Source organism: Melospiza georgiana, chromosome 2 (assembly GCF_028018845.1).
Source record: "Melospiza georgiana isolate bMelGeo1 chromosome 2, bMelGeo1.pri, whole genome shotgun sequence".
Classification (NCBI taxonomy): Eukaryota; Metazoa; Chordata; class Aves; order Passeriformes; family Passerellidae; genus Melospiza; species Melospiza georgiana.
This window is the reverse complement of record NC_080431.1, coordinates 61,370,228-61,431,175: the sequence shown is the minus strand read 5'-3', so window position 1 is coordinate 61,431,175 and position 60,948 is coordinate 61,370,228. Positions and strand designations below refer to the sequence as shown.

General features: G+C 44.7%; 2 protein-coding genes and 2 non-coding genes across 5 annotated transcripts; all 4 read left to right on the top strand.

The window, feature by feature from the left end:
* Positions 1 to 11,643: 11,643 nt before the first annotated feature.
* On the top strand, positions 11,644 to 20,194 carry RPL21 (ribosomal protein L21). 2 transcript variants are annotated; one of them, XM_058045785.1, is made up of 7 exons: positions 11,644 to 11,747; positions 13,162 to 13,240; positions 13,794 to 13,855; positions 14,842 to 14,954; positions 15,611 to 15,761; positions 16,310 to 16,400; positions 20,066 to 20,194. In XM_058045785.1, the coding sequence occupies exons 2-6, from the start codon at positions 13,174 to 13,176 to the stop codon at positions 16,397 to 16,399; spliced, it is 483 nt and encodes a 160-aa protein (XP_057901768.1). In that variant the 5' UTR covers positions 11,644 to 11,747; positions 13,162 to 13,173; the 3' UTR covers position 16,400; positions 20,066 to 20,194. The 2 variants fall into 2 exon arrangements, with proteins under 2 accessions (XP_057901768.1, XP_057901767.1); XM_058045784.1 differs by lacking the exon at positions 20,066 to 20,194 and having other exon boundaries at positions 16,310 to 16,445.
* Positions 14,559 to 14,639, top strand: LOC131080763 (small nucleolar RNA SNORD102). Its single transcript, XR_009114197.1, has one exon. It is a non-coding gene; the product is annotated as a small nucleolar RNA SNORD102 (small nucleolar RNA).
* LOC131080776 (small nucleolar RNA SNORA27) lies at positions 15,014 to 15,146 on the top strand. Its single transcript, XR_009114209.1, has one exon. It is a non-coding gene; the product is annotated as a small nucleolar RNA SNORA27 (small nucleolar RNA).
* Positions 20,195 to 20,956: 762 nt separating the features above from the next.
* Positions 20,957 to 23,009, top strand: RASL11A (RAS like family 11 member A). The gene is made up of 4 exons (XM_058045831.1): positions 20,957 to 21,104; positions 21,188 to 21,244; positions 21,323 to 21,402; positions 21,601 to 23,009. The coding sequence occupies exons 1-4, from the start codon at positions 20,984 to 20,986 to the stop codon at positions 22,051 to 22,053; spliced, it is 711 nt and encodes a 236-aa protein (XP_057901814.1). The 5' UTR covers positions 20,957 to 20,983; the 3' UTR covers positions 22,054 to 23,009.
* The last annotated feature ends 37,939 nt before the right edge of the window (positions 23,010 to 60,948 follow it).

Here is a 60,948-nt window from a genome sequence, read left to right as displayed (position 1 = left end):
AAGGCAAAAATTCAGTTATTTTAGAATTGTTTCAGTTATTGTTGGATTACATTTCAAAAAGCATGGAGAATGTATGGCTGTGCTGGCCTGTATCTGGCAGGTAAGGCTAATTGTGGTCGGAGACTAAGAGCAGCTGGGAGGGTGCTAAATTAATAATATACACAGAGACTGATTTTGTTCTGTGTAAACTGAGTTGCTGTGTTATAAGCAAACTGAACTCACACCATGCAGAATGAGGGGAAATACAGAAACACTTTCTGTACGATCAACCATTAAGCTAGAGGGAAATATGAGGAAGTAAGGAATAGAATTGAAAATCATCCCATAATTGTCATCATCAAGCCCTTTGGGGCAACTGGAATTATTCAAAAATTAAGTATATTTGGTGAACTAAGTAAAAACAGGGTAGGTAGACCAGGACTGTGCATGTGTTTGTGTATGCTTGAGGCTACCGTGTTTTGAAAACAGAATGACTGTAATTCATATAGATCAGCACAGTAACTGACCTGGCCTAAGAAAAGATATCAGCCACGTCTTGTATCGCTGCCTGACAAAAGGCAACCAGAGCATCTTTGCCAACTGGCCACCAATCTGCTGAGGAGAACTGTAATAAGAAAGAAGGAAGTTCCTTGATCACAAACCATGGGTTTGGGGATAATTTTAGCCTGTCTGATATCTGCTGCCAGTATAACACATTAGGATGCAAGCAATCAAGGACATTTCTGGAAGGCATCAAGGATAACTTCTTAATTGTGGCTGAGCCACCCAGGATGGTTTGGCAGCTGGATCTGCTCTTCCACCAAGGAGAAACTGGGGATGTAGTAATCAATCCCTTGGTTATCAAAGCCTGGGTTGTAGAGACTGAGGAGTGGAGTACATGATCCTGTGCAGGCTGAGGAAGGAGAGGAGGAGATTATCAACCCTGGATTTGGAGGATCAGGCAAGCTTATTCAGGAAACTGGTAGATGGGATGCCATGAACAGCAGCACTGAAGGGTAAAGTTACTCAGGAAGCCTGGCAGGAGAGTACTGGGTTCCTAACAGCAGGAAAAACATATAGAGGCATTAGTATTTTCAGCACTGAGAAAGCAAAATTGATATGCTGTCAAGATAGAAAGAGTAGCTAAACGAGAAATTAAATTTATTCTCGGATCATCGTAAGATCTGCATGGTTTGGTAAATTCATCCCATTCAGACACATTATATTTCAATATATTCTCAAGAAGAGTCACTTAAAAATACAGTGAGCAGGTCACATCTGCAAGAGATGGGGGGCTTTGGTGTGCACAGCAGTGACTGAAAAGAAATTTAGAGTGGCCAGGGGCCAGTCTAATGCTATGGTATAAGCAAATAAGTGAATTCTTGCCTATATAACAAGGGAGCCAGGGATGTGGCAATCAGGAAGAGACATTATTTTTCCTTCAGATATGGCATTGAACAGATTTTTGTGGTAATACTGCACTAGCCTCTGGTGTCCTTGTTGTCAAAAGAGTGCTGAGAAATTATTTGAGGCAGGAGAAAATTCTTTTTATCGAGAGACTTAAAGAGCACAATCTGCTTGACTTTTCAAAAAGACTGGAAGGTGTCTACAGTGATCTTTAATCTTGCAGAGTGAGAGGCATAATATGAAAAATACCTATAAGCTGAAATGAAACAAGTTTTAATTATAAATGGCACACAGTCGGAGTGTCACAGTCGGAGACATTAATGGTTGGAATGTGCTGCCAAGAGAAATGGCACCTACACTACCTCCTAAGGGCTTCACTAAAGAATGGATTCTTTTCTTACAGAGGTACATCAGTTGAACAGATAGAATTATTTCCCTGCCCTGAAAATCTCTCGGAGCATGAAGCTGTGGTTATTGCATAGCATTTGTACTGCCACAACATCTAAGAATACAAGTCAGAGGCCACAGCACTTGGCCTTCTCAGTCAATATGTGAGACACTAAGAGAAAAGCCCATTCTATCTTCTGAAAAACTTATATTGTAAGTGTACAGAGATACAGGGGAGCAAAGAGAAAATATAACAAGGGTAAACTGCTGCTGCTTAACCTGTACCTCTCCTTGTTTCATAATCTTGTGGTTTGGCAAGCACCCAGCTCACTCTAGGGTGTGTGGGTAGGTTGGCTTCAGAAACTGAAGAGTAGGCACGGTACAGGTGTGTTTGTGCCTGTATCACCCATCTGTGACTATAGATGGTTCTGCTGAATCTGGGGCATGTCAGGTATTCATTAATGTTGCTTGACAACAGAATTGGTCCCACAAGTCTATTTACCCCTCCACTAGCCAGTCAAACCACCAGCTGGTCCGACTATTGATGCACTACCTGCATGCAGACATAGCACACCTGTTGTTGGACTAGTGTACAGAGTGCATACTGTAATAGGATATTTGAGGTTGGACAGGGCCTCTGGAGGTCTTCAGTCCAACCTTCTGCTCCTAGCACAGTCAGATCTGAGGCCAGAACAGGTTGCTCTGTGTACATGGCAGTTAGGGACATGGTCTAGAGTGGACTTGGCAATACTGGGTAAGCCCTTGGAATTGATTTTAAGGGTCTTTTTCCAATCTAAATGGCTCTGTGATTCTGTAGGTTCTGTAGATTCTCCACTTGTTCTGGAAACTCTTAAATTTGGATCCAGACGTAATAGTGGGGGTGGAGGGGAGGCGGTTTTGTCCTTGCAAAAAAGAATTCACCATCTGTATTTTTATTGACACATATCCCAGTGAAGGTCATTCTCATGACAGATAAACTAGCCTTGCTTCGGAAATGCACCTCATTTTGTAGACAATGGGTGTTCCAGGATTTGTGCTGTGAGGCAGCAGAGAGTATGACACAAAGGAATTTTTCCCCAACCTGTATCTCATAATTCCAAGAAAACCTGGTGCTGCATAAATTATACAGAACTGGAATCTTAACACATTATGAAAACTGAAATTGGATCCCTCTGGGGAACTGAAGAGACAACAGGAAATATATTTAGAAAATAATGTTACCAAACCATCTTGTACTGACTGACAGTGAAATGTCTCTATTAGTAAATTATTTTTGTAAATTACATTGAAGGTACATTTTCAGAAAATACAACCATTTCCATAACAGTTGTACATGCTCTCTGGCAGCCATGACAGGGGTGGTGGTAAACTCCCTGGATTTAGGAGGATCTGAGCAAGTAGTTAGACAAACTGTGCATTTTATTCATAGTTTCAAAAGCATGACTTGTCTTAGTTGTAATCATTAGGAAGATATGAAGAAACTATTATCATAGGAAAGTATATAAAATGTACAAATTATTATGTATAATTATACAATAAATAAATATTTTTTATTCATTAGCATCTTTTATCAGTAGATCTCATAATATTTTACAAAGAGGTGTGAGAAATAATCCTTATTAGACCAAATCTGTTAAGGAAATAGATTAGGCAAGAGTTCTCTGACAGGGTAAAATTTGCTCATGATGACTTTTCGCCTTACATTCATTTTAGAAGATCAAAGATTTCCTCAGTAAAGTTGTTGAGTTCTCTTGGTTTTTTGTTGGTTTTTGGTGTGGTGGGTTTGGTTTGTTTTATTTTTTTATTTTTAAGCAGAGGTTAATATTTGTTTCTTGCTGAGTTCACACACAGAGATATTTTCATATTTTGATTTTCACAGCTCAGTTGATACTGGGCATCTTGCCATATACGTATAGCTGGCAAACAATTAATCTGCTATACAAAGGATAATCAGCATCTGAGAAGCTAAAAGGGAAAATAAAAAATGTTATGCTACTAAACTGAATAAAAATTTCTACAAATATAAAATATACGTCAGTTAAGAGAGATTTCCAATGGACTGTAAAATGTAAGAATATAGTTGTGTTGAAAATAACAGTAGATTTCTAAACTCTTATCAATGTTGAGTCTTTTAGACTTCTAAAAAAAGGTGGCATTCTAACTGGAAATAAAGTTATAATTTGTAGAAAAAGAGTCCATTTATAAAATGGTAACTCTTTTGAATGATGTTATTGTATTCTGCAAGAGAAGTGTGCATAGCTTGGGTCTCGGTGATCTTGATATAAAAGGATGTGGGCTAGGCACAAAAATAATAACTGTGTTATTTTTTACACTGTTACACTGTTCCGAACATAATCTTTTGAATAAATAAAGCCACAAGTATGTTTAAAAAGGGGGGGTTAATATTGTAATGAAATGCTTTCAAAATGGAAACTTTTTAAAAATTAATGGCTTTGATCCTTGATCCAGGCACTTGAGATGCCACTGCTTCAGTAACTCCAGTTTCTCCTTAATCTGAAACGTCGTGAGTCAGTGTCAGTGTCTAACGCTAACTTGGAAAATCCATTGTTAGAGGTAAGAAGTACAAGATGCCTCCTCAGTCTCTGTGTTCCCTACCAAAATACCAAGCAACGCTTCCCGTTGCAGTCAGCAAGGTTTTATTTTTGTGATCTGCGCAGCAGTTTCCCAAAAGCAAGATTAGCTGTCACGGAATAACAACAGTGACGCACCATCTGACAACAGGCAGCCTCCAGGTGAAGACTCTGTATCCTTACAGTCTCCCCCACTCATCAGCTCTCTGCAGTACCAAGATACAAGGGAGGCTAAGGAGGAATATGTAAACCAGCATGGAGATAGATATGCAGTAGGAAATAATATCCAATAAGAGGTAGAAAAAAAATACTGGAAACTGCTTTGTGGAGATAATAGATTTGTTAAAGAGCATTTACTGTTAATAGCCAGCGTCTTTCATGACACTAACGGATGGTGAATTACTTTTGTTTTAATGAAACATATGTCACAGTAATATTTTGTGCTTCCGCTGATCTAAAGCTATTGTTCAAGTCCTTGTTGCAATCAGTTCTCAAACAATGCTCTCTTTGTCAGCAGTACAGAAGTAGAATAATTTTGATTTCTTCTCTTGCAAGATTGATACCCTGGAGAACCCACAGTTCCCCTCTGTACTTGCAGATGGTCAGTTAAATACTCCCATCTGGTTATATTTGTTTTTTTCTGGTTATACTTAGTTTTTTCTAAAAACAAAGCTAAATAAAACCCCACAAACAAACAGAAAAGGAAAAAAAAACCCAAACAAAGAAAAAATCCAAACCCACCAATCAACTGCACGTTATTGCAAGAGCAGCAGAACTAATAAAGCTCCATTTCCTGCAGTTTGTGCCCTGTGTCTTTATACTGCAGTAGTCTAAGCATCACCTCTTTGTCCTGTATGGTCTCATTTCCTCCTTCCATTTGCCCTGCAATTTCATTTCCTTCTCTCTCCCTGCAGCACTTATTGCTATTTGCCCTGTGGGAATTTTTCCTTGTTTTGTCCCTTCACGTGACTCTTTCCCTTGAATAAGTTGCAGCTACCTTGGAGCAGCCCATATGCTGATTAGCTCACATTGCTATTTTGCACATTCCATGAAGGACTCCACAGCATTTCCCAAATACCAATTAATTGATCCTTTACAATAACCCCATATATATATAATCCATAAATATGTTCTACTATTCCTGTTACATAGATGGGAAAGTTGGTCTAGTTTATCCTCGGTTGGTCAAAGTTTGGTCAAGTTTATCCTTTGCTAATTCTCTGTTTCACTTCTCCTTGACTGACCATTAATTTGTTCCTTTCTGGCTGCAGTTTTTGTTCAGAGCAGCTATTGTTGTCTCACTGACAGGGGTTGTCAGAGTGTAGCCAACTCTCATTATTTTATCGCAAGCCTTGTGATATTTGATAGCTCCCTTGCAACCACAGTTCCTGGGATCAGGTGATGAGGATTACTTGAGAAATTCACCTTATTAGAACAAGTTTATGGCTCAATCAGCTAGAAAGCTGGAAAATTACGGCAGGATGGAAAATGTTCAAAACAGGGTGAAAATAAATGCACATGTACTTTTTAAAAGTACAACTGTTTTAAGGCATTTGCACCTTGTGATGTCAAGGACTCTTGTCTCAGGTTCATCATTTAAGATACTGGCACGTGTATGACTGCAGAAGCTACAGACCATTTCCCACTTTGGAAAGGTGGCAGAAAGGAAATCACTCAGTGAAGGCCAACGTTTTCTGACCACAGATCCAAACTCTGCTAAAGCACCTAGGAAAGAATACTTAAGCGGAATTATAAACACATGTGAAGCACTCTAATGCAGATAACAGTGTGCTTTTTACTCCTGTAGATTCTGGATGTGATCCTTCCTTTCTTTTCTTTCAAGAAGATACTATGGAAGCAGGATAGGAGTTTCTTTTGGCATCCAAATATTTAAATCTAGAGTTGAGACAATAATGTTTACTGGAAGATTGTTACAATGAGTTTGCAATAACTCTGGTTACTTCATGCATTATTCAAAACAGCATTTTGTAGCTCTATTAAAATCATAAAAAGTCTACTTTGTCTTTAGACATTCATACAGAAAAGCAAATTTAACCTGGCATAGCTGGAAGAGAAATTTTAATTTGTGCTTACTTGAGTTCAGCTAACACTAAGTAGACAACATTTCTTTACTTGAAAGGAAACCAGCAATATTTTATATAGCCCTTTCATTCCAGCAAGGTTCTTTGCCATTTCATAAGTAATTAAAAACAATTATGCTAATAGCTGTGATCAGAACAATTAATGAGAAATGCAAATGGCTACTTCAGATGCCAATTTGCTAATAGAATGCCATAGAGTATTTATAGATGAGAGAATGATTCCACCCACATTTTTACTTTGTGCACTTATATCCATCAGACCTTTTTAAACTACAGCACCTTTGTTTTGTTGATGATTGTGATCATCCTCGGTACACAGCAGAAAGTATCTCAGAAGTAAAGTAATGGGTTCACAGTCAGCAAGTTAACCAGGACTGTTGTGTATAAATTGGATCACTGATAATTAAAAGAGGTGTGTGGGAATGGGAGAAATGCACAGAACCTGCTAAGTGTGTGGAGGCTTCAGGAGAATGGAGAATTTAGTTTGGTAAAATTAAAGTGTACAGGAGATATTCTGTGCAAATAATTACAGAAAAAGGGCAAGCATTGTTCTTCCAGCTAGAAGAACGCATAAGATCAGACATAAAGGAAGAGAAAATAGCACCCTAATCATTAAGCCAGTTCTTCAACTGCAGTTAGTAATTCCCAAGAGGGCTAGCAAAAGGCTCAAGGTTGGATTGTGAAAGATCGGATTTTAAAAAATATATTTGAATATTAACTGTATACTTATATCCCATACATTCCCCACAAAAATGCCCACAAAAATCCCCACCTTATGCAGATTTGCTGCTGGCAGCAGCTGAGTTCCTCCATGACAAAGGAGAGGAATTTTCTGCAATTATCAGCTGTATCAGTGTAGGAGTAGCTAATCACCTTTAGCCAAAACAAGTAAACTACAGTAAAGCTGCTGGTGACATTATAAGGAGTTGCTTGTTCCTGGGTAACTGGTTTGGACCCAGGAGAGGTTACAGAGAGACAAAAATGTGGAAACACAAGAAGTTTGAGAAAACACTGAATGATGATACCAGTTGAATAACTGAATAATGGATACATTGAATAATAAAACCAATTGATTGAGAAGTCGCTTTGTTAGTAAGGAAAGAAAGGGACCTTAATTGCTTTTGAAATGAAGTTTGATAAATGTCTTATATTAATTGGTACCTGTAAGAAGATGGTCACAGTTACAAAACTGCTTCCTTGGAAGTTCCTGATGATTTTCTATATAGGTAGAATGCCATGTTAATCAAATAAGCAGTGGAATGACAGAACTTGTTCAGTATTTGAGATTTCATGTTGCAGTCTAGATAATGATGGAAAAAAGGGCCATTTGTTTCACTCTGACGTCAATCCTCCTGCATCGAGGAACACTTTGAATTGGCAACAAATTTGTAAGTACCATAAGTGTAATGAAAACTTCCACCCATGTGTGACATGCTGAGCCCCATCACAATTCTTGGTCTACAGAGTTTTTTGCCTTTTTATTTCTCTCAAAGGCTGTCATTTTTCCCATTCCTTTCCCCATGATATGCCTCACTGGCAATGCAGCTCAGTATATCCACCTGTACTGGCACTTCTGCAATTCCACAGTGAGTCCTTTGAAGAAATTTGTCTGCACTGTCATTTTTGGAAGGAGGTTGGTTGATTAGACACTAATTTGATTGATTTTAACTCCCATGGAACTAGGCTCAAGCTTGCATTTACAGAAGGGGATTTGTGGATAAAGAGATGAACTAACTACAGAAATAAAAAGTTTGGTTGTTAGGGCTAGAATCATGGGGGAGCTGAAGAGACAGAAGCATGACTCTGAGATGCCATATAACATGATCCTTTTGGAAAGAGTGAACAATGGAATAACTGGGTCAGCTGAGGAGGTGACAGATTACTTTGGTCAGTAACTTTTCAATCAAAAGCACAGTATAGATGCTGCACTTCTGTAAATGGGGTAACCAATTAACTTCACAATCTTGATTTTCAATTTAGGATCTTGGTTTTGCAATGTTATCACAAAGGGAACTGTAGATTTTAATCCTCTTTAACACTTATTCGCAGTTATTTCTGTTAAAATTTAACTCCAGTCCTAATCAGCTTTTTATCTTTATATGTAGTGAAGGCATTTTGTGAGACACAGGAAACCTACACCTTAGTGAAGGGGAATATTTTTCATTTTTCACCTCAAAGCACTTTACAAACTCTCATTGATTTAAATTCTTTCCACACACCTGCTGAATAAACCAACACAAACAGAATGTCACACTTAGGATCTATCACTTGGTCCACTAAGCATAGGAGCAAGCCAGATCCCACTGTGCATTAAAATTTCAGTGAAGGATTCCTGGCAACCCCATGTGCAGAATCATCACAGCACATTTATTCTTTACAGAGAGCCATCATCCACACAGATGCTGCAGGGAAATGTCAGAAGAGAATAGGGCTCTCCCAGAGAAGACACTAGAACCCTGACTGTGGGAACTTGGGGACTGAAAGCGGTTTGGGCTTGGCATGGTACTTTCCACTCTGAGAAAAACAAAGTGATGTTTATCTACCCTCCACTCCTCTGACTTCGAATGAGCCCTCCCTTTCAAGCTCCCTTCCCCAGCAACTTTTGAATTGGCTCCCACTGAAGCTGTTTTCCCTGTCTTGCTCTACCTCCACACCAGGCAAAGTGGGAGGGAAGCAGTTTAGCATGGTGTAGAAAGATTTTTGGCGTATGTCAATGGGTGGAGCACCAGTCTGGGACCTTCACAGTGTTTTGGATCTTTGTGTTAAGCTGTGGATTGCTACTTGCGTTCACCATCTTGAGTACCTGGTGTTTCTGCAGCAGAACCAGATGTGGTGCTTGCCTACAGCCTAGGAGAAATTGGAGTCTGCATCCTACAACTTCAGTTTGATCAGGGAAAAGCAGTTTAGGCTGGGTTTATGAGAGGGCAGGGCAGGGCAGCAAGGGGAGCACATGCAGTCTGGAATGCAGAGCTGCAGGTCTCCCCCACATCTGCTTGGCTCCTAGCTCCAGCTTCCAGACCAGAACTCACCCCACAAATTGAGCATCTTTATCTGCTGCAGACAGCCATTATTAAGAAATCTTTTTGTGAGCAATATGCAAATGCTTTGCAGTCTTTAACTGCTCCTCAGGTGTCAGTTTTGGGAAACCATGTATCAAACGTTGGTAGATAAGATGGATTTCTGGATCAGACTCAGCATGCCTAGGGAATGATTCAATGGAGACAAACTGTGAAACATGATTGTTTCTTTGAATTGTGGAGCTAAAGAAGGATCCTGGGAATGTGCTAATCCAGGTAAATTTATGAATAAAAAACATTACAGAAATTTGAATCAACCTGTCATGTTATTCAGGAAAAAATATGTAGCAAATTCTGAATGTGTTACTTGGCCACAAACAGAGCATAGTTCAAGTGAGTTCCCAGTTACCACTCCCTTATGAATGACACTTTCCATACATGTTTCCATATGTGTTCTGCTTGTGGACATGGGTTTTAGCATGTGGTGTTTCTTCCCTGTTCCTTCCCGGTGGATGTGGCGATATGTCCTCCATGTAAATCACTGGCAAGATTAAGGCATTCAGCTCACTCACTGCAAATGCCTAGCTTCCTTTACCCAATAATGCCTTTTAGGATTTGGCTTTCTGTCTTTGCTTGATATCCTCTCTGAAATCTGTTGTCAATGCACTTTCTCACCAAAGATCTGTTCAGGCTTGTAATGCTTGGAAAAGTTTCATGGTATCTAGGCTGAATGCATATTAAATTATATAATTTTTCTCTGCGTAGATATCAGGTCCTGTAAAATCTAGATTTTTCATGGTGAAGGGATGGAGTACAGACACATTTTTCTAAATATAACACTTTACTCCAAGAGGTTTCATGTGGAGACAGGGCCTGTCTGTCAGAACACGTCCTGCCAGGCAGCTCTGCAAGCAGAACATGATAGTGAATTTAATCCTCTATATCCATTCTTGTGATCCATAAACTTGCTTCAAAGTGATGATTGAAAAGGCTTGAGTTTTGAAAGACAGTATCAGCAGAACCGTGAGGTTAGTCAGAGGATCAAGAAGGATTTTATACCCCACTTTAAGTAATCATTCCTCCCGTAAATTAAATAAGTGCTTCGTTCATTCAAAACAAGAAATTTGCAGTAGGGCAACTCCTCAGCAAAGACAAGTTTTGAACCGTCCCTGCATGTTTAGCCTGGGGGAAGGAGGCCCTCTCTTGACTCACTGCAACCAGTGATTCCCAAGGTGATTCCTGTCTGCTCCGATACCAGAGATGCACAAACACAGCGAGTCACTCTGCCGGCCCGGGAACCTGCTCACCACTCCCTTCCTTCTCCATGCAACCTGTGGCACTTGCGAGGGCTCTTCGTGGACAATCCGGGCTTTATTTATCTGGTGGAAATCTCTGCCATACAAACTGAAGATTATGGCATCATAATACGAAAAACCTCATTACAACACTAAGAAAACCCAAACCTGCGCAGCCTCTTCGCCTGTTTGTTAGCATGCTTCTCCCAGCCCGCTTCCCTGCCCGGGAGTGCGGGATCTCCGGTCGGGCAGCCGTGACTGACACACAGCAGCGCCGGCACGCTCACACTGCGGCCAATTTAAATGCCGGCGTACTACTTTCACGTCGTAAAACACCCTGCTGGCTGCTTATGTCTTACGTTTCCAAACTTGTTTCCTTAAGGATGGCGGGCCAGCGGCTCACCGCAGGACTCGCTCCTCGGGATCCCTGACGGACACATCGCTTGTTTTCCCTGTTCCCGACAGCCCCGCTGCTAGACCTCTCCCACCCCCCTCTCAGAGCCACAGGGTGCCTCAGGCTGGAAGGGGCATCTGGTCCAGACTCCCTGCTCCCGCAGGGCCGTGCCACAGCACATGGCACAGCATTGCGTCCGGAGAGTTCTTTAATATCTCCAATGAGAGAGGCTCCACAACCTCTCTGGGCGCTCTGTCCAGTGCGCGGTCACCGCACAGGAAACAAGCTCTTCCTCGCGTTCAGCTGGAACTTCCTGTGCATCGCTTTCTGCCCGTTGCCATGAAAACACATGCACAGCCCTGAAACCCGCGGCGTTAGTCCCTGCTTTAGCCGCAGGATCCGCCTTGTGCCGCAGCTGTTTTTCGGGATCAGCATCCCGGGGCCGGCTGCCCCCCAGGCCGTTCCCTTCCCGTCAGGCGCGGTGCGGACAGCCCCGCCGAGGCCCCGCTGTTAAGGGCGGGCGCGGCCCCGCCCCCTTCCTTTGGAGCCGGGGCGCCATTTTGTGCGCACGCACGGTGAGCGCCCGCGCCCCTCCGCCGCTCCGGGGGACGCGCTGGGGACGCGGGCTGCCGGGACACGGAGCGGGGACGCGGCCGGAGGGTTCCTGCTGCCGGCGGGGGCGGGCGGGGGGCCGCCGGCTCTGATGGGAGCACCACGGCCTTCCTGGGGCGGGGAGTCGGGGAGCGAGGAGGCCGCGGGTTGCGGGTGGCGGTGCCGGGCGGATTGCGGGTGGCGAGTGGGATGGCGGTGCAGGGGGTGCTGAGGGAGGCAGGGGGTGCTGAGGGAGGCAGGGGGTGCTGAGGGAGGCAGGGGCCGCCGAGGCCCGCGGCGGGAGCCGGTGCGGAGCAGCAGCGCCGCAGCACGTGGCGGCGGGCCCGGCCACCCCGGCGGGAATGCCGGGACGGGGAAGGCGGCACAGGGACGGCTCCTCGGGGCCGACAACGCCGGGATGGCCGCGTAGGCCTGCGGAGCATGTGAGCCTTGTGTCAGACGTAATAATGGCCTGTAAATGTGGTGGGGGTCCTGCCTTATGGATGCCTTGTAAGGAGGGGCTTAGGGAACGGGGCAGAGGTGTCATCGAGGGACATCTCGCAGCGAGAGGAGGTATCCTGCTGCCTGGCAAGGGCATGTGGAAGGAGCATGGAACAGCCAGCTGACGTCTGGAGAAGTTCAGATTGGATATAAGGGGAATAATGTTAATGGCAACAGCCAGGCCTCCAAATATGCTCCCTAGGAAGGCTGTGCAGTAAGGTCTTGGGGGAAAGTAATACAAGGAGTAGCTGCTCCTCATTGCTACAGCATGAGTGGAAGTGGAGGGGCAGTCACTGATCTTTGTGGTGACCAGAGATGGGACCTAAGGAAGTGGCATGAAGATGTGTCAGGGAAGGTTTTAATTTGGGTGTCAGGGTTTGGTTTTTCACTCCAAGGGTGGTTGGGCACTGGAATGGGCTCTCTGGGGAACCTGGTCACAGCACCAGCCCTAGAGAGTTCAATAATCTTCTGAACAATGCTCTCAGTTACATGGTGTGACTCTTCTGGTGTTGTCAGCAGAGCCAAGAGTTGGTCCTCGTGGGTCCCTTCTAATTCTGAATATTCTTTGGTCCTGCTCAAGAACTTTATCCAGTCAAATTTCAAGACCTGAGTGGAGAAAGTTCTCGAGTAGCTTGGTTTGACCTCAGCAGACCTTGCTGTAAGCAGGAGTTAAACTGAGGACCTTGCTGGCATCCATTCTAACCTGAGTTAAGCTGTGGTCCTGTAAGCTCTGATTTCTTTGGATGCCTAAGCGAATCCCATTGCTTGAATTGAAGCAATGTCGTTCTGAATAGGCTTAAAGAGTCCATTAATCCGAAATACTTAAAAATTCCATCAGCTTTGAGGTGAGTGAACTGATAGTTGTGAATAATTTGCCTTTTTTTTTTTTATTTACAGTAACCAGCCAAAATGACGAACACAAAGGGAAAGAGGAGGGGGACGCGTTACATGTTCTCCAGGCCCTTCCGCAAGCATGGTGAGTGTCCCTGGCAGGGCCAGCACTGCATCCACTCACTGCCCTGATGGACAGCTGCACTCCCTGGGGATGGGCTGTGAAACAAGGCCTTGTGCCAAGGGATTTCTGACACCTTGGGCTGAAAGCTCTGTGGAACTGTACACAGAGCTCTGAGCTCTTACTGCAAATGCTTTGGTATTCTGGTTGTTTGGCAGTAGCCACAGTGCTAATTCTGTCAGTGCTTGAAAATTAATCTGAAGGTGAGGAAAGTATTTCAGCAGTTACTTGAAACATAGAGGGGTTTTTCCTCTGATCAATAAGCAGTTGCATTTATATTGCTAAACTAAATAGTTTATGTCTCTTCAATTTTGGCATTTGGAACACAAATCTGATTTTTCTTTAGCTGGGCATTTTAAAAGTGTGAAGTGTGTAATTACTGCTTTAAAAAGGCATGGTTTGATTTTTGTGGTATTTAGGAAAACTTTATCATATGCATGATCTGTGTCCCTCATCTTTTTTATGTGTGTGTGAAATTCCAGGCTTCCTAAGTATCCAAATTTGTATCTCTTAACAGGAGTGGTCCCTCTGGCTACCTATATGCGGATCTACAAGAAGGGTGACATAGTGGATATCAAGGTACTTTCTGCAGTGCTGTGTGACTGAAAGCTGAAGCAGTGTGGTCCGAGCAGTCTCCAGCTCCTTGGGGTGGGCTCTTGTTGCTTGGGTCACATTTGCACCCACAAGTGCCTGTGCTCACTTAGGGAGCAATATTGGAATGACAGTGCTACTGAACCAGTAGTAGCACTTCAGCGTCACATGCTGGTGTATGTGGGGTTTTGTAGATACGTATAATTTGGGTGTGCTTTGTTTTGGTGTATTCAGCTGCAAAAGGGAAGTATGCCATAGTCAATATTTGAGTTGGCTACTGGCACAGCTTTCCTAGGAGCCTCAGCTGTCACTTAGTTGATATTCTGTTATGAGCCATGATTTGTGGTGGGGGGTTCATAGTTAGGTGATTGCAAAGCTATACTAAAACTAGAAATCAAGAAATAAATGGGAGGATACATCGTATATACTAATAAAGGGGAGAACAGTGAAGCAGCATTTCCCATCACTTGGTATATATTAGGACTTTTTAAAAGTCAGCTGTACTTACACAACTGAGTTGCAGTGAATGTGAAAACCTTTCATCAAGGATTCCTATTTGGTTGAATCCTTTGGTTTCATTTGGAATGCCATGTTCTTGTAGCAGTCACACAGAAGATGGTGTTTAATTTGCTAGTTTGTTGTTTGACTTGGAGAACGTATTGTTCAGAATTGACACTTCCTCACGCGCTGGAGCTTGATGATGAATGTCTCTTGTGATTGCTTGCTTGTCTTGGAAGCAAAGTGATCTGTCATTTCACCGACACTGAAAGCTACCAGAACTGACGTAGCAAAATTTGGTAGTCTTCAGATGCAAAATGCATGGCGATGAATTCCAACTTTGGGGTAAAATGGGAATATTTTGTAATAAATCTCAAATAATTTGAAATGTATACTTTAAATTACTTCTTAAAGAAAAACCCTTTTTTCCCCTCCCCCTCCTTTTTTTCCCCCCTTTTCTTTATGTTTCTTAACAGGGCATGGGTACTGTTCAAAAAGGCATGCCCCACAAGTGTTACCATGGCAAGACTGGAAGGGTGTATAATGTTACTCAGCACGCTGTGGGCATTATTGTTAACAAGCAGGTTAAGTAAGTAATGAAATCCTATGAATTGAAACTTGGTATTTGAGAAAGTTGAACTGTGATTGCACCCTCCTTTCACTTTACCAGTTAGACAGATCTTGTCTTGATTGGTCATTCAAGGTGGGTAAAGTGTATTTCCTTTTTATAACCCAAGCAAATGATGCTCATTTGACTTGGATCCTGTCAGAGGAAACATTTTTTGTTTCTCTTACCAGCACCTAAAGTCACATTACCTAGCAGCGCTTCTCAGCCAGTGTGCTGGCATTGAAGCCCTTTTTAAATACTAGTATGTAGGTGGATCCAGCTGAATTTTGTACAGTTTAGTAAAAAACAAATAGGTTTCTTTTTGGTTCCAGGAGCTGGCCTGTTGTGCATTGGTAATAAAATTACTTGTTTGTATGCTAAGAGGCTAAAACTGTATTCTCCACAATTTAATTTGAAATTGTCAGCACATTGTTATATATTACTTTGTTATATGATAATAAGCTTTTAGTTATATGTAAGTTATATCTGATGTGCATCTGCAGCGGTGTTTGAGATACTGCTCTTTAAAAAAAAATAACCTGTAATTGAGCTCATGGAGTTAGTTCTGTAAGGTCTGTAAGTCTTGATTTAATGTGACCTTTTTCAAGGGAAGATTAAAAACTGCCTGCCTTTCTTAGGGGCAAGATTCTGGCCAAGAGAATTAATGTGCGTATAGAGCATATTAAACATTCCAAGAGCAGAGACAGCTTTCTGCAGCGCGTGAAGGAAAATGAAAGGAAGAAAAAGGAAGCAAAAGAAAAAGGCATTTGGGTTCAGCTGAAACGCCAGGTAATGTTTCTGTTTAGGTCACAATCCTTGAGCAGGAGATGACTGCGTTCTTGGAATAGTGGCCTCATGCAGTGCGTCGGCATTTGGCCTGTCTGGATGTTTGTGGCTGAGCACTGCTCTGTGCCAGATGAAAATTGTAGTTGTAGCCTCGAACAAAGGCTGCAGCAGCAGCTCTGGATGGTTTTAGGGTCAGTAGAGTCTTTGCTTTATAGGTGAGTTTTTAGTTGCAACAGGTTCTATTGTAAGCCTTGAAGGAAAGAATTAATAACCAGACTTCAGAGAAGGGATAATGGCTGTTGCTTCTGGAGCTGCAGGATACGTCACTCCGTGTTCATTGGGTTGATGAGCTGCAGAGAGTAAAGCATAGGTTTTGTAATTCAGTAGCAAGAGTCAGGCACATTTTCTGGCAGATAATTTTCTTATTGCTACTCTTTGAATCGAGTTTATGAGACTAGGAATGGTAAAATTGCTGTAATGTTTATATAATAATGTGCTAAATGGTTGACAAAATGTTATTTTCTGAAAAGATGCTTTTCTTCTGTTTACAGCCTGCTCCACCAAGAGAAGCACACTTTGTGAGAACTAATGGCAAGGATCCAGAGCTGCTGGAGCCAATTCCTTATGAATTCATGGCATAATGTATGTTTAAAAAATAAACTAAAGATATGGTTTTGGACAAGTGTATGTGATTGTGGCTGATTCATTTAGTTGGGTTTGGGGCTTTTTTGCTTGAACAGATGCTTTAGAAACCTTTTATTGAAGTATATTTATTTAGCTTGCATTTACCATGCTGCTTAGTCATTTAAATCATCTGCAGCTTTTGCTGACGAATTTCATCATCTATATAGATGATAAATGCTAGGAACGCTGAAATTTGCTAGTGCTTAGTAATGATCATGAGCTGTTATAAGAATATTTCACCAGCAAACTAAGAATTTGTATTAAGAATTGGCCAATGCCAATTGAAGGCTTGATTTTTATTTTTTTTTTTTTTTTGTAGGAAAAGAGATAAGGTGTTTCAGATTTCATTGATGCAAGGTTTTGGCTAAGGAGCCTCATGAATACTGAGGAATTGTTGAAGCCATTTTTGAAAACAACCTCTAGGGAAATGTCTGTAGGCAAATTTTGTTCTTCCATCAGTGTAACTTGCAAAATAATGTTTACAGCATCCCCATGCCAATAAGCCTTCTTACAAAATAGTGGTAGTTTAGAAACAAGGGTTTCATTCCAGAACTGCCAGCCTTTGTATTTTGATTTTTAACATTTTAATTGGCTGGTATAGCTACTAAACACTTGCATTTTATATGTTCATTGCATGCCTGTTGAATGTTGCAGTGAATTCCTCTCATCCCAGATTTACTCATGTCTCACAAAAGCCTACTGCCACCCGTGCAGTTCTTAAATGGAAGAAGATTTTCAGCTGACTGTTTACTAACCAGTGCTGGTTTAGTGAGCTTTGCTTGAAGCAGTGTGCAGCCTGCTACAGACTGCTGAAGGGAATCTGCTTGGTTAGCCTTGAAAGCGCACAGTCTCAGGCTTGTTTTGTAGTTACAGGTAAATAATAGTTTACCTTGAAGTGTCATGGCAGGCATTGCTCAGCTGCCTTCAGTAAGTGATGTAAAACTCATGTCTGCGTGTAGACAGAAGTACTGGAGCAGCAAGTGACCTCAAGCTGTTTGTAGGTGTTCACTGCTGAGAGTTGCTGAACAGTGAATTGCAGGGCAGCTTCTAAGTGTGGGAGTAAGGAACTCAGAGATGATGAGGTTTGCTTTTACCTAACTCTCAATCGTGGGTGTTCCCATTCCCATGGAATGTAGGTTTCAGACCTTGAATTCAGAATCTGGCTTGGGCTGGTGTTTAGGGTGAAGGGCTTTAGGTTGGATGGGCTGGAGTTTCCAAGTTCCAGTGAGCAGATTGCTATGTTTGAAGTTCTCCAAGCTCCCATCTCAGAAGATGCAGCAGGCTGTATAGGTGGAATGACTTGGAAGAGCATGCCCCTTAGCAGGCTGCTCCATGACAGTGGAGCTGTGCACCACATGCACTTGGCTTTTATGGTCAAGGGGCTGTTCTTGGAGCAGCAAGATTTGTGAGCTTTATCAACCTCCTTGGCTTGTCAGTTTCCACAGCCATTTAAAAGTGGTATTTGCCCTACAAGATAAGCATCATTTTCCACTAGGCTTTGTAGGAATTAAGTGGGAGGCTATTGGATACAAACTGGTGATGGCATTTTAAATTTGCTTCTCATGCATGTTTGAGCTATTTTGGTTCTGTGTTTGGTTAGTACTCATTTGTCAAAATCACGGCAGATTAGCTGTAGCAGCATGATGAAATGATTAACATCATAAGTGGGGCACAGTTCTAAACTTTTTGAACTTACTTTCAACAAATTGGAATACTAAGACTGGACAGCATTGCAGTGGTCCTGTTTAAGAGCTGCGCTCCCAGAGACACTGCATTGCAACACTATGCAATTTTTTTTAAAAAGTGTTTTTAAGGTCACTATGCCAATGGTAGTTGGTTGTAAATGCATATTTGGAAGCCGTCTAGGCTGGGAAGTGAGGTTGGGAAGGTTTTCTTGGTCAGGATTCCCAGAAATGACTGAAAATGAATCTGGGTTTGTACAGGAAGAAAATAACCTTTTTTGTTTGTTTTTAATGTTTGGAAAGAGGACAAATAAATGAATGTGTAGCCTGTTTGTTGCACTTAGTGAAGTGGGGGTTTTCCACTCTGAGGTTTCACAGCCCAGACACTTAACAGATCTCAGTACCTGATCTCAGCTGCTGAATTTTGCTTCCTGTGTGTTTGGCTGCCCTGTTTTGCACAATCCTGACGAAAGAGGGAGATCTGTGAATTGGGAAAAGCTGAAGCACTGCCTTAGAGACATCTCCAGTCCTGAGCTGAAACATGAAGCATGTTCCTTACAGGGTTTGGAGTCACCAGTTTTGACTTGGCTCTGGAAGGGTTTTACACACTAAATCCATGAGCTGTAACCAGTTCTCTGCAGTCCTGCTCTGAGGCTCCTTTACAGCCATAAACCTTTACCCCTGGCAAAATCTCCTGTTGTCTCCTAGAGAAGCAGCAAGGAAGCTGCCTTCTGAGCTGTCAGCTTCATCTTTTTCAGTCTATTGGCAAAGCAGGATTTGAGGTTTCCTGAGCACTGTGTAGGCAGTATCAGGCAGGGAGGGTCAGTGAAAAGGCAGGACTAGGAAGTGGAAGGAGGAACCATTGTCAGTACAGAGGTTGCATGAGGTAGGAACATTGCTCCCACCAGCAGCACCCATACAGCTTAGGAACTCAGAAAAATAAAAAATAAGAAGCTCCAGATGTTCTCAGGATGTTCTCCATGCCACCATCACAGGAACAAGCCACCTACTCCCCCCAAAAGTACTGCTGTTGAATGCTGCCAGAGCTTGGAACAGCAGGGTGTGGTAGGCAGCAGTATGGCACCCCTGGCACTGAGCAGTGTTGCTGAGGGAAAGGGGATCGTGATGGGCCATAGGGGTAGTGGGATAGGCCATCCACAGAGGGGGTTAAAAAAGTACAGCCTGGCGCTTCCAAGTGGGGCCTGCAGAGCAGAGAAAGGCCCCTTGGAATAGCCTGGAGGCCCACACATCCCAGGGGTGCTTAATCTGCAGCATGGGGACAGCTAATCTAGGCCCCCAATGCTTCAATTTACTGAGCTGCTCCTGTTGTACCTGGGTAGGTGTTGATGGAGACACAGTCCATCACACCCTGGACATGAATTCCTTCACAGGGCATCCTGCCTGGGCTTGGGCAACGTTATCTCTCTGCTTGACCACCCCTACTTGCCCTTTGAGGGTGCTCCCAGCAGCAGGCAAGGCAGCTCGAGTTGTACAGGAGAAAGAGGCAGCTCCTCAAGGTTTGAGGATGGTTGTTCAATGCTGCTTTCACAGCTCAGCACCTGGGAATCTTCTGCCTGGAATGGACTTGTTTCAGTAGCATTCTTTCAGGGGCACACTGAATGTGCTCTGATAGGTCTTTTGTAAAGAAGTGTACAAAAATAGCTGCTGCTGGCTCTGTGAGTGAGGCCAAAGACAAGCGATCCTCTAGGGGGATCACTAGGGGGAGGTGACAATAGTGGGAACCTATGAAAACCAAAAGCTTTTAGTGGTACCAGAGAAATCTTCTTTCCCAAAAGAAAAGAACTTGCTAGCATGATGGGGAGTAAAGTAGGAACTTTGGGGCTGATAGCTTTTGGAAGTGAAAAGAAACCCATAAGGGTTCTTTGGCACTAAAGCAGCGCAAATAATCAACGGTGCTTCTTCCACTATGCTTTTCTGCAGGTGCTGCTTTAACTGATGTAATTAGGATTGTCTGAACTCATCTGCCTGTGTATGAGCATCCAGGGTCACTTGGGCTGTCCAAGCATCTGCAGTTCTCACGGCGACTCCATCCCTCTGTGCCATGAGATCAGTCCATTTGAGTACCATCCACAGTCCTTTTCCATGTTGTGTCCTGCTGGCATGTGGTATCTCCCTGATAAAAATTAAAGCAGCCTCTGAATGGATTATTTATCTTTTAAGTACTCACACAGTTGCAAGGCAGCACAGAGCAGAAGCAGGAGCCAGGGCAATGGTTTGTGGAGACTGAAACATCTGCACAGCTGCTTGCAGATCGAGGCTGTCCTATTTAAGGACAGCCCATGGTGGAGCACCATTCTTCTCCAAAACTTTTCTACTTCAGAAACCCAAAGGGCCCAAACAAGACCACTTAGGTTTCAGGGCTGGCTGTTGTTCGATCCACAAGCTGAGTTTTCAACATTGGCTGTAGAGGAATATGTTCGGGTGTGCAAACAAAATAGTCTGAGGTAAAATAATAATTTCCTTTCTTTCAAGACTGGAGTCCGTCACTGCTGAGAGGGTGGTGCGTTTGCCCGTTTGCCTCGGGCGGGGGGGATGCCAGCAGGATGCTCGCCCCTGCCGTGGGACGCAGGTTGCACGGCCTGCCCAGGCTGTCCGCCAGACCCCTGGGCTGTGCCCGCCGGGACCACGCCACGCCCTGGGAGTGGGGAGGGTGGGAGAAAGAGGAAGGGGTATAACGCGGGGGGGTAAATCGGGGGAGAGGGCGGTACGGCGGGGGGCGGTGCAGCGGCAGCGGGGCGGCCCCAGGGCGGAGCCGCCGCCGGGGCCTTTAAAAGCCGCCGTGGCCGGCCGAGCCGAGCGAAGCCGTGCGAGCCCTCTCGCCGCCGAGCCGCTTCTCCCATGCGCCTGCCGGGCATGTCCCAGCCCTTCCTGCTGGCGCCCATCGCCGAGTGCCCTCCGGGGCCGCCCGGCGCCCAGCTCCGCCTGGCCGTGCTGGGTGCCCGCGGCGTCGGCAAGAGCGGTGAGTGCGGGGCTGCCCGTCCCCTTCCCCTGCCCGTCCTCTTCCCCCGTCCGTCCCGCCTAACGCGGCGCTCTGTGTTTCAGCCATGATCGTGCGGTTCCTGACCAAGCGCTTCATCGGCGACTACGAGCCCAACACAGGTGAGGCGGGCGGGGCGCGGCGGGCCGGGCGCGGCGGGGCCCCGCGTCCGCCCGCGCTGACGGCGCTCTGCTCCACAGGCAGCCTCTACTCCCGCCTCGTCCATCTGGACGGGGACCACGTTGCCGTGCAGATCCAAGACACGCCGGGGTGCATTCAGGTACGGAGATGTTTTGGATCAGTCGGTTCTCCTCTGCTACCCAAAGGCTCAGCTTTTGAGCCCAAATTTCCTACATGCCCAGACTTGGTCACCTGAGGCAGAGCTCAGGCTTCCCTTTGGACCTGCTTGATGGTGCTGTGCTTGGTCTTTATACTCTCATGACCCAGTGCCGAATCCGTGCTCTCTGTTGTTCTGCAGGTGCAGGAGGACTGCGTGCAGGTGCTGGACTCCCTGTCCCGGTGTGTGAAGTGGGCAGAGGGCTTCCTGCTGGTCTACTCCATCACAGACTACAGCAGCTACCAGTCCATCCAGCCTCTGTACCAGCACATTCGCAAGGTGCACCCCGACGCCAGGACTCCCATCATTATTGTGGGGAACAAAGCAGATCTCCTCCATGCCAGGCAAGTGCAGGCAAAAGAGGGACTACAGCTGGCAGATGAACTGGGCAGCCTGTTCTTGGAAATCTCCACCAGTGAGGACTCCCAAGGTGTCTGTGATGTCTTCCAGTACCTTTGCAAGGAGGTCAGCAAACTACAGCATGCCGGCAGCACGGACAGGAGGCGGTCATCCATCATCCCTCGGCCCAAATCTCCCAACATGCAAGATCTAAAGAGACGTTTCAAACAGGCTTTATCTTCCAAAGTCAAGTAAACCTCCCAATGACATCCTCTGGGACTCAATAGAATTTATTTTTGTAAACTAGTTAATAAAAATCTTTATTTTTGTACTAATGCCAGCAGTGTAGAAGTAAGTATGTCAAAGCTTGCAATCTCCTTGCTGTTCTCTCATTTGACTGGTTGGGTTATTTTTAAATGAAAAAAAAAAGGAAAAAAAGGCTGCACAGCAACTAAATAAAGGTAGTTGGAAAGGGGACTTTTGCCAGGAGGCTTTGATTCCATTTCTTTTTTGGGGAGACTGGGCTTTTCTGTGTTTAGCTATTCATATGATTTTCTCTGGAGGCTTCAATTTCCTGTTTGTAAAATGGGAGGGTTAATGATGTAAATCATTACCTGCCTTTATACAATGCTTGGAAAGCCCTTGGTGGAAAACTTTGTAGGAGATAAAAAAAAAAAGCTCTCTTCATTAAACATGAAAATACAAAAGTGTCTGTAAGAATTCTGGTTATAACAGAACTGTTTTCTCCCTCAAAGCTGCTGTTTTGCTTGCACCTGTAATAGCCTGAATGCTGATAGGCTGTTAGGAATGAGCTCAAATTTCTCATGTGCCTTAGAGATTTGTTCTACAGAATTAAAAATTTGAGCCCCAAGCATTTAACAGGAGGGTTGAGTTTCTCCTACGGATTGCTATGGAACAAAGTGCTGAGCAATCCACAGCAGAGGAGTGTGTGGGTTGGCTGTTGCTTTCTCTGGAGATGTATGATAGGAAGGACTGATGCGTAGGACTTTTTCCTTGCACAAAAAATAGCTACATTTAAAAGGAATCACACCTTTATCTTCCCCGGAGTAATTTTGTAGCTATTGGAAACAGGTCGGGCTTTACTCTTACTTCACATAAACTCTAAACCATACTAGAATGGGTTTTGTTAACTGTTTGCTGGATGTCTGAGCATGGAATGTAGGTTTTGCCCTTTCAGTATGCTTCTGAATTATGTATGTGAGAAATAAAACTACTCCATGCTGAGTGGAAAGTGTGGAAGTGGATTAATCTGTACAGGGGAAACTCGCTGTCCTCACTCAAGTGCAAGGCCAGTAAGGTTTATTTTATAAAATAAAATAGGTAAGTCAAAAGACCACTTCCTTCTTTCCTTGTGTTAGGAAAGGCAGGTAGGTGCCATGCCTTGCAGTTAGTGGGCAGTCCCTGTTGTTTCTGATCCCTGGGCCTTGAAGCTTCCTGGGCCACCTTCACTCTTTATCTGCATCTGAGTCTTCCTGATGGTGCTAATTGAGGGAAGGGGGACTGAGCATGTCAAAGACAATGCTCTGTGCAACTGCCTGGACAAACCAAATACTGCTTAAACATGTTAATACAATACTTAACACATGCTAAATGTTTCTTTACTGTGAGAGTTGCTCTGCCAGGCCCAGGATTCTGGGTTTGAGAGGAGCAGGATGATGGGGTTGGTGAGAATGAGCATGTCCCTGGCAGACTTGAACTCACCACATGGACCATGTGTCCATGGGGAATTTTCAAGAGGAATTGAAAAGTCACTAGTGGGATATTTGTGGAACATGTCACCATCTTGAAACCAGGATAACAAATTGTTTCCAAGAGAAAATACCACTCTGGTAGAGTTTCAGTTGTTTTTTTTAACCTGCAGCTTTTGGAAATTATTTCTTACTCATGTATACAGTACAGAGTTTCACCAAGCAAGTTGCTAAAGATATTCAGTACACACATGGTACAAAATATGCTAAAGGGGCAGGTAATGTTATTGGACAAGTCTGCATCTTACCATGGTCTTCAATGGCCAGGTGAAAAATCCCACTAGGCACGGACTTAGGTGCCTCCCACTGCCCCCGGCAAAGCAGGGGCTTGGGTCCTCACTCTGGTACAGGAGAAGAGTTTGTGCAGGAGCCAGTGGGCACTCAAGGGGCAGGGATGGGCAGGAGCAGGGGGATAAATTTTCCTCATCTCTCTCTCTCTCTCTCATGGGAAAAAGCTAGAGGTGGCTCTTGCTACATAGGCACCCATCCTCAGGTCAAGGGTGCAAAATCCCCTGTCTCCATCCCATGATTCTCATGCTGCTGGGCTGCTTCAGCCACATGTGTGGAGTAGGATGATCCCCTCAGGGATGTATGGGGAATCTGGATGATTAGGGTGTGTCGGTGGCAGGAAGGGATGGCTGGTCTGATATGCCTCCAACTTAAGGCAGCAGCTGCTTTGGCCCATGCTGGGTAACAGTTTTGGGTAGAGGTACATAAATTAGGCATTTATGCTGTTTGTCTGAACTTCCCCTGGCTGGCACAGATCTACTCTCACCCAGAAGTTTTCAACCCTGAGCTGGCAAGCAAAGCACAGGAAGAACCTGCTGGCTCCCAGCACATTTTAGCCCAGCATTTTCTTCAGTCCTGTAAAGCTGTAGCAAAGTCCTGAGCAAAGAAGGCCCACCAGGGCAGGGAGGGCAAAGCATCTCACAGGTACTAGCAGAGCAGCTCCAAAGCCTTGTTTCTCCCGGGCCATGTCCACTTATGCCTTTCCTACTGAATACTTGCCATCCCCAGTCTCTAAGCCCTTCACAGAGGGGGCAGGGTGGCTTCAGGAGGGTAAGTGGTGCATAGCCTGGCCTTTTCTCCTTCATCAGAGGAAAATATGCATCTGCCTCTTTCCTCCCACCACCTCCGCTATGAAACAGAATCACAGCAATTTTCCCTGACAAGATGGATGAGTGGGTTTTCAGAAGCAGGGATGTGTGCAGCATCACACACTATTATGGCTGCTACTACATCAGCATCTCCCCCCTGTTGGACTATTTTGTCTACTTATCTCCAAGCTCTGAAATCATCTGGTAATGCTTTAGGGCTTCATGAATTTTAAAATAGCAGCTGCCATCAACCTGTTCCGTGCACTTCAACTCAGGAGCTGCACATCCCTAGACAGAGATAGGGGTGTTTTCTTCAAAAAGCTTTATGGATGTCCCCTTCATTTTCTCCCCCCTCGAGCACCTCGACCCAGGCTGCTTCCTCACTGTCTCTTGATGGGGGCTTGCCTCTCAGCACGGGAAATGGTCAATGCTGCAGGTTCGTGCTGTTTTCTGTGGTTTGCTTGTAGGAAGAATTGTGAACAAGGCAGGCTGCGAACAAGGACTGTGTTCACACCATGGGCAAGAGTTGGGTTCGAGGTTCAGACAGCGAGCAAAAGTGATAGAGATATGGATGGATGGATGGATGGATGGATGGATGGATGGATGGATGGATGGATGGATGACTGGACACAAATCTGCATGCCATGCATGGATCTCCTGTAAAATGATTTTATTCCTGTGGGACTTCATTAGCTTTTGCTGAATGGAAGGTCTGAATAGATTCCGAATGAAGTCCTTTAGGCAAAGGTGACCTTTTATGGCAGCTGCACTTGGCACATGACCACTGGTGATTCACATCAGCAGGGCAGCAGGATCTCTTCAGTTTCTCCTGAAGCGAGGATCCGAAGTCTGTTGTCCTTCTAGGAGCAATATCTTTGAGGGTGATGCCATTGCTGGGTCACTGCACTAAACTGTAGGCAACACTCCAAAGAGTTGTGTCCCTGAGGTACCTTCAGTGACATCCCTGAAAACCTTGTTATGAGTAGAGCTCACAAAACAGCAGCTCAGATTGCATCTGGGGTAATTAATGACAATTCAGATTTCCCTATTGGTTCTCAGGCTTGCTCTTCCTCCACTCTCCTCATTTTGCCTATCTAAAAAGAGGGAGAAAGCAAAGTCTTTTTATTGAAAATGGTTTTGAGGGAATTGGTTCATGAAATTTTCTTACTACATTCAATGCTTGATGCTTTTGACTGAAAAAACAATAAATGTATATTGTGACTTGTTATGCCAGTGTATACTGTGGACCATAATAAGCTATATACTATCTTCCCACACTAGCAAAAGAAAAATTAAGATATAGAGATTGAGCTTTCATTTCAGTGCCCTGTGATACTTGATTTACAACTGAAAAGCTACATAGTGAATTTTGCATAATGACTACAGAGCTTCATAGATATCATAGCTGCTGTTTTGAAAAATGTGCTTGGTTGTTTGCTTATCACGTTTTTCCTTTGTGACAGAAAACAACAATCTCTTGGAGCAATCCTCACCAGGGACCCTCATGGTGTGAGCTGCTGTGTACAAGTGGCTTCAGCCCCATGCTCTGCCCTTTGGGCTTTGCTGGGCAAGTGTTTGGGCAGAGGCACCCATGTACCCAAGCTTGTGGGGGTCATGGTTCAGCAACTCTATTTTGCTCTTGACCTGTGCACAATATTTCCATTAAAATGTGTCTGTCCGGGAAATTGCGCAAGCTTATTTGTCAGCCTGCATTACTGGGAAGCAGTAATTAATTCTTAAAGCTGGAATATTTCTCTTCTAAGGTATTTGGCTCTTTCTGCCTTACTAAAAACATCCTCTTCTCAGGTTTCAAATGGCCCTTGTAAACATTTCCTAGTAATTTTATCCCTTGGGGTGGTTAAGCCAATATCAACAAATGTTGTTTCTGGGAGCAGCTCAGAGCAGAGGGGACTACACTCTCCCCCAGCTGAGCAGTGAGGTGAATTACAGACTCCTGTCCTGCAGCTGGTACTTCCTTCCACTCCTGCAAACAAATCCCCGAGCCAGAAAAGTAATGTGCCTGTTGTTTGGGGCTCAGAGCCTGAACCCTTCCACGAGCCTTGAAGAGCTTGATGATTTGATCTGAACCACGCTCAGCAAGCAGACCTCCCTATGCCACCATTTCTTTTTGGTATTAGAAGTCCAAACGTCTCTTTTAACCCTGGAAGACAGATCTGGCAGAAGCCTGAGGTGTGCAGAGAACATGAAGAAACCATAGCGACAGCAGCGTGGTACTGGCAGCCCCTCAGGATCTGAAGCAGATAAGGAGGTGTTGCCTTCCTGTAAGAAAACAGCAGGCAATAAATATGGATGCAATTAGGCTGATTTGGTTGAAAATTCATTGGTGGCACTCAGATGCTGAGAAAGAAAAGGACTGGCTGTCACCTCAGTGTGCCCAGGGCCAGTGGGAGGGCAGCTGCCCCCAGCCCCCAAGGGGTTCCTGCCCATGGCTGGGGAGCCTGCCCTCAGCTCAACTGAGACTTCTCAGCAGCTTCTGAGTAAAGCAAGCACCACAGCCCATGAGATACATCACTTTGCTCCTCCATGGGTGGGAAACCACCCTGCATTGTGGGGGCACCTTGGTCTGTGCTCCCCAGCAATGAGGAGATAAGGCCACAGTCCAGACTTCACCATCTCTTCACCATCTCTGAGCCTCTGGACTGAGCTGGCAAAGAGCTGGCCTGGGCTTTAGACATAAGTAGCCACTCCATCAGTACAGACAGGAGGAGCACTTGAGGATTTATATCAAAATTATGATGCTTTTTACCCTTTCTCTTATGCCTCATGTCTCAGACAGCATGTAGAGGCTAAAGCAGAGAGCTCTGCTTGGGTTTATTGCATTCAAGGTGCCCAGTATCCCACTCAAGTAGCAATGTCCCTGCAGATTAAAGGTACTTAAACACAGCATTAGTTAGGAGGGAATTTTTACATCTGCCCAAGTGCTGCTCACATATGGCCAATTAAAAAGCCTCCTAATGGGCTGGTTTGTGGCTGTTGCACAACAAGGCTTTGGCTGTTATTACAATGTGCAGATGAGCTACAGCACCTGCTCCGTGCTAGGGGCTCCCTGTCCCTCAGCTACACAGCAGGGGGAAAGATGCTGTATTATTTCAAGGAAGGCCTTGGGAAAGCACTGGTGCTTCTGCAGTGGGCTCAGTCAGGTGCAGGTGGCCTCCATTTCCTTCAAACAGGTACCACTAAGTGATTTGCTATTAAAAAATGTTCATAAAATGTCATATCTGGATGCTCATGTTTTTTCAGCACATAGCAAATGGATGCAGATGGAGTGTGACTTCTGGTGACCCTTCAGGATTTAAACAGGAAGATGCAAACATAAGTGTTAGCCTGAGTCTCATGATCCTCTCTCACGCCAATGATCCTGCTGTAGAAGAGCCTGTCTAGAATTAGGGGTTATAGGCAGGAGGCAGAGGTCTGTGCTAATTCAAGCTCTTACCTTGAAGATAAAATATGCATCTGGTTGTTGAGGTGACTCCTAATTTTAGCTCTGGTGTTGAATAATGGAATAGCATTAATAGCCTGATGTAAATCTGTCCATATTCCTTATGCAAAATTACCATCTCGCTAGTGAAACAGACTCCTTTGATTTTGCCTGGATGCTGGAGAACAGTGCACAATAAATATGCATTCAATTAGCTTAATGTGAGTGAGCAAAGATGTATTGCCTAATATAGCTGCAATTCCAAGAACTGATGCATCAAATGCAATGAATTGTTTTCCTGGGCTTTTGATTGTTTCAGGGATTTCTGATCAAGCTTGCTTAGAAGGCATTATAATCTGTTTGCCTGTATTAATGAGATCTTCAAACATGAAGCTGGTAAAATAAAAGAAAGACATTAAGCAGAACTGAGTTATTTTAACCAAGGCAGTGAGCTGTGTTGCTGGCTGCGTTGTCCTCTTGCATAGTGAAGGAAAAACAGAGGAGGAAACTGGGAATTTCAGGGGTCTACTCTCATGTGGACAGAGCAGAGGACAGGTAAGGAGATGTCAGTTCTGCTTCCAGCCACACCACCCAGGCACGTGCCCGTGTGTTGTATGATGGGAACCGGTAATTATAAAAGCTTCTTGCTTACCTGGAGGCAACACCATGGGCTCCTCCCACTGCTTGTGCCCTTCCTGATCTTCAGCATCCTCCCAGCAGGGAGCTGAGCTGGCAAACATGACTTACACACTGGGGAAGTTCCCCCTGGCAACTGCCTGAAAGTCTCCACAGTTGTGCCTATGCTTCCACATCAAAGAGAGCTGGAGACTCAGTCCCAGTCCCAACATCTAGTGAACTGGTCCATACCCACTCTGCTTAAAGCTGATTGCTCCTAGATTAGGAAGGACTACATGAAATAGTATTCAGTCCTGGGACTCTTCTGGGCCCTCTGGGATACTCAAGTAATATTAAAAAATGATGAAAATATTTTTTAAATTATATTTTTTTCCTTTTTTTTCTTTCCCTCTGCAGTTCAAAATACTCCAAATTATTTGAGAGCTGTATTTGAGCCCATAAGAGTGGTACTTTTAGCATGCAAAACAGCTTTGTGTTTTCTTGCATGAGGCTCGCAGAGGCATTTTAGAGTGCAGTGCCCAAGAGGGTCCTGATAAAGGCTGTGTGGCAAGACCTAACACCACCCCATCCATGCTGTCCTTTGGGAGACAGCTTGTGGGAATGAGCTGTTCCCAGGGCTGTGCTTGAACTGGCTGGGGCCAACCACACAAGAGACAGGCAGTGTCAGTGGGAGTAGGTGGGCAGAATTCCACCACAGGAGTCCACTCAGTGACCCTCCTTCAGGCCCCTGAAGAGACAAACCTGTTCACCTCAGTGAAGATCAGGATTTTTTTCTACAGCTTGCCACTAATGTAGAGAGGTTTGGTTCCATTATCTTTGTCATTCCCCTTCATGCAGATTCAGACTGGTTTTAGACCTCTCCTAAGCCACCTCTTTGCCAGACTACCCAAATCCATGTCCCTCAGCATCTCTCTGTGGCTCCTGTGCTCTAGGCCACTGACCATCCTGTGGAGTTTCTCCAGTTCCTCAATGAACTACTGAACTGTTGTCCCTAAATGAGACAACACTTCTGGGGCAGATTTCCTAGCAGTGAGTAAAAAGGGAGCAATAACTACCCTTCAATTGTGCTGAAGTCTTACAGCAAAGTTCAGGTCCTTTCCTGCATGGCTGTTGTGTAGGCAGAAGGAAGCTGTCCTACACCAAAGCAAAGGGTTTGCACTGCTCTCCATGGGATTAAACTCCATGGGATTTCTATTGTTACACGTCCCAAGTTTCTCAAAGTCCCTCTGGACTGCCGCTGCCAGCTCAGCCAAATGGAGATGGCTGTCATTACTTCTAATCTATTACCATCTGTATATGTGCTGAAAGTGCCCTCTGTGTCATCAGACTGGTGACTGATGAAAATGTTGAACAATATCAACTCCTGTGTCATTCCCTGGGGTCCTCTGTTCATTACTGGCTGCCAGATGGCCCATCACAACATTGATTATTATTCTTTGACCTAATGGTCCAGCTAATTTTTGGTCCAGCTAATTTTCAATCCATCTAACAATTTGTTCATCCAATTCCTGTTTGCTCAGGTTTTGCATGAAAATGCTGCAGGAGGATTTCCAGCTGTCAGAGCTGTTTCTGATCACTGGGAGTTTCTGATAATGGACAGCAGCCATGAGGTCATATCAGCACCCTCAGGTGAATCCCACCTGCTCACCTGACTCCCAGTCTTACCTGAATCCCAATACTTACAGCTTCTCAAGGCAGACCTTCATCTGTTCCTCCCCTTATTGGTTGTTCCCCTTATTGTAAACCATGCTGGATATGCAAGGTGTGGGAGTAAGACTTGCCAATGAAATGTATGCAAAAAAAAAAGTGTTAAATGCTTTAGTCTTTTTGCTTCTCATCTTGTCAGTGGCTTGGCTCACACATTTGTTGATGGACTCACAACTTCTCCACATTTGCTTTTGCTGCTAAGACACGTGTAGCATCCATCCTTCACGTTTCTTCTTGTGCCATAGAGTCTAAGCTCCAGCCAAGCTTTTTCCTTTCTGGTTTCATTCCAGAGTGAATGATCAATGCTTACTGGCTCCTTTCAGTTCCCTGCCCATGCTTCCAGTTGTTGTTATCTCTTATTTTAGAACACTAGCTCTGTGACCCCTGGAGCAATGGTGGGCTTGCACCTTATGTAAATGCTTTATCTTGTAGTGTTTCTGCTCTTTTTTTTAAAGTGGTTCTCAAAATGGCAGTTGCTCCCCAGTATGTCCTGATGGAAAACAAATCAGATAATATTTTTTCTAAAGAAGTTTAACAAATATATTTAACATGTCAGTTAATTGAGAAGATGCTTGTTCAGACAAAATGCTGCACAAGGGGACTGTTTGCTCCTAAGCTGTCATTTCCATACTCCCTGGGCCACTGTTATTCTTCTGTGATCTCCCAGGCCTTCAGCTGGATTTAGGGCGTCAGGTCACAAGCACTCCCCCGTGGCATCCCACATCCAGACTGCAATCCCCCATTTGCACGTTGGGTCCATGGCACCAGCTCAGATCCCACCTAACTTCTGAGGAGCACAGGCTTAGTGCTGAGGAGCCCTCCTGCCTCCAGGCATTTTGACAGTTCAGCTCTGTCTCCATGGGGCTTGTCTTGTCTCCTTCCTGTCAGCTGTAGAGAAGACAGCAAATAATGGATATAAGCTGCTGCACAGGGATTTAGGCCAGAAATTTGAACATAATTTTTAAGAGTCTGGAAAATGAGCACATCAATCCCATAAAATCTCACCCTTCAGAATTTTTAAGAAGAAAGAGGAGGGCAGTGGGGTTAGGTACTCCTGCCCTAGGTCTGGAAATGCTGGATGAATTCCTAAGCCCTGCTCAGCCCCAGTTTTTGGTCACATTTGGCTCTTCAATGTACCATCTTGCTTTGTTCAGCTGTGAGTCTCTGCCCATTTAATCTCCTTTCTCCACCTGACCAGGCCCTCAAGGGCTCTCTCTGACCCTCCCATTTTCTGGCCTAGAAAAATGCATTTCATTCCTTCACTAGCAGGAGCTCCATCTCTTCATGGTTTGGAAAGCAGTGGAGCCGTGCTAGTGGGTGCCTGTGATCACACAACTCCTTGGGGAAAGGGGCTGCTATCCTCCCCCGGAGAACAGGGCTGAGGGCTGCCCACCTTCCTGGAGGACCCAGGGAAATGCAGGGAATGTGGAGGGCTGCTGATCCTGAAAGGGAGCTGGAAATGTAAACCAGAACAAGTCTCCCTGCTGCATGGCTCCCTGCCACCAGCACTGGGAATACTGCTGGGTGAGATGGAACTGGAAAGGTCCCTTGGTCTGTTGGAGCAGTTCCCATCCAGCAGGGAGCCCATGCTCTCAAGCATGACCTTCAGCAGTGGCTTGAACATTGCCAGGGAGCATTTTAGATTACTTAATTTAGAGAGTCACTCAGCACATACCAACAGAAATCTGCTATAATTGTCATGCTTTCCACTCTCAGCAGTAACTCCCTTTTGTCCTCCCCCTGTCAAAAAGCAACACAGCTGTGCCCTGTGGCCCTGTGGCACTTTTGGTCAGGGCACTTTCTCCATCTCCAGCTCAGCAGCATGCCATGGAAAGGTTGCACCACCTCATCAGTCACTATCTAGTGTGGAATGCAGGGCTCAGTGCTCACTGGAGAGGAAAGCCCTGGTGCTCAGGGGGCAGCTTTGCTCCCCAGGGGAGGCTCCAAGGGCTCCCACCCCTGCAAGGACAGGAGCTGCTCCTGCCTGTGCTGCCCACCCTTGTCTTCACCAAAAACTTCAGTCAAACCTGGGCTGAAGCTCTTCACTTCAGCACGTGCATTTCCACAAAAAAAAAAAAACCAAAACAGTGACATCTAATCACATCCACTCTTCCCCAGCCCTCCTTCAGGTCAGGTTCACCCCACAGGAGCCACAGTTAAGGACATTCACAGACATCCCAAGTCACAAATCTCTGCTCCAGTTAGCTAAAACAAGATGTTACAAAAGCAAAACCACCCTCAATCTTCTGCATTACATAATGAAATCAGCCTATTCCTTGATGAGCTTGTGCAATGTGCAAGTTTCAGAGCTCTCCAAAAGTGGTTTATAAAAATTTTAACCCATGGATGTTCACTGCTCTGTTTTAGTTCCCAGTGGACACTCAGAATTTGCTGCAAAACTGCAAGCAAGGTGGGATGTAGTTCTGGGGTGGTGTTTTGCACACTGCAAAGGGTGAAAATAAGGAAGATGATGTCTGTTTTGGGGGGCAAGTATTGTACATATAACAGAGTGCATTCAAGCAGTACAGCACAGCGGCTGTATTAGTTTATATTATTTAAACAACATTTAAAATGGGGAAACCTCAGAAAGACTCTTGAAGCTGTAATAGTTTATATTATTTAAACAACATTTAAAATGGGGAAGCCTCAGAAAGACTCTTGATGACTCTTGACCAATTTTAGTCCTAAGATGCACTTTGTGGTATCAAAGGCCATAATGAAAGATTTCCCAAAGCAAATGGGAACTTGGAAGACTTTTATATCTTATATTTTTTTCTATTTCTTATGTTCCTTTTCTTCTCCTGGAAAACTCTATATAGTCTATCCACAAGCAGCTAGTTTGAGAGATTTTATTACTAACAACTACAGACAGCTTCTCCTGTCTGAAAAATAAAGATAGATTCATGTAGTCTTTGCTGCTGCTCTCAAGAAAATGTCACTTTCCTCACCAGAAAGCAAAGGCAGGCTAGATTTTCTTACCAATTTTTCTAAATTATTTCTAATGTTATAAATACTTGCTTTCACAGCACAAGTCCTGTGGTGTGACTTTTACTTTAAAACCCTTGTCTCCTGGAGACAAATCTCTCCTGTCATTCAATGCAAATTTCTGACCTTCACACACTAAAAGAAAAGTGATGGGCTATGATCTAATGTGACCCAAAGGTTCAGAAAATTAGAGAACATCCTGAGCTCCAATGCTTATCTTTTAAATTGTATGATTTTTAAATCAATCTACTAATGTGGAGACAGAATTAGGAAAGATAAAGGGTGGTTTGTGGTGATTTTTCTCCCTTCTCCAGCTTTTCTGTACTTTAGGAAAATGATGATGCAATCCATTGGAGTGAGGAAAGTTGTGTCAGCCAAAATCAGAGTCATTGAAACCTGGGAGCAGCAGCTCTTGAGAGTTCCAGACAGGGGTTGGTGTGCTTTGGGAAAGGAAATGCTGGTTACTGTACATCATCTGCTTGCTCTGCTGTTGCCCTCTTCCTCCAGAATTGAGGAAATTTGGTTGATTCATCCCTTACATTTGCTGGAAATGTTGCTCACTGGGGACTTTGACAACTTTGTTTAATCTCCCTGGGGCTGTGCTTGAAGGCTTGAGCAAGTTGCTACTATCAACAGCTCTAATTTGAACCAGGCCCTTGTTACTGTCCATCAGCGTGGGGCAGAGGGCTGTGCTCAGCTGGCAGAGCCAAAGCACACAGCCGAGGGAGGAAGAGTGCAGGAAGCAGAAGCCTTCTGCACAAGCCTTAGCTGGGGGCTGCTGCCTGGGGCAGACCCCACCAAGGAGGAGCTACTGACACAGCTTAGCCCTGACTCAGTGAAATCAGCCTCTAGAGAGGGTGGGATGTGGGCATTAGTCCCGTTTCCTGAAATGAGCTCATCAAGTGCTTATAGGCATCAGTGATATGTGAACAACCATGGGAGGCTCTTACTCCAGGCCTGGGAGGATCCATCTCCACCAGAAATTTATAATGCTCAGAAAAGTCTTCCTGAGTCTTATTCCCCTCTGTGCACGGGTAAACGCTGAGCCCAGGAACCTCAGCACACCTGAGCAAGAGCTTCTGCTCTGCAGGGAATACCTTTGGCTGTGTGGTGGCCCAGTGTGGGGATTGTGCTGTCTGTCCCCAACCTCACAGAGACCAGCATGAGGCAGCTCAAGCTGAGCACAAAAGAAAGAGCACAAAATGAAAGTTACAGGGTCTTTTGTAAGTACTGTTTTTTCCTGTTTTCCAGTGTATAATAAATATGTAGTCTCATTTTGTTAGCATGTACTGGTTTTGTGTGCACAATGTGGTGTTAAACCTCTGCTGAGTTCTGTGTATGTAACATTTTCTGCTGAGCTCCTGATCAAGCAGAGGCCTGCTGGGACAATCCCTGGTCCTCTGTGGTGGGGTGCAGAACCACACAGCCTGTACTCCCTGCCCATCCCTGTCCCCATCCCTGTCCCTGCACCCCTTGCTTGGATGCTGCCTCTCCTTCCTGCCCTTGTTTTTGCCAAGAGACAGGACATCACCTCTCCAGCCCAGGCACAGCAGGGTACCCTGTCCTCCCAACATTCCCAAATGTGAGCTATTGGGGTGGTGGTGGTGGTTTTTGCTGCATAGTTGGTACGGAAGTTTTTCCCCTGCAGAAGGAGACGAATGGAGGAGCTGGTGGGTTAGCATGTAATTGGATTTGTCTCTGCTGCAGTGGCATGAATGGGTGATGGATGGTCCAGCCAGATGGAAAGGAGGTGCTGTCATCCCCTGCTACACAGACCTCTCTTGCTCTTTCAGAGGGAAGGGGTCTCACCAGGGCATCCTACAGGAGCCTTCTGGAAGACAGAAGCGTTTTGTATGCATCTACAGGGACATCCTCCTCACCTGCCCATCTAGGACACCAAGGCTTGGAAAGGACCAGGTTCACTCTTCTCCACATACTTCCCAGTACAGTCTTGAGTGCTGGCCAAGACTTATTTCTTCCTTCAGAAACCCCATTTGTGTTAGACAATCTCAAACACCAAGTTTCAAACTCCTGTGTGCTTGACCTGTTCCTCAGAGCACCTCCGATATGCCCGGGTTCCTGCAGTTTGCTCTCCAGAAATTTCTGCTGGTCAGATGAGGAGAGAATCTAATTTTCTGGTTTAACTTCTCTCAGATTACTCTGAAGACACCAGTCAAGCTGGAGCTGGCTTGTGGCTTTTAAGAAAAGTGCCAGATGTTTGCTGTAGTGTGGCTGGTGATGCTTGGCTGAGGCAGAGAAGATGGGAGAGAGAATGAGATAAACCAGAGCAAAATTTCGTGGGCTATTTTGCTTTGTTATAGAGCCAAACACTGAATACCCTCCAGCTTCATTTCCTGGCTTACCTGCTCCCCGCAAACGGCCTGCAAGGACATCATGTTTGATGAGTGGCATTACAAGAAGCCTTTTCAGTTCTCAAGCCCCCCTTTTTTATCCTCTGCTCCCAAGAGTTATGATGATGTGACCACAGATGTAAGTGTTCGTCGGTTCCTGGCATTCTCCACCCCATGTGGTCTGTTCTTACACAAGAGTCGGGGAAGATGCTTGACAAAACAATTTTCAACTTAAAGTAATGAAACAGTCTTGATGACATCAGTTACTGAGCAGCTGCAGATAAAGAGCTTGGGTTTTTTTTTCCCCCCGCAAAAATGGAGTTACACATTCTTCCTATCAGACCCAAATAAACTCAATGCCAACACTAACCTCATTACTGGGGGAAATGAGGGTTCTTGGGCTACAGAATCAGCACCAGAATGGCTGTGCCTGGTTCTGCATCCTGCCTGCTTGGCAGTGTCAGCCGTAACCCAGCTGGTGTGCTGATACACCTCCATGCTGCTGGAGGATTTGGCTTCTTTCCTTCCTCAGAAGAAGTGCTAGCAACTGGTTGAGCTGGGCTGTTGAATCTGCTTCTGTTTGCAAAGCAAAACTCTCAAACTTCCACACAACCCATAGGAAGAATATACAAATACTATGAAATATATAAATCAGAGGAATGGGCCAAGACGTGCCTTGAAAGTACTTTTCACAGCTTTTACCTGTTGAAATCCTGATGCTCCTAAGCAGATGCTTTGACTTTCCAATATCCAGGCAGCTTTGGTATTTGAGCTGCTAAAATCAGAACCAAGAGCTTTCTGAAATGGTAATGAATTGCCTTGTTTGCCCTGGATTGCTCAGCGTTCCCACTGCTTTATTGAGCAGTCTGCCGGTGAGCTGTGGTGCCAAACCTTTCTGGGTGCCATGCCTTTAGCTCCCAAGACCCCGATACACTTTGCAGAGAGATGCTCTGGTGGTGTTGCATCATTCCTGAAAATTGTAGGTTTTTCTGTAGTAAGAACAGAATTATATCTCAGGGCATGAAACTTTACTGCTTCTAAAGGGGGTTTGAGAGGTAAGGCATTATTTTACTGGTTGTGGTATCTGATTTTCCTAAAGCAGGGAAGTTGTACTGGAAGTAAGAGCCACTGTGAAGGTCTAGGTGCTAAAATGAAGGTTTTATTGCAAATATGTCTTCTGTAAAGATTTATTTTTCTATAAACATAGAAATATTTTGGTTTGTGCTTAGTGTGCTGGCTCATTTTTTTATTATTTTCAGTTTATTCCTCCATACAGTTTCATAGCTATGCCTTGTCTTCTTGCAGGCATTGGCTAACTGCATCATGAGGTTTTCTATTGTGTAGAAGTGAACTGAAAACCAGGGTTTGACACAAGGAAAATGACAAAGCATGGATACAGAAGTAAATTTCTTTAATTTCTTTTGTTAGGAGTGAAAACTGCCTTTATTTTTCAGGAACAGCAAAGTGGTAGTGTTTCTTTTATGACAGTACTACTAATAAAATTTCACTGATTATATTCAAGAATGAGATTCGAGGAAAAAACCATTTTAGTAAAAACTTGTTTTTATGCTACTGCTTATTTAACAAAAGCTTGCTGAGTCACATGCTCCGAAGGGTACTTGAGGGGGAGAGGGATTACATATTCCACACCAAGATGACAGAAAATGCTTTAAATTTTTAGCTTGGGGTTTTTGAGAACAACTAAATCTTCATTGATTTTTCTAGAGTTCAAAGCTGAACACACGTAACTGGAAAGAACAGCCCCAGGGAGAACAGAAAAAAGAAATTCATGACACTTTGCATTGATTTAGCCATTATGTCCCACTGGAAAACGGGATATAGCTGGAAGAGCCATTACACATCATTGTCTCCAAAGATGGCCTTGATATTTGCAAGTACTTACACACAATAACAGCTTTAAGTACAGTAACAAGTGGCCGAGCTTTGCCCTTCCCTCTTTATCTTTTAAGTCACAAAATTGCACACAGTGGTTCTGAGTCATCCAAAGGAGCCTGAAGAGGTAGGCAAAGCATCACTATGTTCTTGTTTGTAGGTACTAAAAGAATGGAGAGGAAAAAAACCATAAGCAGTCATGAAGAAGGAGGAGGAAGGCTTTTCCATGCAGAAGAGATGTTCCTCTGGGTCTTACTGCCTTTTGGGAGGTGAACTTTCCAAAATCCTTTAAACTCCCAGTTTCTGGGGAACACGTGTTGCCTCAACATCAAGGAAGAAGACTTTGAATTAGGCTTTACCATTTCCAGTTTCACATTTTGGGCAGTGAAGCACAACCAAATCAACCAGCTGTTGAATATCTCTGAAAGAATTGTTATATTACTATATATTAAGATCCAATCAGGGATTTTAGAGAAGTTGCCACCATCAAATTCTCATGTCACTTTTTGTTCCCAATTGTTATAAATGATCAAATTGGTAGCCAAATTTATTAAAAAATTTTAACAAGATTTATTAGATCATTAACAAAATAGAATTTTGAGAATAAACAAACCACCACAGCCTTGGGCAGCATCGAACCTGGGTTTTGGCGCTGGGTGAACCAGGATCCAACTGACAAAGTGACAGCATTTCCCCACTGGTTCACCCCGAGTTCTTCAAGCACCTACCTTATATACAGTTTATTCTGCCTGAGGCAGGGATCACTGAACGGTTCTTTGTGTCTCTTCACATGTAGAACTGGGGCCATACATGTGTAGAAACAGACAAAGGTAGGTCCAGGGGTCCAGACAAATGTCTGAGCATCTAGGCAGAGTCTGTATTCATATGTAGCAGAGTGACTGCCAGTTCTTGAGCATGGTAGATGTAATCATCTCAGGTGCAGGTCTTGTGAGTAGCTTAGACATTCCAGCAACCATGGCCCAGGAAGTTTTAGATGCAATCTTCCCAGGTGCAGATGCCAGGGAAGTCAGCAATCACGGCCCAGGATGGTCCCATTCATACATTAAGAGACTCGATAGTATCTCAACATTGTCTGGGAACTAGTTGAATGGAAATAAGACTGCTCCCAGCCAAAGTGGTCAAAGACATAACTTTGGACTTTTACAATATTTTATACATATATAGCATGAATTATCTCTACCATATACTACACCAATGGAGAAGGAGTGCATTCAAGTTGCTTTTGGCTTGACAAAATCTACTCAGGGATCAGAGATTGGAAACACTGCCCATTTCTCGGCAAAGAGCAATATATTTGCTTTCAGCCAAGACAACCTGGTTATTCCTAGTTAGGAGTTCCCTGAATCACAGCTTCTCAAACTTCTAAACAGGTAGCTTCACCTCTATTTTTACTTCTTGATTCCTTTTTGGGCTTTCAACTCTATTCAATTTCCAGGATCATTAACAACTTTGTTACTTCCTTACTTCTCACTCCCATTTTTGCTGTTGAGGTCTAAGGATGTGCTCATGACTTGAGGATAGATCAGTCATCCATATACTGACCACCCAGATTCTGCACAGCTTTGTCCACACAGCTAAACACAGTGGAGACTAGATGAGTTATTCTGGAGACTAAATACTGCCATACCCCAGCCTCCTGCTCTGAGTGTCCACAATGCTCAGGGCTAGTCCTTTTTGTACAAGATTTCTCTTCTGAAGGCATCTGGATTGGAGTCAGGGCATGAGCTCAGAGTGTGGACAACTGCTTGGGGGATTCAGTACTTGAGTTGTCTCTCTGGGTCTCTTCTACTCAGTAAAGTTGGTACATCCTTTAAAGGCTGCTGGTTCTTACACCTTTAGTCCACTTAGGTGTTTTTTACATAAACAAGTGCAGCCCCTGGCCAGCAGAGACATCTGTGTCTTAGACAAAGGTAGCAAGTTCTTACTGGACAGCCTGGTAAAGTCAAGTAAGGCTCTCTTGAGCTTGAGTGAAAGTACCACTGGGGTTCAACTTCTGCCAGGATAGAAGTTAGAAGACAAGGGAAATCCCAGATTATCACCTGTCCCATCTCCTGGCTGACTCAATTCAACCACGCCCCTCTCTGTAGACTGTACTTGAGAAGGAAGGGATGGATGGATAAATGCATGAATGGATGGATAGAGAGACAGAAAACATAATTGATGTGTTAATTGCCTGAACTTCTATATTCCCTGGGTTGGTTTATGTCCTTCTTAGCTTCTCCTGAGCTACAGCTGTCAGAAAGATGGCAGAAAAATAAGAGGGCTAAGATAATGTGAAATTATAGTCACATTGGCCACAACTGCCTTTGGAATGGATACCATCAAATATGTGGGGTAAGTACAGTAATGCCTGGCTCTAGTCTCCAGGACTTTCTGTCTAGTGGGCAAGTCCCACCAAATTCCATTTGACTCAGTAAAACCAGTAATTGCAGTCCTCAGCAGCATTGTACTCAACCACCTTTTGGCCAGCAGTGCTTGTGCAGGTATTTCCCAGCAACTTGCCCGCACTGCACAAGTGCCTCCCTCTCTTTTCCAGATAAATGAGGACTCTATAGCTCAGCTTCATTCTGGGGACATTTGTGGGGTGAGCGTGAGGACCCTGGTTATCAACTCACCTCTAGCCAAGGACTGTATTTAAGGTCAAGCCCTTGCCCATGGTCCCTGCCCAAGCCTGGGACAGCGAGTACTGTCAGGACACAAAAGGACACAAAAACCCAAGGTGCACAGGATATTTTGACCTGTTTGCTGATGTGAAGTATTTGCAGATCTGTGGAACAAAGAGTTGTCCTACGCTTTGTCTCCCTAATGGTCCCCTTCAATTATCTGCACTGGATCCTGTGACACCTCAGCTTATGTGATGACCTGAAGGTATATATACCTGTAGGGCTGCAGTGCTACTGATCAGCTACTCCTCTGCCACAGCCATGGAATCCTGCTTTTGTTGGACTGCTGTGTCTGCTGTGATAAAGGCTTCATTCATGCTGTAGTACTGTTGTTCCTTTCCAAGTGGCTCTTATGTTTCCTCTCCCTGAGTGCACTGCTGCAAGACCTCTATAAAAGATAAAAGAGAATTAATTCATTGTTTGCTAATAACTCCCACTCATGAGGCAGCTGAACACTCGGTCTCCAATGCTCCTTCATCACTGTGGGCCTGGCTCAGCCCTCGCTGGAACCAGCAGGATTTTACCTTGATGTGAATTAAGCCTCAGACACTGTGGCTGTTATCAGTAAGTAAAAGAAGGAGAAGCCTGGTGTTCAGAAGTATTGTATAGACAATTGACTGTCTATACAATAGTGTCATATACAGGGCTCTGGATTGCCCTCCCAGAAATGATGCTGTGAATTAGCACACTCTTTTCCTGCTGGGTAATGGTCTCTGCTGTAGAAGAGTCACAATGTGGTTCATAAGCAAGCAATTGCATGTGATATTTTATGAAACTGTAGTAAATTTATCATCACAATCTTCTGAAGGGAGTATAGGGCAGACAGTGACAAAGGCCAAGGAATTGACTGATCTAATTCTGCAGCCTGGACTGCTTGTCACAACTTCAGCTGGAACTGAGGGTTTGGTATCAGTTCCCTCTCCCGACAGCGTGACCAGCTGTAAGGTTCCTGTGGCAAGCTATCTATCCCGATTTATTCAGATGGCTGGCTGATTCCTTGGGCAGAGATCTCCTGAGTTCCCAGGTTAGTTTCCCAATCTTCTTAACACCCAGAAGTTCCTGACAAATGGCCTTTGTGCATATATAGTGAATCTGCTGCTTCCCTGACATTGGAGAGTCAGTATGCTAGTGGTGGTACATGGAATAATTTGAGATGGGTCCCTGGCAGTCTTATCTGAAATGGTTTTGAATAATTTAGTAAAGTTGACCAAGATTTGAGAAGGACATCTCGGTGCTTTTTAAGGTCCCTTCGAGTCCAAACCTTTCTAAGATTCTGTGATTTCCATGCAGTTTTCACCTATTTCATCAGACTTAAGTCTACTTTATTGATTTCAAAGCAGGAATGTCCATTGGTTTGACTGAACTGGCCTGTTTCATAAGCAGCCTGTGGTTTTGGAAGGGCCTCTATCTTTCAAGGACCATCCTGTGTTTTATAGCTTCTCCTCCTGGGCTGCATCCTCCAGCCACTGTCACTAAACCTGCGGCAGTTCTCATGCAGCACCTGAAGAGATGACCCAGCAACTCTTGGACAAGGGACCTGGTAAGGTTTTGCTCTCAACTTTTCTCTGCCCATGTGATTTTCTTTTTTTTTTTTTTTTCTTTTTTTTCCCCCCGTAATTAAGTGTAATCATAATAAATACATCAGTTATAAAACAATCTCCTGCCTCATAAATGGTATCCAGTTAAATTGCCTGTGTTTGCGTGGGAGTGTTTTCTTTTTCATTGGCAAAGCTTCCTTTTAAGGAGTAATAATGAAGATTCTGCTAAAGAAAAATGTGTATTGAACGTTTACTATTTCACTGGTTTTCTGTAGAATCATTTACGCAAAGCTGTGAGTCACCAGCTGAAGTTCAGTGTCTGAAATTGCTGGCAGAGTAAATTAATTTTGTGCATGAGAGATCAGTAATCTGCATGCATTACAGTCAATTCATAATTGCTTTAAAATCACATGGCAAATGATTATAATTAGGACAGGAGCTGTTCCAATCAAGAACAAAAGAAGGCCAGAACCTAAATCTATTCATTGTTATGTTTCTTCTCCTTGAAGGACTATGAAAGATGTCCCAGCTCCTAACTGGAAAGCACAGTGGAAACCACCAGCGCCCCTTCCAGCTGCTGCTGTGCTGTCAGCGAGTCTGGCAGAAGTGCTTGTGAAGTGCAACATTTTACTGTTAGTACATGTCACAGAGACCTAGGCATAAAGGCCTAAAATAGGCAGGCCTTGAGAGCAGTAACTTCATTGTCCTGTCTGGATAGTTTAGCCCACCTAGAAAATTGAAATGACCTCTGTCTATGACTGTTCTGTCTGCTCCACACCCAGGCTCTGCAATATCTGTCACTACAGACCTTCCTCTAAGGGGTTCTCTCTTTAGAAGCAAGGAAGAGTCATCTCTGTCTAAAGGGAGTATCTCCAAAGGTGAAAGATGCCTCAGGAAAGTACATGTCATTCTTGAAAGGGGTAACTATCCATTAGCCCTTCAGACTGCAGGAGGACTGAGACCACGGCTAAGTGACTAGAAAAATCAGAACAGAATGAAATCTTGAAAAGAGATATTCTGCTGATAGAAGCTAAAACCAACAGAAAGACACCCTACCTCCACCGCCAGGCCCCCATACTGACAGTGCAGAGACAGGGGTATGAGCTGAGCCTACACAAGCCCCAGCAGCCTGACTGGGAGCTCTTGACACAGCCCCCATCCCACTGGTGGTGCAGAGGCACAGTCCCTTCCCTCAAGGTGCTCAGTGCCCCAGGACACGGTGGGAGATGGCAGATCTCCTGGCAAGGTAAGCAGCTGAGGGAGATGGGGGGACAACCTTGAACACCTGTGAGGAGGTGATGCAGCGCATCAGCATCTGAAATATTACCCAGGGTTTTGAAACCATCAGAGCAAAGACAAGGCTTAAGGGGGACTTCACTGCAAACTGTGGCTTTTGCCTCTGGTGGTGTGTGCTTCATCCATGCACACTGGGCCAGGTGGGAGGTGGTGCCCTCACAAAGGGTGGGCTGTGGGACAGCACAGCTCCACTTCTGCAAACAGACCAGCTCTCTCAGCCCCATGGGAGGGCAAAGCTTTCTGAAGATAGCTCCATGCAGGAGGAGGATGCTGACTCCAAAATGCGTAGGCATAACTGAATCAAAGAAGTGAACTCACCCAGTTTACAGCAGCTGGTACAGATCATTATTTAACTGAATCAGAACAGAGCAAAAGCTTCCTACTCCATAAATCCAGATGAACGTGATTAATTCCTGTGAAATTTTATCATCAAGAGATTATATTTGATCTTCATTTGAAGATTTGTGTAAGGGTCTTTTTGGCAAGGTCAGCAGTTGTACAGAGCCTGCTTTCTCACCAGTCTAGAACACGCCAGCACTCTGTGCACCTTGACACACACACAGGACACAGAGCTGCTGTGTTGGCAAAGTTGGTCCGAGGAGCGAGGCGATGGGCCAGCCCCTGCCTGAGAAGGGGAGCACTGCCCACCCCACTGCTGGTGTATGCAGAACTGAAAGACCCATTGCTCTGCACCCCAGAGGTGCCAAGACTGGCATCTCAGCATCATTTCTATTCTTAACCACAACTTCCATCAAAATCATACACCTAAGACAGAGCTATTATTTTCTCTTCACAGGTGGGAGAGAAATAATATCAGTTGGCAGTTGCTGTTGCCAAAAAACTTGAATTTTCAAGCTGGGAGGCTGCTGAAGTCCCTCAAGCAAGAAAGTTTTCTCTCTTCGAATGACTCCTGTATGACATAGCAAACCCTCTTACCTGATAGCCTGCAATTCTACATGAGAATTGCTGCAGGATTTCTCCAATGTGTGTTTAAGATGAGATTGATCTGAGGAAGGATCCTTGCTTCTCTTGCTAAAGCTCTGACCAGAAGGACTTTCTCCAAGTGACAAATCCTAGATCACACCATCCTTTTGCTCTCAGCAAGCCAAGGGAAACAATGCTCCTGCCAGGTTTTTCCTCCCTTCTTCCATGCCCTGCATAGTGAGGGAACATGAATGGCTAATTCTTGCCTGCTCGAGGCTGACACTCTTCCTAAAATTAAAACACTCCTCAGGTGTCTTGGTGGAGAATTTAATAACTGTCCTGAATAGTGTAAGAAGCTCCAAGGCCCGGAGACACCATATTTAATATTAACAATCAAGCATTCTGTCATGCTCAGATTGAGCTTCCCTTTCAGTCACACGAGACCTAGAGAAAAGAAATGTCAGCAGCATCAGTGCATTTTCACTGATAACAAATCCAGACAACCCAGGATCCAGACTGGTGCTCTTTCAAGAGACATGTGCGAGTCACTACAGCTGTTCCAGGATATGAAATGTTTGGAGTGATGTCCAGGGGTCAAGGTGGCTTTGCTCTGATGCAGCTCAGCAGCAGTGAGGATGTGCAATGTGCACCATCTTGGCAGACACAGCTGACAGGACAGCTATGGAGACATTGCTAGTTAGGAATAAATATATGTGCTGTCAATCACTAGTGTAAAACCAGATGCTGTGAGCTTGCATTTGTGGGTAGCCAGCTGAGAAAGTGACAAATCCTTCATCTGCAGGAATAAGAGAGTTTGGCATAAAGGTGTTTCTTTAGAAATGGTAAGGAAGCTGGCTGATGTGTCTCAACTGATGGGTTAAGAGCAGGGTAAGACCAAGGGAAAAATGGACCTGAGATCAAAATCACTAAGTAAAAAGAGGCATCTTTTGAATTTGTGCATTTGTAAATAACTAAGATGATCCTTAAGGGGTTGTGATAGTGTTTTTGTACATCTCCAGATAAATGTAAAAGAATCTGGCTATCAATTTAGCCTTTGCACACATGCTCTGCAAAACCTTCAAGCGCCGGGCTGGAAGGGGGCTATGCAAAGGCTTGAGAGAGTAAGTCCTCTGAACAGCTCCTGAGCTGAGTGAGGGGAACAGATGTGAGCAGCTGGGTACCAACTCACCCTTTTTGCCGTGGAGATGACCTGTGAGCTCTGAAGATAGTTTAAAGTCACATGTTCTAAAGAATTGTGATTAGGGTGATTGCTTATTGCTGGGATCACATGGCTATCATTTAGGGTCCAGACCAGAAAGGGTCTTTTCATTCTTGTCATAAAAAATTCTGCTCTGTTTCTCAAGCCTCCCTTGCAAGTCAGATGATGCACCACATTATATTACAAGCCATATGGTTTTTTCCCTCTTCTTTTTCCCAGGTCTTGAGCAAGATTAGTCTTTGATGAGGTGTGGTAGTTCTGGAAGGGGGAAATAGTAGTCTAGGGCAGCTTTCATCCAAAACTCACAAGCTTATATGGTCCCTGTTCATCTGCTGGAGAGACCCACAATCAGCATAACAGACACAGACATGAGTTTCATCACAGTGTCTGCAACAATTGTGCAGTCTAGCCACATTAACAGCATGCACTGGAAACTGGACTTTTGTTTTCTTCTAGAACAGAACAGCAATCTGCGCTACAAACAAACGGGATGGGATATCTACACCCCATGTGACAGCAGCTTAGCAAATATTCAAAGGGCCTTCTTACAATCTCAGCTGCATCCTTCAAGCCAGTTCAGTGGGGTTCAAGCAAACTTGGGCAGGACACACCATTATTCAGAGGAACATCGAGGCTGTGATGGGCTGAGGAGCAAGGAAGGTAGGAAGCTGCAAGAAATGCTGTGGAGCACTCTGCAGCAGCTGGACTTTGAAGGCTGAATCTGACTTAATTTTCTGACTTCCTTTTGATTAGAGACAAGAGAGTTACAAAAAGGAAGGCCAAGAAGCAGCCAGACTGGAGAAGGTCTAACACTGTCTATATAACCACTGGATGTCATTGTGCAGTCGGACTCTTACAGACAGAGAGGGGGTGAGACATCAAACATCGTGAAGATTTTTGTCAAGAACATATCTCATTAAAAGCTTATCCTGCAGATGTTGCTAATATCTGCCTCTTTGTACTTGGCATCTAAAAGAAGATTCCCCAAGGATATAAATTATCAACCATATAATGATATGGACACTCAAAAGGAAGTTCTCATCCAGAGCATCATCAGCTGTGGAAGAAGATGCAAGTTCAGATGTTTATTCAATAGGCACACCATTAGAAAAAGCACAGTGCTCAAATAGCCAGGTTGCTTTATGCAGCATGATAAATTATTAGTTTGAGTTATACAGACTTACAGTCAGCTTCCCTGTCTCCTGCCAGTAAGCTTTCCAATCTCACATACCAACACAGTTCATGTGCAGGTTAGATTTATTGAATTTCTCTCAGCTAGAGACTGCCCAGTCTCATTCATTTTAGTTTTAGGTTTTTTTGGGTGGTAAAGGTGCAGATTTCTACATTTTTGAAGTATGCTTAAGCAATTTCCAGGAAATAGATGCATATCTGTACGTGCTCTAGTGTTACCCAAATGGTCCTTAAGAATTAGGCAGCAGATGTTTTAAGGCAGAAAATCCCAGTATTTCACAAACAGTCTCAAGTTCTGTTTATTTAAAGAACGTGCTTAATAAATCCATTGTGAACACAATCATAAATAAAGTAAAATGGATGCATTTGCCATGACTTTTAGCTCAAACTTTTTCCGGATTTTGTTTTCTTTCAAGTTCTGCAAGAGCTGAAGACTCAAAAGGTGACCTTCATAATTCATTAATCATCACAAAACAGTTCCTTGAGGGAAAGAAATATGAAAGGTATGTGCAGTGCTGAAAGAGGGCAGCTTGATTCACAGCAGATTTGAGAGTCTGGGCTCTGAGCCAGAGGATGATTTTTCTTAAAGAAATGGCCCATCCAGCCCCCAGGTGCGTGGGGGGTCCTTCCAGCCTGGTGTGCATGGTTGTTCCCCCTCTAGCTGTTCCCCCTCTGCCTGCTCCTTCCAACCTGACACCTCCTGCTGGCTCTGCAGAGGTCAGGTTCGCCTCTTTTGGCAACCCAGCTGTGTGGTGTGGTGGCTTGGCTTGTTACTCCAGCTACGGCTCAGCTCTGACACTGTCACCTCTGCCAGAGACTGTCCTTGCCTTGCTCTTCACCTGCATGGACCATCTTCTCCTGGGCCTCCTTTTGGTCTCTGGATACACCTATGTAGACAAACTAGGAAGGGAGAGGACATGGGCCTCCACCACTAGCCTGCAGCTGTCCTGGTGGAATACTTAGCACACCTCTGGCACAGTTTTTATGCCCAGCAGCCACCCTTTGGTGCAGCAAACACCTGGGCACAGTTCAGCTCCCAAGAGACTCAGTGCACGTACAAGTGCAATGGACTGTCTGGATCTACACCTGAGCTGTAGGTGCAGGCAGGTAATCCAAACAAATGCACACTGCCATGGATATGTTCGCTGTACAGCAGCAGTCAATGGGGTTCATCCCTCTGCACGACCCTCACACTTGGTTGCTCTACAATCTGTTCTAGGTCAACAGAAGAACCAAAAGGAGCAATCAGGCATCCCAGCAGAAAATTTCCTTGGGGTCAACAACACAAGATTTGTGAGATCTGAAGTCACGAAAAAATAAGCCTGACAGATGGAAGAGTCCAGGTCTACCATCACCTTGGAGGTGAGACTTGCTGTGTATGGGTGTGTCAAGGGTCCCAGTTAATTGTTCCACCAGTGCTGGCAGTGCCAGGCCTGGGTGTCCTCACCATGAGCAGAGCTATGGCTGCTCCTGCCCTCTGTGGCTGGGCAGGATGGCAGCTCCATTGGCACACACCATTTTTCACCATAGGGCTGCTGGGTGCCCTTCACTCTTACCCCACACATCTTGCAGCTCTCTGAGCTGTGCTTGTGGCCATTTCACTGTCTGAGTATCACAGATGAAGCCTCTGGTGCATGTAGCAACTGTTCACGTGGTCCCCTGCAGTTCCAATATGCTGATACTGTTTTTCCCTCACACGACAGATGTCACATCTTCAAACTTGTTCTATTTGAAGCAGTCACCAGCATCTGCCTGCCTTACCAGTGCAGTGTGCAGCCAGACCTGCAGAGCTTCAGCTACAAGATCTGCAGGAGAGGCATTACAGACTGAGGCCCATACTTGGACATGTAAGTAAAGCAGATCTGTCTTTAAAGCCATTCAGCATTGCAGATCTCCCTGATTTTGTCAGTTGTTAGCTTAAAAGGAATGAGAATGTGATTAGCATGGTACAACTCTCCATAACTCATCTGGGATAACTCCTTGTTTCCTCAAGCAAGTCTTCTTTTAGCCAAGCTTCCTACACAAATGAAGCTCTTGCTATGCCATGGTTTAGGCAGAAAAGCCTGTGTGCAGGTGTTCCTCCTTATTCCTGCACTATCAAATTTTGACTGACATAAGCTGATGCGTCCCACTATTTTCAAAAAAATAAATGGCTATGTACAGGAGAAAAAGAGGTGCTGGGCATGTCAGCATGGGGAAGCAGGAGAAAAGGACCAATGTCTTCACAGATACCAGGGAAGTTCCATGAGACAGGTACATTAGGACCACCACAGCCACTGATAAAAGTCTTGGAGCTGGCACAAAATAATGCAGTGACTCAGCAGAAATTCACCAGGAAACCACTCCACCTGCATTCCCACCATAAGTCATATTTTCTCAAGGCAAACACATCGACAAAACCCTCTTCATCCCTCCACTTGTTCAAATGCTCTTTTTAAGCTGGACAAAAAAATAACAAGAATGTGTCTTGGCTTGGAGGAACATGAAGTTGTTCAGGAAAGATACATAAGCCCCAAATGTTTAGGGAGGAGAAGCACAGGTAGAAGAGCACATCCAGAGATACTGAAGTGACAGTGCTCAGCAAATCAAATACTTGCAAGAGAACACACCCTGAACTCTACTCACACACATGCATTTTGTCATGGTGAAAAGACCCTTTTCAATGGGCTTGATGTAAACCAGAACCCTCTGGTCCCACTCCAGCACAGCAGCTGAACAAAGTTTTATTTTAAGGGCATGTGTAACCTCAGCAAAGCAAGTAGGATTTCTTGTGTTCTTAGAGTTAAGCACAGGTTGAAAATTGCTTCTCTGTCTGGGACAGGGTGTTTACCATGTAGATCTTCCTTGCTGCCTTCAAAGCCTCTGGGAGTGTACACCGAGCACTGAGACCACCGTCTAGGTGAGATGACAGAATCCAGGGCAAAGCCACAATTTCAGGAGAAGATCAGAGTGATCAACTTCTAAAGTAAAATCATAAAGCACAATAAGGTTTTTCTGATGTATAACACATGTGTTTGGGCAGATATAAAAGCAGTCTGTAAATATCTGAGGACAGTAAACACTGTCGATAGAAAAAAAATTACTCAGGCAAGTGCACTGACAATGTAATTAGGGTAAAAGAGAAAATTAAGAAAAGGAAAATTCAAATTAAATACTATGGACATATTGGTGAAAGAGTTTAGGCAGTGAAACTGCTGCCTACAGTTTTTGCTAACTTTCACAGTTCCGCTTCTCATAATTCCTCATCAGGCTGGAATTAAAAAAAAAATTAACATCAATACTGTGGATTTTTAATTTGTTTTAATTTTAATTGGATTGCCTTTGCATCAGTCACTGTATCTCTATCACAATCAGGCCACTCAATGCCACCTCTACAAGAAGGAAGAGCCAAATTATGCTGAGAATATTGGTACCAGTCTTCTTAACTGGTTTTGGGCAAATGATGCTAGAGCAGTGGAAATCAGATGCTGTTCCAGGCTGTTCAGATTTAGGTGATGTACTTTGGATGTCCGTGTATTTTTCTTCTAATCTTTCAGTGTAAAAGAGCTTGTTATGTATTCACATAATTCTATCATCTAAAAATAGTTGACATTTATTCACACAGCTCTTTTGCATGGTGAAGCTAAAGCACACTGGGATTTTAGTATGAGCAGTTTGCCTAAATCTTGTGTGTCAGCAAAAGAGAAGCAAAGACTGGTGCCACAGCCTGCAGCGAAGGCAGGCCTGTCGTTGCCTGTGCCTTTGTGCTTCAGACAGCTCAGGGCCTCACGTTCACAGAGGATGTGTTGCTGGTTGTTGCTGATCAGCTGCCTGGATCCACATCCATGGGACAATTTGGTCCTGGTGAGAGGATTCCAAAAGCCTGTGCTGAGCTAGACAACAGTGTCTAGGTTGTGATGAAGCCATCATTGCCCCTTGGCAAAGTTGCATCCTGGCTTTAGGCAGGGCATGTTTTGCTTCTGCTCGTCTCTGCTTTTTCCCTCTGCTATTGCTTCTGCACAGAATGATGCTGTAGGACCAAGGAGAGCCCAAATAAACTTAACCCAGGGTCCAAACCCATGGGCACAGGTGGCTGGCAGTGCAAGCTACCACAGCATCTGTAGAGGACTTGTTCCCACTGGCACCTGTTTGCCTACAACCTCCCCTGGATCTCTTGTTGCACCGGAGCTGGATGAGAGAGACTGGTGCAAGAGCGCAGCGCCCGCTCAGGTCACAAACCACTCCCTCCCTGCCTGGGGGCTGCTCTGCCAGGGCAAATCCCCTCCAGCATTCCCAGCCTGCTGCAAAGGCACAGGAGCAGGAGGGGCCCATTCTGCCAGTGAGGGGGGCAGAGCACTGAGCTGACCCCAGAGCCGCAGATGCTCCTTCTCCCAGCCCTGGCAGGTACAACGCTAAAAGCACAATGTGTGTTGTATGACTTCATCCTTCGCTGCGAGCAACTTTTGCTGCTATTTGCCTCCTTGGGGTTGCCAGAAGAAACTTCCATGAGAGATTTGAGGTTTTGCTTTCCTTCTGTGATGATGCTTCTCTTGGCAAAAGTGCCTCCATCTACGTGAGCAGCTGGCGACTGAGCAAATCCTCTCAGAGAAGCTCAGTTTCTGTGGAAGCCTTGCCTGTGCCCTTACTGTAAATCTCTGTAAACACTGGTGTCACTGTGGGATCGGACGGCAGCTATTGCTGTGTTTCTTGATAAACACAGATGGTGTTTATGCTTAAATATGCCAAATGTGGTAATGAGAGCAAACTTTCAAAGGATTTATTTTTATGTTGTTTCCATTCTGTCCCTCTGATAATTAAGGCTGCTGTGACCTGCCTTTTGAAGGAGGAAAATATATTTATGAGTGCTATTCAGCTTTCTAAAATAATTAAGGAAGGTTTTGTTTGGTTTTTGCTGAAGGACACTGAGCTCCTGTTTCCCAGGTTTTATTGCCCTGTATTGAGAACTGTACACCAAGGTTTACAAGGATAATTTGGCTATTGGTTCACCTACATATTAATTGCTTCTAAAGCTTTCTCTATAAAATTACTAAATTTTTTTTTCTCCAGAAAACGACATTAATGTAAGATTTGGAAAAGTTTTACTCTCTCCTGTGTATGTTCTTATGCCATGGTCATGCAGTAGCATTGACCACCAGTGAGGAGGAGTATGTTGACATGTATCTGTCTTCTGGGACATGCCTCTTCTCCCATTGCCTCTGGAGGTGAGTGTGCTGTTTCTGATAAACACTGACACATGCAAGCATGGAAACAAATGTTGATGCTAGAGGCAAGATCTGAGGAAGTCTTACACTCTTTGAAAAAGGAGACAGAGCTCCCTACACAGCTTGCTCTCCTTGTCCCTATGGAAAGGACCTTCTTTTCCTTTGGATAAATTTCTTTCCTGAAAGGATAGTCAGGCATTAGAACAGGCAGCCCAGGAAAGTGCTGGAGTAGCCAGCCCTGGAGGTGTTGAAAGGATGTGTAGATGTGCACTTGGGGGCATGGATTAGTGGTGGACCTGGCAGTGCTGGGTTAATGGTTGGATATGATGATCTGAGAGGTCTTTTCCAACCTAAATGATTCTATGATTTTATTATCCCTCCTGCAGGGACTAGTTGAGGTTTCTTCCCACACACACATCTGCCATCCCTCTTGGAGGAGAGCCTGCTTCTCTGCAACACAAACACAAAACTTCCCTCAGATTACAGTGCTGAAAATCTGGGATAGATCCATGTAAGGCTGCTCTGAAAGGTCAATTTGACTGACCAAGCTAGAGCACAGAGCACTTCTATTTGTCTTCTGTCTTCAGGCCAATGCACAGGAAATCCTTCAGGGCTAATGCAACCTTGTGCCACAAGCACTGGCACTGGATGCTTGGGATGAAATAAATGGGCTGTGACATTTCAGTGGGGTCAGCGTGGAAAAGATGCTAATGTGACATATCAAGCAGGCTATGACTGACAGCTCCAAAGATGCCTTTCCTCCAAGGGCTCAGCACCAGCCATGCTTGTTGTGGGTCCTCAGGATTTAAGTTTTGATCCTTGTTATCCCACTGTTTTATTGCACTAAAGGTCACAGACTCCCCCACACCTCTGCTGTTATCAAATACAACCTGTAGCAGTCTCTTACACTGAGTTCTTAAATAGCTGTGCCTAAATGTCACTGTTACAGAAGGAGACTGCATGCACAGAGACTGTATGCTCTGCTGGCACAGAACTTTTTCAGGGATAGCAAACTAAGAAGAAGAAAAGAGTGCAATTTCTTTGTATTATTTTAAAATTCTGAAATCATCTTGAGATTACTAAATAATGCAAACAGCTTTCTAACAATTTGACCTTCCAAGAATATCCACTTCTTTGAGGAGAGGTAGAGTTTCACCACGTATCTTGTGACTTTGAGATAAAAATAATATTTTAAATTTGTATTCTCCCTTACCGTGTCTTGCAGACGCAGTGAGGAAAACACTAGGATGTTTTATTCTGCTACAGCTGTTACCATTTAAACTGTGGCCAACAAGAGCTCTGTGCAATAATAGTTTCAGGAGTCTATGAGGCAGCAGACAGGTAAGAGACAGCTATATCTGCTTTCTTCTTTATGTCATTTTTGCAGCTGTATTTACAGACTTGCACAAGAGGCCTCATTTCCTGCACTGCCAGGCATCTTCAGCTTCCACCTTTGAAAACGAGAGTGAACCCTGGGAGCAGGAGGTACTGACTTCCATGGCCACCTCAGCATCACAGCATCAATTGGCAAGGCACTCAAATGCAGATCACAGAGAAGGAATTGCTGATCACAACTGTTTCTCTCTTAGGGCTACACACAAGTCTGTAGGATGCTTCTGGTCTATGGAGTCTGTTACCCATAAAAGCTGACTCAGCTGATGATATGGACTTATTCTTCTTGGGTCAATGCAAAAATTACTGTTGAAATTATGATTGGATCACCTGAAAGATGGTGGTGTAGATATAGAGATTTTACATTCATTCAGTGAGTGACCTGTGATGAAAGCTTGGCTAAAGGTTAACATTTGCACAGGTGGAACCAATGAAAAAGGCCTGGCAAACCGCACACTCACAGGGACAAGCTTAAAACCAAGTCCAAATCAGTTGCTGGAGCAGCTGCTAAACACTCAGGAAAATCAGGCTTTCAGTCCTTCTGGTCCAGACCCTCCTACAACTTTCAGAAATTCACCTCATAGGAGATTCATATAGCCTAACTTTAGGTATTTAGGCTCCCTCTGTAATCAGAGAGAGAAGAGCACTTAAAGGTAATTCATCCTACTCACATCCAGGAATATGTCTTGGTGACCTCTGCTGCATTCTCCCCATCATCCCCATCTTATTTTTCCTGTATTGGGAATACAAAACTGGATGCAGTATGTAGATATGGTATAATTAAGGGTGATTAGAGGGGATAATCCATTCTCTTGATCCACTACAATGTTCTTTTTACTTCTGCCTGTATGAGCAAAGGCTGAGAAACACTCCATGTACCCCATCCTTTTGCCCAGCTTGTGTGAAATGATGGAGCTATAGGGTATTTCCCTGGCCCTGTTACCACCTCATGGCAAGAGCAACTCTACAGCTCCACTCTCTGTGGATCTCTGGGCTTCCTCACAAAACTCCATGTGAGTTTTCCATGCCATTTAAATTTGAGCAGGACTTAATTTTACATCCAGACTCAAAGATGGGAAATATCCTGACAACAGTTTAACAGGATGTGAGCAATATGAGCTCAGAAGAAAGAGTCTGGTACACAGCTTAGAATGACTGATTTCTTAAAAGAAGCACTGGAATTTGCTTTGATTTTTGCAATGACTAAGTAACAAAAATAGTCACAGTCAAATATTAATCCAAAAGAAATGAGGCATGAAGGATTAAGACATAAAGATCACTAGATTTTCCACGTCATTTGATTTTAAACAGTTGTTAGGAATTAGGAAAAACAACAGTAGTGCTTGTCTTTTTATAAAGAGGACATTTTTGAGGGCCTGCCAGCTGCCCTACAGCATCCTCAGCTGAGTCTTAAAATAGGCTTCTGAAGCGTGACATAAAAACATGAAAAATATTATAAGAGCAGCTGGAAGGGATTGGGATTGAAGTTCCCGACTAGAAACAGAAAGAAGAGGTCCCGGGAGCTGCCTCATCCTCAGTCCAGGCTGATTTCCCCGAGTCTGTCCCGCTCTTGTTTTCCTGACTTGCTGGCACCACCTGGTGGCATCCCAAACAATGTGTTTTATGGAGAAGCTGCCACTTTCTTCCTCTAAAGGAATGGATAAATCTAAACCACGGCAAACTCTATTCTGACACTCAGAGCATGGTTATTAGGAACTATGAATCAAAAAACTTGCTCTAGTCTCCATCGAATCCAAACCAGTCATGTTGCGCTTATATCCAAATTCCTGGCAGCATCATAACTGGGCAGCTTTCCAAGATTTTTACATAACTGATATTTTTACAGAACAGCACTGACATTTATACAGCTGTAAATTCCAAAGGGCTTCAAAAGCAATAATTGTGAGGCACCATTGAAGGGTTGGAAGATGTCACCTGGGGGTAGGTGAGCAGAACATTTAAGAGAGAATTTTGCCAAAGGATATCTGCTAAATCATGTTCTTAAAAAGATAAAAGTGCAGGATGTTAACATGCAGGAGCATTCCTTATAGGAGCTTTCTTTACAGATTTATCCAAAAGAGCACCACAAGATGAGCTGCATTAGATTTCATCCAGTCTACTATTGGAGATCAGGCATTAAAGCTGCTAAACACTCTTCTTCCACATGGTTGACAATCTGAACAAATAATTTTCTGCATGATTTGCATTCTTGTATCTCCAGAAGGAGTTTATTTTATAATTCACAAAATGAAACATAGCATTAGTCGTTTGCATCACACATTAAATATACTGTGCTTGCTTATAGTGTTCTAATCTTTGGGGCTGACTGCTGAGGAAGCAGTGATTCATGGATGAGCTAACACCCTGCACTGGAGCATGGGGAAGTTTTCTCAGTGATCAAATGGAGCTAATCAGGAGAGATTTAGATTAGAAAATATATAAATGAAGTAATGAAGGCAATTTAAAACAGCAGGATGTGATATCTATAGATCTGTAGAAGATTTATAATCAAGAAGGACTGAGATGAGGTTAGTCAGAAGGAGTATGGAAAACAGGAAAAACGAATGGGCCCATTAATTCACATGCCCATGAAGGGCTGAATAATGAAATCCAGAGAAGTGGATATAAAACAGGAATTTAGAAAATAGGAAGAATATTGATCTAGAAAAGATAGGTAATACCAAATAAACCTGTGTCATGGTTTAGGCCTGGCAAAGCCAGAGCCCCCATGAATACACCTTCTCCCTGGTGTCTGCTGTGAGATGTGACCAGGAATAAGCAAAGCAGGCTCCAGCTTAAACATAAAGAAAAGTTTATTAACTAAACTACACAAACAATTACTAAACTACACACAAAAGAAAAAGAAAACACAAGGAAAATGAAAACCTCACAAAAACACTCTCCTCCTCCTCCTCCCTAAATTCCCAATACAATACATCATCCAAAATCACCAGTTCTGGGTCCAGCACCACCCTTTAGAATGCTCAACTTTCATTTCCTCAAGAGGAGAGGGAGTCCTTCCGTGTGTCGTGGTGGCCTTTTCCGTCCTTGTTCCGGTGCTCTCACCACCGAACAGGAATCAGGGCTGCTTCCAGGGTTGTCTTTTTAAGGATGCTTTGTCCAGTTCCAGAAAAGCACAGTATCTCACCTTCCCACCTTTGGGACATCAATCCCCCCCATATTTTATATACCCCCTGGGGCCGAGGGGTACCCACACTGAATCTTCTTTGTCACTGGGACATTTCTCCCCCTGGACTCAGTCTCTGTATCACCCGGAAACATGGCTCTGTCCATGGCTACACAAAAGAGTCCAGCATAAAATGCCACTCCATCGTCTCCATTCTTTCAACATCTCTCACTCTCTCTTTGGTCCAGACCTCCATCACTCGCTCATTTCCTTCGTCCTCCTCCACTCCTATCTTTCGTCTAGGAAGGGTAAGTGTTCTGTAAGGTTTTCATTGTCCAAAAAGGGTGAAAAACTCCTCCAAGTGGCTGGACTCCTGGCTGCACCCCCCCATCTCCTCAGCCGGGCTGCCTGCTGCCAGCACATATTTACTGAATTTCAAGGTAACGGCACAGGCTGCACTATCTCTCTCTCTGTCTGTCTCCAAGGATGGGGGGGGGGGGGGGGGAATGGCTGCCCGATGTCTCTTGGGGCTCCTCCACCCTTCCATCCTCAAGGGCCTCCTCACCCCCATCTCTGTCCAGGCCCAGGCCTACCGCATGGCTGCCCCTCACCCACCCAGCAGCAGCGGCTGGACGGGGGAGAGATCCGTCCTCCGTCCCTCGAAGTCCCAAGAGAGTCTCCCAGGCCTGAAGCTCTGCTTTTAACCCCTGTGTGTTCTCGGAGGTGTGTCCAAAACCCACTGGCTGCACCAGGTGCCAATATCAAAATCCAAGCACCCATTGGTTTGACCACAACATCCCAGAATTCCCACTTCTTCCTGGTCAAACCACCACAACTTGACACCTTTCTTCACAGGGAGAAAATTATTTAGTCTCTGTGGGTATCTGAGAAGCACCTCATTGGATGCCCTCAGAGAAATTATCAAGCAGCTTTTAGAAAATGGGATTCAACACAGCACATACATAAGGCTGGGCTTTCAGGTCACAGCAGATTCTTCAGGAGCTGGTCATGGACAGAATTTCCCCAGTGGTCAAAGCAGAGAGCAGAACCCCAGGATGGTTCCTGGAGATGTTCAGTCAGTGCACAGGAAAACTAGGACATTGTAGGGGAAGAACTGTTGGCCTTGGAGACTGGAACAGGTGCTCAGCTGCATTGAATGGAAACTCACAGTCCCTGGAAGGGATGCTAATAAATTCACAGTAATTCAGCACTTGTCCTTTGGGAATGGCTAACAGGGAAAAAGAGATCTTTATGTTCAGGGATGATCTTGAAGTTGCCTTCTCACAGCCTGAACCAGTTTCCCATCACAGAATGAGAATCATAGAATGGTTTGGATTGGAAGGCATCTTTAAGATCATCCAGCTCCAACATCCCATGGATGCCATGGGCAGGGATGCCATTCACTAGGCCAGGTTGCTCAGAACTCTACCCAACCTTGCCTTAAACACTTCCAGGGGTGGGGCATCCACAATTTCTCTGAGCAGCCTGTTCTAGGGCCACATCACCCTTAGAGTAAAAAATTTCTTCCTAATATCTAATCTAAACCTGCTCTCTTTCAGTTTAAAACCACTGCCCTTTGTCCTGTCATCTGCCCTGTCATCTTAGAAAAAGTTCCTGTCCCTCCTTCTTCTAAGACCCCTTCAGGCACTGGAAAGTGCTATAAGGTCTGCCTGGATCCTTCTTTTCTCCAGGCTGAACAACCCCAGCTCTCTCAACTTGTCTTCACAGAAGAGGTGCTCCAGCTCTCTGATCATCCTTAGTGCCCTCCGCTGGACTCACTCCAACAGCTCCACATCTTTTCTGTGCTGAGGACCCCAGGGCTGGACACAACACCCCAAGGGAGGTCTCATGAGGGCAGAGTGGAGGTGCAGAATCCTCTCTTGCTGGCCACACTGCTTTGGATGCAGCCCAGGATGTGGTTTGCCTTCTGGGCTGCAAGCCCTGCTGGCTCCTGTCCAGCCTTTCATCCTCGAGAACACCCAGGGCTTCTCTGCAGTTTGTGCCAGTCTTGTGCTTTAGGAGCTGACTGAAGGTGTGAAGAAATAACACGAGGAAAGAGGACAAGCTGGATTAACATTTATGGCACTGCAGATATTGCAGTGGCTGTGGGTGCTATTACACTGTGGGAATGCCAAGGTACTGCTTGTACAGTTTCTACCACTGCCTCACCTTACCTAAACACTCACAAATTATATGCCAGGTGCCAAAATAATAAAAAGCTTTAAAATCACAGTATTTGAAAGCATGAATCTTGTTTACTTTCTATTCACCTTTGAATTTGACCCTTTGAGTAGTGTATTTACAACTTTTTTTCTTTATGGCTGCATTGATAAGAATTTGCAAGGTTCAGCCTCATGCAAGAACCAGGATGTGGAGCAACACTGCTCCAGCTCCAGCTTTCTGTGCCACTCACCAGTGCCCACAGCCAGGCACTTGGTGAGTTGTATCCAGCCAGGGCAGTTTGTTGAGCATGGGTCCAAGTGTTATAACCTGGAGCTTAACTATAATATTTCATCCAACACCAATACAACAAAAGCCACCAGCCTTGAAGTATTTTTTTAAAAAATGACACAAATATTTAATTTTTGAAAATATGGGTTGGATTAGTTATTAGTCTAGGTTTTGGTCACAGCTAGGCAGGTGCTTTTTTCTAATTTTGCCTTATACTCTTCAAAAGGTAAAAAATATTAGAGAAACGAGCATTATTTTGCCATTCTAAAACAAATCCTCAAATAAGTGGCAGCAATTTTCTGTAGATAAAACTTCACTAATATTACTTCATATTTTTAGTTGTGCTCTGGACTGGTTGTGAATTCTCAATAAAAGAAATAGATCCAAAATCTAATCTCGGTTGCAGGGGAATAAACTACCGGGGGATAACCTCCATTCATGTTTCAAGATTTCCTACAGCTTTGCACTGCTCCATTTGAACTCCCAGCTGTTTGTCAAACCCCAGAGAAGGTCCGTGGCACGAGACACACACAGCCTTCACACAGTTATGAAAATAATGTATCGGCTTTGACCTTGGCACAGTTAAACGAGCAGTTCAAACAGCACACAACCTCCAGTGTCACTTCCCTTGGCACGGGTTTTTTTAGTCGTAAAAGCATAAAAGGAGGCTGAAGGCCCAGCCGGTAGATGTCACCCATGCACCAGGCACCAGCGGGCAAACCGCGCCCCGCGGCCGCCCAGAGCCGCCTTCCTTCCCACTGCGGGCGGCAGCCAAGGCAGCAAGGAGGCTGGGAAGGAGGGTTTGCCTCAAATGCAGCCCATGGACCGTGCAGGGGTGTTCAGAGGGCATCATGGGCATCCTGAGCGGGGAAACTCCTGTGAGCCATGCCGGACACGGAGACAGCATCCAAACTTCTGCCTCCACTGCTGGAGCCCTGAAGGGAGGAGGTGTTACTGTCAGCTCTGCTGGGCGCAGGGACACCTGCTCCAAGCAGAGTGCTGGCACCTTGGGGAGCCGGTCTCCACCATCACCTCCTCTTCATCCCCATCTCAATCTCCTCCTGTCACCGTTTCTGGGCCAGGGATGTCCCTGACAGAGTGTCCCCTGCTGCAGTCCTGTGTGCTGAAGGTGTTGTGCTCCCCAGCGCAGCAGATCCAGACTGCCAGCCCCTGTCACTCCTCTGTAAAGGTGTGACATGACAGGTGTGACACCTGTGTGTCATGGAAATGAAGATTTCAGCTTGCTGTTTCCCCTCTAAAAAATCAATTGAAAGCAGCTTGGTGCCAGCTTAATCATTAATTAGCACTGTGCTTATTCAGGCTTTCTATAAAACATCTAAATCAAAACCCTGAATCCTCCCCAAACCCTGGACCCAAGAATCTCATTAATCCCAGGCATACTGACACTGCAGTCCCTGCAGTTTTACTGCAAAAGGTTAAGAAATAGACAGGCTTACAAACTGATCTGCTTATCAGTAGGGCATTTGGGCACAGCCCAGGGTTTTGCTGCTGCTGCTCTGCTCTGGCAGAAGGCAACTGCTTTGGCTGAGCACCTCTGGCCTCACACCAATGTCTGGTGCTGGTGGGGAACTTGGCTGACTAAGCAACTCTCACATCTTACCAACTAATAATGATTCCTGAGCAAATACTGGGAACTCCCAGCCTGGAGAACATCATCAGATATACCAGTGGCTCAGGCTTTTTGTGTGCTGAGGAGCTCTGTGCTCTGGTGTGCCAAGTCATGGGCTTTTAATGTCACCTCTGTTGTTTACAGGAATTTGGGCACCAAAACATAGGATAAAAAAATAAAATTTTAGGAAAAATATTAATGAAGCCAAGCACTGAGAGATGTCATCACCACTGGATAGTTATCTCAAAACAGGGTACCCTTTTTGAACTTTGGTTCAGTGCCACAAGATTTTTCTGGGGGGCTTCCAGAAGGTGGAGAAAAATGAACTGTTCTTACTATCCCACTTTATATATGAAAAACGTGAGTAGAGACCACCTTCCCTGAGTGCAGGTGGGGAAATAAGGAGAGGGCCATTTCTATATCCTGAAACCCAGAAAATGCAGGGTTTAAGGATCTGCTGACTTGCAGCTTTTCCTCGGCTACACAATCTTTGCTTGCTGAACAGCTGCCCCAGCCAGTGCTCTCTTGGCAGCTGACCTGGCTGTAGGCAGCCCCTTGGTTCTTGGGATTCCTCAGTCTGATGCCTTCCCATGGCTTGGGACCACTTAAAAGGCCATTTA

Coding starts and splice junctions, on each gene's coding strand:
- RPL21 (XM_058045785.1), top strand. CDS start 13,174: ATGACGAACACAAAGGGAAAGAGGAGGGGGACGCGTTACATGTTCTCC. Junction 13,856..14,841: donor GTGACATAGTGGATATCAAG/GTACTTTCTGCA, acceptor GTTTCTTAACAG/GGCATGGGTACTGTTCAAAA. Junction 14,955..15,610: donor ATTGTTAACAAGCAGGTTAA/GTAAGTAATGAA, acceptor TGCCTTTCTTAG/GGGCAAGATTCTGGCCAAGA.
- RASL11A (XM_058045831.1), top strand. CDS start 20,984: ATGCGCCTGCCGGGCATGTCCCAGCCCTTCCTGCTGGCGCCCATCGCC. Junction 21,105..21,187: donor CCGCGGCGTCGGCAAGAGCG/GTGAGTGCGGGG, acceptor TCTGTGTTTCAG/CCATGATCGTGCGGTTCCTG. Junction 21,403..21,600: donor ACACGCCGGGGTGCATTCAG/GTACGGAGATGT, acceptor GTTGTTCTGCAG/GTGCAGGAGGACTGCGTGCA.